The following is a 72,089-nucleotide window of genomic DNA, read 5'->3' as shown; positions in this document are numbered from 1 at the left end:
GCAAAAGAATAGTGATTTATTTAATAAAAGAAACAAAGTAAAACAAAAACCCACAAGGGGGAAAAACATAATATAAAACAAAACAACAACATCAAAATCAAACATACCGGAGGTCACGGGAAAACAGGAGACGTATACAAAACATTAGACAACGATCCGACAAAGACTGCAAACAAGAGGAGACTTAAGAAGGGAACAAATCAAGAGGGGACAGGTGGAAGAACTCAAACAATAATCAGGTAACGAGGGGGAGGGATCAGACAAGGACAAGAGCACATGGCCCACAATAACAAAACACCCATGTGCAACACAAGACAGGACAGGCATGTGACATTACCCCCTCCCTACGGAGCGGCTACCAGACGCTCCATAAGACCAGGGCAGGGGACAGGAGGGACAGACCAGGGCGGGACGGGAGGGACAGACCAGGGCGGGACGGGAGGGACAGACCAGGGCGGGACGGGAGGGACAGACCAGGGCGGGACGGGAGGGACAGACCAGGGCGGGACGGGAGGGACAGAACGCTTAATCCTGGGAGGCCAGGGCGAAGCACACAGTCCATCGGGCGGCCAGGGCGAAGCAGACAGTCCATCGGGCGGCCAGGGCGAAGCAGACAGTCCATCGGGCGGTCAGGGCGAAGCAGACAGTCCATCGGGCGGCCAGGGCGAAGCAGACAGTCCCTCGGGCGGCCAGGGCGAAAGCAGACAGTCCCTCGGGCGGCCAGGGCGAAGCAGACAGTCCATCGGGCGGCCAGGGCGAAGCAGAGAGTCCTTCGGGCTGCCAGGGCGAAGCAGACGACCCATCGGGCGGCCAGGGCGAAGCAGACGACCCATCGGGCGGCCAGGGCGAAGCAGACGACATATCGGGCGGCCAGGGCGAAGCAGACGACCCATCGGGCGGCCAGGGCGAAGCAGACGACCCATCGGGCGGCCAGGGCGGTGAAGACCCCCCATCGGGCGGCCAGGGCGGTGAAGACCCCCCATCGGGCGGCGAGGGCGGTGAAGACCCCCCATCGGGCGGCCAGGGCGGTGAAGACCCCTCGGGTGGCCACGACGGTGGCTCAGGCTCAGGAACAGCAGACACCGGCTCAGGAACAGCAGACACCGACTCAGGAACAGCAGACACCGGCTCAGGTACAGCAGACACCGGCTCAGGTACAGCAGACACCGGCTCAGGTACAGCAGACACCGGCTCAGGTACAGCAGACACCGGCTCAGGTACAGCAGACACCGGCTCAGGTACAGCAGACACCGGCTCAGGTACAGCAGACACCGGCTCAGGTACAGCAGACACCGGCTCAGGTATCGCAGACACCGGCTCAGGTACCGCAGACACCGGCTCAGGTACCGCAGACACCGGCTCAGGTACCGCAGACACCGGCTCAGGTACCGCAGACACCGGCTCAGGTACCGCAGACACCGGCTCAGGAACAAGTACTGGCTCTGCCTCCGGCTCTGGAACAGCAGACACTGGCTCTGCCTCCGGCTCTGGAACAGCAGACACTGGCTCTGCCTCCGGCTCTGGAACAGCAGACACTGGCTCTGCCTCCGGCTCTGGAACAGCAGACACTGGCTCTGCCTCCGGCTCTGGAACAACAGACACTGGCTCTGCCTCCGGCTCTGGAACAGCAGACACTGGCTCTGCCTCCGGCTCTGGAACAGCAGACACTGGCTCTGCCTCCGGCTCCGGAACGGGCACTGGCTCAGCATCCGGCTCCGGAACGGGCATTGACTCTGCCTCCGGCTCCGGAACGGGCACTGGCTCTTCCTCCGGCTCCGGAACGGGCACTGGCTCTGTCTCCGGCTCCGGAACGGGCATTGGCTCTGTCTCTGGCTACGGAACGGGCATTGGCTCTGCCTCTGGCTCCGGAACAGGCATTGGCTCTGCCTCTGGCTCCGGAACAGGCACTGGCTCTGCCTCCGGCTCTGGAACAGGCACTGGCTCTGCCTCCGGCTCTGGAACAGGCACTGGCTCTGCCTCCGGCTCTGGAACAGGCACTGGCTCTGCCTCCGGCTCTGGAACAGGCACTGGCTCTGCCTCCGGGTCTGGAACAGGCTCTGGCTCTGCCTCCGGCTCTGGAACAGGCACTGGCTCTGCCTCCGGCTCTGGAACAGGCACTGGCTCTGCCTCCGGCTCTGGAACAGGCACTGGCTCTGCCTCCGGCTCTGGAACAGGCACTGGCACTGCCTCCGGCTCTGGAACAGGCACTGGCTCTGCCTCCCGCTCTGGAACAGCAGATACTGGCTCCGGCTCTGGAACAGGAGACACTGGCTCCGGCTCTGGAACAGCAGACACGGGCATGTCCAGGATCCGAGCCAGACGCTCCAGATAGTCCGTAAGTGCCTTGGCGGCCACACAAATGGGCATTTCCGGATCGGTCTCTGACTGGGCAGACTGGACGTGCTCAGTCTCTGACTGGGCAGACTGGACGTGCTCAGTCTCTGACTGGGCAGACAGAGCGTGAACAGCCTCTCGCTGGGCAGACGTGACGTGAACAGTCTCTCGCTGGGCAGACGTGACGTGAACAGTCTCTCGCTGGGCAGACGTGACGTGAACAGTCTCTCGCTGGGCAGACGTGACGTGAACGGCCTCTTGCTGGGCAGACGTGACGTGAACGGTCTCTCGCTGGGCAGACGTGACGTGAACGGTCTCTCGCTGGGCAGACGTGACGTGAACGGTCTCTCGCTGGGCAGACGTGACGTGAACGGTCTCTCGCTGGGCAGACGTGACGTGAACGGTCTCTCGCTGGGCAGACGTGACGTGAACGGTCTCTCGCTGGGCAGACGTGACGTGAACGGTCTCTCGCTGGGCAGACGTGACGTGAACGGTCTCTCGCTGGGCAGACGTGACGTGAACGGTCTCTCGCTGGGCAAACGGAGCGTGAACAGTCCCTGGCATGGCCCCTCTTCTCCGCTGAGTCCTCATTTGGTCGGATCGTTATGTCACGTGACAACTAAAGAAAACTAGGTGAGGACTCAATTGCAAAAGAATAGTGATTTATTTAATAAAAGAAACATAAAGTAAAACAAAAACCCACAAGGGGGAAAAACATAATATAAAACAAAACAACAACTTCAAAATCAAACATACCGGAGGTCACAGGAAAACAGGAGACGTATACAAGACATTAGACAACGATCCGACAAAGACTGCAAACAAGAGGAGACTTAAGAAGGGAACAAATAAAGAGGGGACAGGTGGAAGAACTCAAACAATAATCAGGTAACGAGGGGGAGGGATCAGACAAGGACAAGAGCACATGGCCCACAATAACAAAACACCCATGTGCAACACAAGACAGGACAGGCATGTGACAGGCATATGCAAAAGTTAACTCCAGGATGATAGGAGCTTGTAAGTGGTTGCCAGGGTGTTGCTGTGAAGCTGCTAGGCCTTGTGTTTAGGGTTCGTGTTTTGTTTATAACAATAGAGTGCAACAGAGCCCGCCCATTTTTTAAGTGGCATTGGTTCCAAAAGTATTTTTTACATTCATTTCTCCCATAGGGTTTTTAAAAAACAGTCTCTGTTAAGCATTATAAGCCATTTAAAAATGTTGATTATATATTTATATATAAAAACAATATATTTTATGTTTTTTTTTTGAGAGCATATGGAGACCGACTCAATTACGTCATTTGCAGTGTTTCATGGGAGTGGGCGGAGCTAAAGAGCTCTTTTGGCTCTGTCTTGTCATGACTCTGATTGGTGGAATTTTTTGTACAGCACCATGGGTAATGTAGTTATTCACCATAAATTCCTCCGTTAAACACGATTATTTAAAAATAAGTTGAAATAATGCGGGATGTCAGCTTCAACAGAAGAAAATACTATCGATTAACAACCTCGTAGCTCACCGTAAGCCTGTCTTTAAAGGTGTACAAGTTATCATTAAAAATCTATTTCCCTATGGAGAAATATGTGCTGTAGTAAAGCTGCAAGCACCCATTGGTTAAAAAAAAACTGTGAAAATGTTGATCATAAAATTATTCTTGGCTGCCAATTTTTCTTGATTTACTGGGTTAAAAGTTCAAACCTTCTGTTTTATTAAGCAGCATGCATTTGTGTTTCAGCATACAGATTGTCTAAGAAAGCCTTGAATTACAATAGTTAAACAATAAAAGACAGGCACTGCATGAGGAAAATGCAGGATTTCGGATCGAAAGCAATTAGTCTTGCAGCCTTGAATCAGAGGTCACAAATACATAACACTGTGTGTAAGATACTTCATTCAATCAAATCTCTGTGTTCATGTGCAGAATAACACTGGACCTAACCCTCTGGATTTTGAAATCCAGCTATGAAATGAACAAGGACAAATTTTCATTACGGATGCTTCAATTTAATAGGACAAAAACAGATAATGATTTAAAGGCTTTTTTGATCAAATCAGAGACAATCCAACCATGTGGTCAAACACATTTTGGTGATTCGTAATCAATGACACAGACCGGATGCTTCTCTTCTTTTAATCACCCAAGTCCCTCTTTTCATCTAAAATGTTTTTTACATGATTCCTGCTGGGGTTTTTTCAACCATTTCAGTCTTGTGACACTGCTACTGATGTGTCTCTCTTGTGTGGTGTGGATATTGGTCATAAAAAAGGAAAGAAAATTTTCAGTTATGATGAAAATATAATCACTCATCTTTCTGCTTGTCACTCCAAATCCACCAATGCTAACATGCGAGATCTCCATTGTGTTTTTGACCAGGTACAATCCCAGAGAGAAGTCATATGAGTCAACTCATCTTTGATCCAATCGCCATCCTTTGAGTTTCACTGAAGATGTCCATTATCAAGAAACAAAGTCAAAGTGGGATGCACATAGACACAGATAAAAAATATCTTAAATAATTAAAAAACAGGTGTTTTACACACACACATATGTATATATATGACAAAGATTTGAACATAAATGAGGGCCATGAAAAAACAAGACATGTGTTAAGAGGTTCTGAGGTACTTGCCAGTATTATTTTTCCAAGCATTTCCATTAGTCTAATTCTGAGGTCCATTATCACAAGCTCTGCTAAAAGAATAATGACTCGTTGAAGCATAAAGCATGTATGGCGTACAGTTTGAACTACACATGATACCAGTCGGTCATGTGACATGCCAGGATCAAATTATTCACAATAATTAGGCCAATCTATCGTTTGTGAACTGACATCTCATATCAGCAAATCTATAGTGTAAAATATAGTGAGAATGAAAATGAAATAATTACAAAGGTAATTCAACATTAATGTAAGACTTGGCATAAAGAGTGAAAACAGAGAGGAATATTTTTGTTTTACATGCGGCTCACGGTATTCTATTTGCTGGGTGAGCCATAATGATTGTGCTAAATCTTACAGACGCTGTTTTATGGCCACATGGTTGATTGAACATTCACTTACGAATTTTTAATCCATCAAACATTGAGTTTGTTAAATAAAAAATATTATTAAAGCAAGAATCCATTAGTTGCTAATAAGTGTCAGACCTGTGTCAGAATATGAAAGGCTTTTCGGGGAAACTGATGAAACGCGGCTGAAGGTTTTGAAGTGTGGTGTACTACACATTCAAGAAGACATTTAATCAATGTCAAGTTAGTTATTCTTACAATCTTGCCCTCTAATTAAAATATAATTTTTAATGAGCTGAAATTTTATTGGTTTAAGAAAAAATTTATAATTGGTTTATTGTAGTATTTGTTTGAAACGGCACCGAGCTGTGGTTGAGATCTAAATCAGATCTAAACTAAAACTTGAAGGAATAGTTCACCCACCAATAAAACTTCTGTCATTATTTACTCACCACCACATTTTTGCACTATGCAGTTTATACAATAAAATAAAAAAAATGCTAGACTATTATAGTCTAGATTGAATTCAGTGTGGAATTAGCGTTTTTTTGTTTTTTTTATTTTTGTTTATTATTTACTCCCCCTCATGTCATTCCAAATCTGTATGCTGTGGAGAATTTAATAAAATCTTCTGCTCTTTCTTCACGAAAATTATTACTTGATATGACTGTCAAATGTTAAGACATTTTAACACAAAATTCAATTCAAATGCACATAACCACTCATGCAGCATGATGAGGTCATGTAAAAAAAATATTGCATAGGCTTTATTGTGAACTTTTGTGGAATAAACGGTTACTATTTTTTAATAGTTACTGAAAAAAAGGCATACACAGAAATGTTGTTAATTATTAAATATAGAAATTAAAATTAACTATAAAAAATAATAAATGATATAAATATATATATATATATATATATATATATATATATATATATATATATATATATATATATTCTAATATTACTATATTACTAAAAATAAAATATAAAAATAAAATTGTCAAAATATAAAATAAAGCTAAATAGAAATACTTATTTTTATTTTTTTAAACGAATAAAAAATGACAAAACAAAAGCACACAACAAAATTACTACTACGAAAATTTAAATTAAAACTGTATATATAAAGATAAAAGCTAATTCAAAATATTAATAAATACTATAGCATATAAATAATGCTAAAATAACAAATTTATGTATTCAATAAATTAGTATTTCATTCTGAACATTAATTCACATTCAAAAATGGTTGCACAAGGTGAAGCACATGACTGTTGTCCATGTCATATGTGTTAATTTTGGTGAATTTATATATTTTCTGTCTTTATTGAAGCGTTAAAGATGTGGTTACTATGAATAATTGTTAAATTGCAGCATATGGTTTTGAAACAACATAAGAATGAGTAAATGTTGACCAATATTTTTGTGTGTGAACTGTCCCTTCAAATGTACTCAGTGATGAGATCCACACTCCAACTGTGGTCTTTAAATCACACAAAAATCATCTATCCAGCCTCCAGTGAGTTCCTCCTTAACCTCAAGCACACAGTCTATGTGACTCACAAGTGACAGACAGTCATTCCAAAACTGTATGAATGATGCGGTGACATGATTGTTGTGTTTACATTCTAATGAGTTAGTTGGAGGGTGATACAGCAGTGTGTCTGAGCTCATTGGCACCTTTACACACACCAATCCCTCCACCCCTCGATGACGCTTTGCCATGTGCTGTTAAAACTGTGCTTTAAGACTCCGTGTGAAGTCACTGAACGGATCACAAACATATTCCCTTTAACACCTTTTATGGTGAAAATTTTTTCATTTACTTTTTCTGGATTTCAGGATTGAAATCAGTAAGTACTGTTTTATCTTTCTTTTCCATTCCGACGATCCTGTCGTTTTTACACAGAACACATTAACATCCTCCCGTTACCGCAAACATTACATGGTAAATTAAGAATGAATTGCGGCCTGGTTTACTTGCACGCTGTGTTGTTTAGGCACCTGACTAGTCAGCTTTCATTGGCCATGGCCCAACCAAGAGGCCGCCTGACTGACATGTAAAGCAACCAATCACAGCGTCATGTTTAGGGGCATGAGACCAGCATGCATCTAATAAATGATCAATTCAAGAACATCTTGCAATTTTACAGCAACAATGGTGCTGTGAACTTCACATGCTTTTGAAAATCCAGTGTTTAGTTGATCCTGATAAGCCCTCATTGTCACAGTTGTAAACACGACGGCTTTTCTTCTTCCATGAGGGTGTTTGGCTTCACGATGGCTTTGTTTCCAAGCGGACCGTTAAAGGTGCAGTGTGTGATTTTTAGCGGCATCTAGTGGTGAGGTTACGAATTGCAACCAACAAAAGTTACGCTGGCCGACAGGAAAATATGTCATCGTCTGAGACATCAGAGAGTAGCCATTTCAGCAATGAGGTTTCTTTACAAGTATAAATTAAGAAATTATGTTTACTTAATTATTCAGTAAAACTATATGTTATTGCGAACATTATTGTTACTTGTTCATCATTGTGCCAGTGTTTTATTCGCTGAACTAAGCTTGTTTCCTTGCACGAAGAGCAACATAGTAACGAAACGCGTTTGTCCGTTTAGGGCTACTGTAGAAACATGTCGGCGCATTGCAATGTAAGGGGATCCGTGGTGTATGTAGACAGAAGCTGCTCATTCTAAGGTAATACAAATATAACGGTTCATTAAGTAAGGTCTTTATACACCACTGAAAACTTCTTTTTCAAGGCAGTGACGAAACGCGCTCTGTAGCGCTGTGTGTTCGCTGTCGGCTACGGTGGAAACATGACGACACAATATGTCGACCTCCATAGAAGGGGGCGCCCGCGGTTATGGAGATTTAAATGTCTCATTTTAAGGTAATAAAAACATAACAGTTCATTATGCAAGATCTTTATACACCACTGAAAACTTAGTTATGGATCTTATATTGCATTTCTGTCAATAGATCATCAGAAATATTACACAATGCACCTTTAAAGAATGTGAAACCTAGAAATCCTAGAGAATTCAACCAATCAGATGACGACTTCGAAACTCCCAAAATCTTTCCCAGTTGTGTGCCTTATGCATCAGACTTTTAGCCAACGGTCCGTCTGAGACTGAAACTAGAGGTGCGTTTAAGCCATGTCTTAATTACTATAAGGATTCTGAACTGTAAAAAGCCTTCATGTACTTGTACTTGCAGAACTTGTAATTACAACCTGGGCTTGACATTAACATCTGTCAAATACATGTGAATTTCAGCACTCATTTCATTAGCTCCAGATTAATTTTGTTGATGTTGCAGGGCTTGAATTTCAGCATGGAATTGCGCGTATTGTGCATAATAATACATATTCCTGCAGATTTTGTGCTCCGACCCAAAGTGCAGCACATAAAGCAGCCTCTCAGTACTAAATTGAGTTCCCTTTCACTGCTTATTGTGCTTAAACAGTCAAATACACACAAAATAATGTCAAAATGCTGGTCTTGGTGAGTATTCACACAAACCCAGTCAATTGTTTTAAGTGAACGTAAAAAGTTGAGAAAGAAAACGCATGTGTAACAGTATAATGGATCAGGTCTTAAAGTGACAGAAGCCTAATATTAAATATATATATATGGCAGTTTTTCCCATCAATGTGAAAATGCTGATTGGCTAGTAACTTTGGAAAACCACTAGCCACAGTGGCTGGTGAGCAAAAAAGTTAATGTCATTGTCAAGCCCAATTACCGCAAGAGCAATTGTAAGGAAAAAAACACTGCAAGGTCTTGAGGCACATTTTTTTAAAGTTTTATTTTAACTTGAGCGTTGAGTTTTTAGAACGGCATGTCAAAAGACGCAAGTGCAATGGTCAAACATATCTGTCTAGCGCTTATTTACATTGAAAAACGATGGAAAAGTAGCGCAGTGGAATGGAAAAACACGTAGGCTGCATCCATAAATCGCATAATTAGAGTAGGTTCTTATTTTGAACAAGTAATTATACTTCACGACTGCTAAAAAAGTATGTTCTATATAGTATGAATGTAATCCGGACGTAATTCATTCGCCATGTTGTCATTATCATGTGACTTTACCAGCATCAGTCGCTTCACTGCCATTCAAAAATCCTCTCCCATAGCCTCATGGGATAGTAAAGTGCCCATCGTATGTACACTTCAGAATCTCCCCCGAAGTAGTATGTCAATTGGGGTACACTTATGAGTACTGTGAATTCGGACATACTTGTGTTGTTACATACTGCTTTTCACCTATACTATACAGTAGGGAATTATGTGATTTCGGATGCAGCCGTACTGTGTGAACGGTCCCCTCACTCAACGATTGCAATGCTTTAAAATGCAGCAGAAAGTACGGAGCATGTTGAGAAACATGGCCATTATAATGTTCTTCTTATTCTATTTGATCATCATATTATGTATTACTGCTGCCGTGATAGCTAGAAACAACTGGAAACACTTTTAAATAAAGTTTTTTACCACCTGTTTTTCATGGCGATAAATAGCACAGGCTAAAAGCATTGATATTTAGCAAGTCTAATTTACATAAAAATGTCTATTTGCTTGAAAACAATGGTATTTTTAATTTTTTTTTAATGTAATTAAATGTTTTATTTTTATTTTTAAATATGCATGGTGCAGTGCAAGGTTTTTGAAATATTGCTCCCTCAAGTGGCAAGACTGTTTCGTGCCTTTCCTCTCTGACAGGAAATGACCTTATTAACAAATACTAATCAGGATCCCTCATTTCACTAAAAACCACACGCTAAAAACCAATACACATATACGAACGAAACAAACAAACAGTCTGACATGATGTGTTGAATCCTGGATCGCAGCAGAAAGTGATATTGCACTGAAGTAGATGTCTCCAGATTCACAGACACATTTTCCAGTAGTCCGCAGACAACAGCCGAATGAATGTCTGGAATTATGATTCCATTTGGGTGCCTCCAATTAATGCTGAAGGGCTGGTTATACAATGACGATCGGACAGCAAAGGTGGCGGTCTGTTTGTTTGCTTTACAGAGGAAAAACAAGAAAGCCAGAAAAGGTGGAGTACTGCCATCCTCCTACCAGATTCCCCTTCTCCAGTTTCAGATAAACCTTGTCTTCTTTGTTGAGGTGCAGGAGGACTCCATTGGTGGCGGCCTCACGTGTGACGTCTTTGTCACCTGCGAATGCAGAGATGACCGGTTTTCCATTCAGCATTAAATTCACCTGAAACACAGAGAGAAAATCAATACAGAGATCTCAAGTATGCACATTTACAGGACTTATTTCATGAATCTATCTCCTTCTATGATGGTTACATTTATGGGGAAAAAATATTTATTTATTTATTACAATTTCTTATCACGATTTTCATAACACTTGACTTAAAGCCTGCATTTAATATTATTAAGATTTTCATAGTGCCTTCTATAGTAATCCACTATATAAAATTTAATCATCATGGTAAAACTGTTAGCAATTTTAGTGGAAGACTACTACAGTAAAACCTGTAAATTGTAAGTTACCACACAATACAATGAAAAATTTGGTTCAACAAGATAATACATGCAATTTTTTTACAAGAGCTGTAAAAATATAGAGAAAGTATGAATTACCTTATATTTACAATGAACATCTATATAATATTTAACAAGACATATGTTTGTAAAATATTGTTAAAATTATGTTTTATAATTAAGCTTGAAATAACTTATAATTATGGTGAAAATGTACAATATTTTATTTTAAGCAAAAATTTTACAAGCAAAAAGCAAAAATTTACATTTTTTTTTTGTGATAGATAAGATAATTGTTGCTTTTTAGTTACAAAAACAATTTCCATAACATAATACATGTATGTTAACAGATTTCTTTTTAATTATGTTTTTGTAAATAAAAGTGTTATAAGTCTCATTATAATATATGGAAAAGCACTGAAAAAGTACTATTATAATTCCTGCAAGACAAATAAAACCTGGTTATGTTTTAAATGGTTAAAAAGCTGTTAAACTTTAAGTTTATGTTTAACTTTATTTTAAATATACTGACTATCCAAGGTGTATTGTAAGGCATTGTAAAATAAATTGAAAATAAATTTAAAATGCAATATTTATACAGGCTTCAAATGTTACCCAATCTATATATTCTCTAACTCTGTTCATTACGAAATACAAATATGATATAAAAATTAAAGTGATTAAATATATTCTTTCTGTGCTCACTTGTATGGTTTGGCTCTGGTACACTTTAATAACGTGGAAGTTAAAGCTGTAGACTCCTTTCCGGGGACAAAGAAAGACGGATTCCAACGTGAAATAGTTTCCTATGTTGACAAGAACCTGCAAAAGAGTATTTCAGAGGTATCAGACCTGATGCCATTACAATGAAATATCCTATCCACACTATACAATTATTTGTTCTGTGAAATATGTATACTTGCCATGCTAAAACCTCAAAAGAAAGACCTTGAAAAAACGTTAGTGTCAGATTAGAAAAGGCAGCTGGAATGAAATATGAATGCACTCATGCTTAATATTGGACTTTTCAATAATAATTCTCTGAAGCAATGAAACAATACTACAATCCTGCCATCACACCAGATTCTCATTCTTACGGTCGTGCTGACCGTGAATCCATTCTAATGCCGTGATGAGGCACCATGAACTACAGCAAACCGAGGGCAATCAATCATAGGTGGATTTTCACTCGCGCAAGAGACAGAAACTGCATCTGAAGTGACAGACACCATGGAAAGATGTGTTTCCACAGACTTTTTTAATGCACAGTGGCAGCTTGCTACAGTTCCTATTGTGACATAAGTAATGTTACAAAATATTTATATTTCAAATAAATGTTCATTTGAGCTGTCCATTCTGTTATTTATTATTACTTATTGTTTTATGCATCTTTTTTAGAGCTGATAACTCCATTTCATTGATGTGTACTACTGTGTGCATACAATGACAATAAAGATTATTATTCGTATTATTCATCAAAGAATCCTGAAAAAAAATGTCCTAAACAATATTTTTGGGCAGAAACATATACATATATATATATACTCTATCATATACTATATCGTAACATATTATAATGATTTCTGAAGGATCATGTGACACTGAAGACTGGAGTAATGATTCTGAAAATTCAGCTTTGATCACAATAAATTACATTTTAAAATATATTCAAATAGAACAGTTATTTTTAATTGTAATAATATTTTACAATATAACAGTTTTTTTAACTAAAGTGTAAAAGCCCATTCACAACAAGGACGATAACTATAATAAGAAAAATAAAGATATTAATCATTCTAAATATTCCACACCACAACTATAACGGCACAGAGAAACTATATAGTAGGAATCACTTCTTGAATGATTTCTCTAGCTGATTAATAATAAAAACATTGAAAGCCAATCAGAATTCACTCTGCTTTAAAAAGATCAAGCATTTAAAGTGACAGATGACAAAGCTGTAGTGCGTGTTAAGAATAAACAGAATGATCTCGTCTGCTAGTGTGGACACTAATATAGTTGTTGTTGTTGTTGTTGTGAACTGACCTTAAGTCTCCTCAAAAAGCTGCAGAATTTGAGGTATATAATTCATGTACAAATTTTGTGGGAATTAGTGCTGAACTTTAATACTTGGGAAATGGTTTAAATAACTACACCATTATCTACAAAAACATTTTATTTTATTTTACATGATCAAACAATAAAACACCTCTCAGACTCCACCTATAATTCGAGTTGGGGAAGTTACTTTTAAAAGTAATGCGTTACAATATTGGATTACTCCCTATAAAATTAACGAATTGGATTACTAGTTACTCTTTTTGGAAAGTAATGTTGTGTTGCGTTACTTTTTTCACCTGGGCTGGGCTTGTTTGTTTGTTTATGGCAAATGTAAAGACCCTTTCACACCAGAAGTGAAATGAATATCCCTCAGGCTGAAGGAAATGTAAATTCACACCTGTGCTGTTAATAAAGTGAGAATAAATATGCATTATTTATCTTATTTTATTATTGCAGGTCTGCGTAATATATGAGTCTGCATTTCACTGTTTTTATTAATTTTGAGGAATACTGGAAACAATAACCATCATGTTTACACAGCGCACACACTCTTGATTTCTCCCAACATAGTGACAGGAGAGCTGTCAGTCAATAAATGGGAAAACAAAGTATCTTGCGTTACTTATTTACTGAGATAACTCAGAAATTTTGCTGCAAATTTAAAAGTAATGCACTACTTTACTAGTTACTTGAAAAAAAATTTGATTAGATTACGTAACTCTGATTGTGTTACTCCAACACTGCCTGTAATCTTTCTGGACTTGGCAAAAATGTAGGACAACTAAACCTGAATCAAATGCTATCAGGGCCAAACATCCATACAACAGGTTTCCTAGGATTAAAACCCAGTGTTCTCAACACTGATGAAATTTCAGGTCATGTTCGGTTACACTGATTGAAGTGAACATCAAAAAGAAAGTGTATTTATTGTTTTCCCTTCACTTTGTAGACACAAAGATGAGTGGATGGAGTCTGGACATTGACCCCAGCCTGCTCAAAGGTACATTTGTACATTGCACTCTCTCTCTTTTGATCTCGGCTTTATTACAGTCGAAGAAAAACTCAAGCAAAAGGGAGAGTTTCAGCTTTTTTATGATTGACCACAAATATATAAGCTACAATACTGGGGTCCAAAAGTCTGAGAGCACTGGAGTTTTTGTTTCTCCATTTAAACATGGAAATACAAAGAAAGTTTCAGATTTGGAAACCTTTCGAACGAAAGAAAAGTTCTGATCTAAAATGAATAAGTCATAATGTGACACAGATAATGTGTCCCTTTGTACAGAACTTTGTTCTTCCTCTGAAGAACAAGATGCTCTTTGGAAAATCTAAAGTCCTGCTGGAGAACACGGTGCTCAGGTTTGATTCATGTCAGGCAAAGCAAATACTAAGACAATACTCTTAAAAATAAACGTTCCACAGAAGAACCATTTTGTTTCTGCAAAGAACTTTTCAGTAATCAGTTCTTAAAAGAGCAATTTTAATAATCTAAAGAACCTTTTTCCACTTTTGTTCATTGAAAAGGTTCCTGGAATCATCAATGCCAATAAATAATCTTTATTTTTAAAAGTGTAGGTTCATTTTTATTTTTTTAACGTTAGACTAAATTGTTATGCATTAAAAAAAAAAAAGCAAGAAGCATTTTCACTCACGGTCTCAGATCCATGAATTTTTATAGAGCAGCGCAGCAGTGACGCTATAAAATCTTTGCCTATATGAAGGCAAACAAAGGCTTTCCACATAAACTAGCAGTGATATGCACTAGGATTATTCAGCATCCCAAACAGCCAGATCTTTTGTTGGTTTACAAAGCTCTTGGTACATTGACAAGGCCAGAATCTCTCTTGCAGTCTGTGAGCTCCACACAACCTTTCCCCGTGGCGTACCCCGAGCGAGACACGTGCCGGGCCAGAGGATTGGATGGTGTTATGTGTGTCAAGGTCTGGAGCGCAGTGGCTGAGGGCAGCTGGTCAGTCCTGCACTTTTTTACATTATTTTTTAAAGTTTCCTGCAGCCAAAGCAATGAGAGTGGAATAATGGCTCCTCAAGGGCAAAATGTACACAGCTTCCTGTGTATTTCAGCAAAAAGAGACACATTTACCTGGTGAAATCTTTAGGAATTAAAGGAATTGATCATCCTAAAATGCTAATTTATTTGCTCTCCCTCATGTTTTTCCAAACCCATGTGACTTTCCTTCTTGTGTGGAACAGAAAGTGTTTGAATAATGTAGTTGGTCTACATTACAACATGGGTTTTTCTATTACAAATGGGGACTGAGGCTTTCAAGCATCAAAAAGGATGAAGAAGCACCAAGTCATTGTGCACTATATTTAAAGTCTTTTGAAGGCATACAATAGCTTCAGATCTTCAGTAATCTTTTCCATGACAAATGTGAACGGATCATTGAGTCAGTGAGTTGAATTTGGGAATCGGTTCAGTCAGATCAATCACTCTGATCCATGAACTAATCATTCAGATTGGTTTTCTGAACTGGATCAATATTGAAAAAATCTGACAGAATGATTAATTCACAGGTAGGCAGTGTGATTAATAAACTTTTCATACTATAAGTGAATATTGAAGTAAAATTCAATCTGCTCCACACAAAAAGAAATCATATGGCTTCAGATCTTATTCAATGATGTTTTCCATGACCAATCCAACAGATCATCGAATGATCGTTGAATTTGTGAAGCAGTTCAGTCAGATCAATCAGTTTGATCTGTGAACAAATAATTCAGTTTGGTTTTCTGAACTGGATTAATGGATTCATTTAAAAAAAAAAAAAAAATTGAGGTAATCAGTAGTTTGTACTTATTTCATTTCAATTGATCTTAACTTAAAATATCTGATCATTAAAGGTACAATATGCAAGGATTTTTCGCCACCAGGGGTCGCTAACCTCTTACAATAACAAAGGCGGATATTGATGACGTATATTCCACATTAAGCTGAATTATGGATCTTGTCATCAAGCTGATGGATCTTTTATGGATGAGTGAATACATTAATGTTTTAACATGACTGTGGTATGAAGCAGGGCGCGATTGCTAGACGTATACCAGCGCCATATGCAACGCGAGTCCCGCGGATATAAAGGAATAAGGACATTTCATTCTACCGAACTACACGCAAGTGCTGAATTAATACTCACACAGGTCAGTTTATTAGACGAATCAAACTTGAGGTAACGCAGCGCTGTTTCACTTGCTCTAACAGTTACACTATCACACTAAACGGCATTTGAGTGTGTTGAATGTTGTTAGTTAGGTTGTGTGTTGGCTGTATGTGTGTTAGCATACAGATCATATTCCAAAATTTCATCATGTTGAACTAAATAAGATTGATTTACATTGATAACATTTGTTTTATGTACATTTGATCACCTGTCTAAAAGTACATGCAACACTCGCGTCTCTGTCAAGTCGAAGTTAGTCGCGGACGTGGAGCTCTTGGCATCTCGAAAGATCATGTTGATCTTCGTTTTAGTCCTCTTTTTGTCTCGAAGTCTGCTTGCCATGGTCCAAAATGTTTGAACAAAACAACAACAGCGTGAGCGTCCTGCTAGGCATAACGGGCCAGTTGTCACATGTTACTATGTGGTTACTATGGCAGTACGAGGTCAAACCTGGCGGAAACAGAGGGTAACGCGGATATGACGTCATTGACTGGCGACTCCTCACCCCTGCTCACACGCCCCGTTTCCTTGGTTAAAATCGCAATTTTCTCACGATTTACAAATTGTTTGAAACATTTGGGATATTGTAAGTAATCAACTTAACAAAATATATAACATTGGCCTAGTGGTTTTTGGATATTTTACTGCCAAAAATCCTACATATTGTACCTTTAATTCAATCATTAATTTATCTTAAAATTATCATGTAATCTCAACTTAAATATTTTTGACAGTGGAAACTTGGCAAGATTTAACCGTATAAGAGATCAGTTGACTTAACTTTTTTTAAAAAGTGAGGATAACTGTTGCCTTAAAGATATTAAGTAAATAAACTTAATCCATTATTGAAAAAATTACTTTATGTGGAATTGTCAAGTTCACATAACTTATTTTTTTAATTATGCATAAATTTGGCAATGGGTTTCCATGACGGGTTGTGGAATTTAGTTCCCCCCCCATAAACTACTAAATCTCCCACTTAACATTAATCTTGCTCCAAAAACTTTATATAACACTTCATTTTAGCATTTACTCTCCCTTTCAAGTATCATGGCAAAGCATGCTGGGAAATAGAATTCCCAGCCCAGTTTCAGTAAAATTTAAGGTTGCCTAAATTAAGTGAGTTATTAAATAAGTTAATAAAACTCAAAACAATGAAACAATTCAGATTACTTAAAATGTGTCAATTTTGTGAACTCAAAAGGAAAAGAAAGTTCAAACACTTATAAAAGTTAATTTGATTGAACTATTTTGTTAAATTTAAGTTTTCCCCCACTCAAACCAATTAATTATTTTGAGCATTAGGGTTTACAGTAATTGTATGACTTCAGAAGCCTTATAACATAAACGTCATTTTAGACAACTTTTATGGTTCTTATGTATACTTTTGAAGGATTTGTATCTTCAGTCACAATTCATTGTAATTGGAAAAATTATTCTTCTGTTTCACTTTTGTGTCAAGGTTTTGAACAGCAGGGGGGTTAGTAAATGATAAGAAAAAGTTTGTAAGGAAGCCTTCAGAGGGACACGTCTCCAAATGTCCCTCCTTTTTCTTTTGGGAATTGATTTAATCGTGACATACAAACAAGTTGACCTCGTCTCCAGCATAATATTTCATTCATTTCAAGGATATTGGTAATTTTCAGGCACGCACATCATGCAGGCTCTGTGTTTGATCTGACTCTGCATAATGACGTTCGCTCGTTAATTCGACCACGTCTTTGACCAAGAAAGAGAACTGAACAAAATCAGGCAGGGTCGTCCTATGCCAGATCTGTGTGCACCAAAACACACAGTGAATATGAATTTTCATGTTAAAGTTCAATTAAAACAGAATGGGAGTCATTTAAAATACAGATTTGAATTCAACACATGCATGAATGTTTTTTTAGAGTCATAAAGTTAGGCATAACATGACCCCTAGACGGATGCATGTGAAAATGCCATGGCACTACGCACCTCTTTCAACACAAACAACCTAAAAATAAGCAATACAATAAAAATAAATACCTGCCCTTTACAGTCCTGACAGTTTGACTTATTAGTAATGACCTATCATCACAGTGATATTTCATACCTGTGTTTCTGCAATAATGGGAACCCTGGAAACATGCGTTTATGTGCTATCAGTGTCAAGCACACAGTTGCAATGTATTATGAACAATATTAGACACAGTTCTTACAGTAGGGTAGCTGTGAATATCTGATCATATCTGAGGTTACCAAACAAACTCTTACAACTATGTACAGAAAATCTGTCCTGAATTTAGATATCCTCTCAACCAAATGACTTTGAAGTTTGAATGTATTATTTTTCTATAGAGTAAGAACATCTGTTTTCACATTACTTGGTAAAATAAATGTTCATGTTAAATGCAAAATAATAATTCACCTAATGCACAAATTCCAATTATCACAGTCATCTGATTTAGAATAGTAACTAATGATTACAAATTAATTTAATTTCTTTATGCCTCTTGCAATTTGAATATTTCATGACATTATATTCACTTAGATCCTCTAAAGAAAATCACTTTAAATACACTGCCTAGTATTGACTATGGTTTAAATATTACATCAATTTAATTCATTACAAAAGCAGAAACAATGTGTAGTCACAAAAATACTGGGACTGGGGCAAGTTGTCACATGTGTCATTTTAATTCATTACTTACCATATTTGTATGCCAAAACAATGATTTGATATACAGTATCCATTAGGTTGCCTTTCACATTTTTTTCTCTTTCATTATTTTTTTTACTGTTTATTTAGCCAGCGTGACATGTTCCGTTGTGACAACTTACCTAATGTGACATACCTCGAAGGTGGCCCGTGAAAAGGTCAATGTGTGTTAAACTACCTATTTTATTTGTAGTTTAATGTATTAAACTACTGTATACATAAAGTGACTTAAAATAAAGCTACCCTGAGAAATAGGGAGTAAAAAAAATGTATTCCGTGTAACCCAAAACTGTTAGTCAAACCCACGAGCTTTACCTAGTTGGATGGTCTGAAAAGTCAAAGAAAAATACTATTCGTCTCAATATAACATGCATAAAAACATTACTATTAGCCTTACCTGGTCAAAATATATGATTCTCGTTTTATTGCTCATCTCAGAGGGCTCGTGGTTGTTGCTCCTCACCGCAGAGAAAGCCACTTTGGAGTTGGCGGCGCGCACGGAGATGCCGAGCGGCGAGGACGAGCTCTTCCAGTCGGCGGGGTTCGAGTCACAAACCACCAGACATTTGCCCTCCAGGACGATGGGTTCCGTGTCATTTTGAGAAAAAGACAACTCAAACATGACGGCTAGGCAGAACAAAAGAGCCACGCAGTCGACAAACGCCTTATTTAAGGGCTTTATAGACAGCATGATGAACAATCACCAACGTAACCAAAATCCAAACGGCTCTCCCGATCCCGTCACTTCACTTCTGCTCCGTGTTCGTGCTCGTTTACGCCAAACATCCGTCCGGACACCAACTGCTGTTTTACAAATCACCAAATGCGCGTAGGTGGATGCAACAACCTTATGTCTATAGTCATTTTTTGATTGTTATACTTATTTCCCTGTGTGTTATTGATTCTGATAGTTTTCAAACCCAGAAGATCTGTCAGGCGAGTTTTGGAGAGATGCAGGTTCTCCGTGGGTTCCTGGCGACTCCGCGTAAAAATCCACTCAGTGCGCACAGAGATTATTATCCGCAATGCATGGGCAATCGCAACTTCGTGTCCATATTAGTTTTGCGCCATAAACATTGAGACGGATACTACAGCAAACCCTCAGGACCTCCTGAACACATCTGTGGAGGTTCTTCTCTCTCTCTCTCAACCACAAGACACTTCCATGAGCGCGCGCACACTCTTAATGACGCCCGACTATGAACTCACTGTGACGACTGGTGCGTAACGTCAGATGATTTTTCAATATCCAACTGACATCCAGCAAACAGACATGTTTTAAATAGTGTTACATATAGGTAATTAAGTAAAGTTTTTACACGTTTATTATTATATGTTAACTATTATTAACAATATTTATATTCCTATATTGCCAATTTGTATTAAATTAATATGATTAATTTACCCCCCCCCCCCCAAAAGGTTAACTAAAATGTACATTTCTAGAAGAAAATGTGAAGTGGTGCTTGCAGTGACAAAACTCGCCACTCGGTTGCTAGGGTGTGGTACATGATTGCATACGAGCCAACAAACATGTCTGTACGATGTTCTGATGCTGAGATATGGCTTATTCATGTTGTTCAAGTGGTTGCTAGGCGGTTGCTAGGGTGTTTTGGGGGTTGCTAGGGTATTCTGGGTGGTTGCTATGGTATTTTGGGTGGTTACTAGGGCATTGCAAGGGTGTTCTGGGTGGTTGCTTGGCGGTTGCTAGGGTGTTCTGGGTGGTTGCTATGGTGTTGCTAGGTAGTTGCAAGGGTATTCTGGGTGGTTGCTAGGGCATTGCTAGGCGGTTGCTTGGGTATTCTGGATAGTTGCTAGGGTGTTGTTAGGTGCTTGCTAGGGTATTCTGGATGGTTTCTAGGTGGTTGCTAAAATGTTCTGGGGGGTTGCTATGGTGTTGCTAGGGTATTCTGGGTGGTTGCTAGGCAGTTGCTAGGGTGTTCTTGGTGGTTGCTATGGTGTTGCTAGGCAGTTGCTAGGGTGTTTTGGGTGGTTGCTAGGGTGTTCTGGGCAGTTGCTAAGGTATTCTGGGTAGTTGCTATGGTGTTACTAGGTGGTTGGTAGTTGTCACAGATGGTTACTATTGGAGTTCTTAGCATTTTCTTGGCATGGTTTAGCACTTACCTAATCGCTATTAGCATGTTGCTATTCACAGCTAGCATGTGTAGAATGTTGTATTTAGTGCTGTTCTGAATAAGATATTCTACATAAAATATGTAAAAGATGAAAAAAATATAGCTGAATTTATAAAAATGTTCAAATGTTGACATACCCTTGAATCTTCTGCCAAATCTTCAGTTTTCCAGCATTTTGCAAACTTTTGCATTTTTGAACGCTTTCCAGCAGTGACTGTATGATTTTAAGATCCATCTTTTCACACTGAGGACTCAAATACAACAATTAAAAAAATATTCAAACATTCACTGATGCTCCAGAAGGAAAGAAGATGCAGCCGGGGATGAAAACTTTTGAACAGGATGAAGATGTCCACTTTTTTTTTTTCATTGAGTACTGCCCTTTGGAAGCAACAGTAGATACTTGCATGTTTCCCGGAAAACAAATTAAGTCACAGTCACTGCAGGAAAGGGAATACTGCATTTCAGACACAGGCCTCAAAATTGAAGGAAGTTATAAGAAGGACAAGCATGTGCAATCTATAATGGAGCAGAGAAGCATTTCAATATTTGGCTTTATACGTTTGGCGCTACTTTATGCATCTCAAGTTTGAGCCTTGAATATTATTTGCTCTAATGTTGGACTACTAAGCAATGCAATTCTGAAGTTATGTGTGTGTGTGTGTGTGTGTGTGTGTGTGTGTGTGTGTGTGTGTGTGTGTGTGTGTGTGTGTGTGTGTGTGTGTGTGTGTGTGTGTGTGTGTGTGTGTGTGTGTGTGTGTGTGTGTGTGTGTGTGTCTAGAGATAGTGATTATATAAGATTTTAAATGAATTGCTTTCATCAGGACTCAATACTTAAATGCAGGGTCATTAAATAAAGTCATTGCAGACTGCAAAACAATACCTTTTTCCATAAGATCTATAATGAAGTTCAGATTCAGAAGTCAATGAAAAATGAATAAAGCACTTTGTACTCGGCTCAACTCGCTGATTTCAATCTCTCTGGAGGATGCATAGAGTGAACTTGAGCAACGCAAGGCTTTTCATTTATGGAACAAATTAAGGATGGAATATTTGCAAGCACAAATTAACAGTTAACTCACCTGGGGACCTATTGAGATGCTTGGGAATTTATTTAATAAATGAGAGCTGTTGTGGCTGTTTACCTTCATGATGTTCTTCATTTTCCTCTCAGCACCTTTCTCCACTTTTTCCAATGTTCGTCTTCTATAAGTGAAAGAAATATTGACTGTAAACCCATGATTACATTGTGTAAACAACAGGACAGCTTTGCAGTGATGCACATTTAGTATACAGTACCCAAGTCTGGATGGAGTGTCTCTTGCTTAGAAAAACAGCATCCGATGTGGTCATGCATATTTCAAAATTTATAAATGTTTCACATGTTTAGACCCCACTAAACATGTGAATCTTCTGGATCAAAGTCTTTCAAAAAAAAAGATTATTGGGCATTCGGTAATATTCATCTCTAAACTATGTAAAATCTTAATGAGATTGTAACCTACATCTTGCTGGTAATTTCACTAACGAAGAGGACATTGTTTAATTGTATTCAAAAATAGGGCACATATATAAATATCATTAGATGGTATACAAATAATCAGTTCTCATAATCAACGTGTTGGATGCTATGGCAAGGCGACTGGGTCAGAGTATCTCTGAAACGGCAAGGCTTGTGGGTTCAAAGAGGGACAAAACAGAAACCGGCAAAAGGGTGTAAGAACATTTTGCTGGGAAATGTGCACAAAAGTAGTGACTGCAAAATGAAAAAAAAGTCATAATGGCTCTTTATGCTTTTAATAAATTGCCAGAGCAAAAAAAAAAAAGTCGCTGTTTGGATGTAAATAGGCAAATGCTTAAAGTTCCCCTGTAGTCAATCATTTTATCCCTTAAAACTCATCTTTGATCACCGAAATTACATATTTAAAAGTTTTTTCCTTGAAAAAACATTCTTCATGCCTTAAAATACCTTGAATGTAACTCCTCACCCTTGCCTCATTTAGTTTACGCGGTTCTATACGTTCTATGAATATGAGCCCCGCCTCCACTCACTCACACCAGCTCAGAGATCCACTCGTTGATGATCACACGGTTGATGTGATTGGTTACAAAGTAGTTCGTGCCGTCAGAAACACCAGCGATTTCAATCCGTGTTTTTGAGACTGTCTTTGGTTCACTGCAGTTTTTTTAAGGAGAAAATTCTCAACAATGGTGTCGACTTAAAGCATATTAAAAACACAACATAAACATATAAACAACATTAAACGCTTGATTTTCACCAGGGGGACTTTAAGAGTCTATGATTGGATCATTATTGCAGTGATTATTATGTTTCTAGCATGTTATACGTTTGGCAACAGTTCTTCTAACCCCAATTAATGTAATGTGTAACTTTTCAATAAATGTTGTGATGTTATTTCCACCAAGAGGTGCATCCATTTTTGGTCAAGATAATGTATTGCCAATGCAAGAGTCCAGCACTCTGTAAAGTCTCCTCCAGCACATCCTAAAGACTTTCCAGCAGTGACTTTAAGATATTAAGATCCATCTTTTCACAGTGAGGACAATTGAGGGACTCAAACACAACAATTAAAAAAAGATTCAAACATTCATTGATGCTCCAGAAGGAAACAAGATGTGGCCGGGGATGAAAACTTTTGAACAGGATGAAGATGTTCACTTTCTTTTTTTCATTGAGTACTGCCCTTCGGGAGCAACAGAAGATACTTGCATGTTTCCCGGAAAACAAATTAAGTCACAGTCACTGCAGGAAAGGGAATACTGCATTTCAGACACTGGCCTCAAAATTGAAGAAAATACTGAGTGAAGTTATAAGAAGGACAAGCAATTCATGTGCAATCTATAATGGAGCAGAAAAGCATTTCAATATTCGGCTTTATGCGTTTGTCGCTACTTTATGCATCTCACACATTTTTGGACAAGATATTGTATTGCCAATGCAAGAGTCCAGCACTCTCCCTCACACCATAAAGGTGACTTGACTTGACTTGACTCTGTAAAGTCTCTGTCACGGAACACACACTGGAGGCAGAAAATCCAAAAGCAGTAATTTAATATAAAAGGGCAATCCAAACTCTTAGTCATCCAGGCAGGGGTCAAAAGTCCAATAAGGCAATCCAAAACATAAAATACAAACGAGAACCAGTCTGATACAAATAACGGAAGTGTGGGGACATAATACAAGGACTCCGTGACACATACTGAAACAGACAGGGTTATATACACAGGGAATCGACAATGATAATGGGGAATTGGCTGAGTGCAATGATCAGTGATAAGAAACAGCTGAGTGCAATGATGAGACAAAGGATCGTGGGAAATGTAGTTCATAAGTGAAGGACACCGTGGGAAAGGAGGACATCTAGTGGACATCAGGGGAACACAAACCCAACACTGTGACATAACCCCCCCTCTACGGAGCGGCTACCAGACGCTCCATGACAACAACAAGAAACACAGAAAACACAACACAATATAATACAAGAGGTTCAGGAGGGAGGTGGAACGGTGGAGGATCAGGGGGAGGGAAGGTGGGCCAGGTCCATGAAGGGAGACAGGAACAAGGAGTGAGGGTTTAACCGGGGACCGGGGCAAAACAAAAAATCTATCGGGCATCCAGGGGTAAACACAAAGTCTATCGGGATGCCAGGGCGAAACGCACAGTTCATCGGGAGGCCAGGGCGAGACGCAAAGTCCATCGGGCGGCCAGGGCGAGACGTAAAGTCCATCGGGCGGCCAGGGCGAAGAAGACCTCTCGGGCGGCCAGGGCGGCAAAGACCCCTCGGGCGGCCAGGGCGGCGAAGACCCCTCGGGCGGCCAGGGCGGCCCCTCGGGCGGCCAGGGCGGCGAAGACCCCTCGGGCGGCCAGGGCGGCGAAGACCCCTCGGGCGGCCAGGGCGGCGAAGACCCCTCGGGCGGCCAGGGCGGCGAAGACCCCTCGGGCGGCCAGGGCGGCGAAGACCCCTCGGGCGGCCAGGGCGGCGAAGACCCCTCGGGCGGCCAGGGCGGCGAAGACCCCTCGGGCGGCCAGGGCGGCGAAGACCCCTCGGGCGGCCAGGGCGGCGAAGACCCCTCGGGCGGCCAGGGCGGCGAAGACCCCTCGGGCGGCCAGGGCGGCGAAGACCCCTCGGGCGGCCAGGGCGGCGAAGACCCCTCGGGCGGCCAGGGCGGCGAAGACCCCTCGGGCGGCCAGGGCGGCGAAGACCCCTCGGGCGGCCAGGGCGGCGAAGACCCCTCGGGCGGCCAGGGCGGCGAAGACCCCTCGGGCGGCCAGGGCGGCGAAGACCCCTCGGGCGGCCAGGGCGGCGAAGACCCCTCGGGCGGCCAGGGCGGCGAAGACCCCTCGGGCGGCCAGGGCGGCGAAGACCCCTCGGGCGGCCAGGGCGGCGAAGACCCCTCGGGCGGCCAGGGCGGAGCAGACACCGGCTCAGGAACAGCAGACACCGGCTCAGGAACAGCAGACACCGGCTCAGGAACAGCAGACACCGGCTCAGGAACAGCAGACACCGGCTCAGGAACAGCAGACACCGGCTCAGGAACAGCAGACACCGGCTCAGGAACAGCAGACACCGGCTCAGGAACAGCAGACACCGGCTCAGGAACAGCAGACACCGGCTCAGGAACAGCAGACACCGGCTCAGGAACAGCAGACACCGGCTCAGGAACAGCAGACACCGGCTCAGGAACAGCAGACACCGGCTCAGGAACAGCAGACACCGGCTCAGGAACAGCAGACACCGGCTCAGGAACAGCAGACACCGGCTCAGGAACAGCAGACACCGGCTCAGGAACAGCAGACACCGGCTCAGGAACAGCAGACACCGGCTCAGGAACAGCAGACACCGGCTCAGGAACAGCAGACACCGGCTCAGGAACAGCAGACACCGGCTCAGGAACAGCAGACACCGGCTCAGGAACAGCAGACACCGGCTCAGGAACAGCCGACACCGGCTCAGGAACAGCAGACACCGGCTCAGGAACAGCCACAAGAACTGTAATAGTCACAAAAACAGACACACACACAGAAACAAACACTGGCTCTGGAACAGGCACTGGCTCTGGAACAGGCACTGGCTCTGGAACAGGCACTGGCTCTGGAACAGGCACTGGCTCTGGAACAGGCACTGGCTCTGGAACAGGCACTGGCTCTGGAACAGGCACTGGCTCTGGAACAGGCACTGGCTCTGGAACAGGCACTGGCTCTGGAACAGGCACTGGCTCTGGAACAGGCACTGGCTCTGGAACAGGCACTGGCTCTGGAACAGACACTGGCTCTGGAACAGACACTGGCTCTGGAACAGACACGGGCTCTGGAACAGACACGGGCTCTGGAACAGACACAGGCTCTGGAACAGACACAGGCTCTGGAACAGGCATTGGCTCAGCCTCCGGCTCTGGAACAGGCATTGGCTCAGCCTCCGGCTCTGGAACAGGCATTGGCTCAGCCTTCGGCTCTGGAACAGGCATTGGCTCAGTCTCCGGCTCTGGAACAGGCATAGGCTCTGGAACAGGCATTGGCTCTGCCTCCGGCTCTGGAACAGGCATAGGCTCTGGAACAAGCATTGGCTCTGCCTCCGGATCTGGAACGGGCAATGGCTCTGGAACAGACACTGGCTCTGGAACAGACACAGGCTCTGGAACAGACACTGGCTCTGGAACAGACACAGGCTCTGGAACAGGCATTGGCTCAGCCTCCGGCTCTGGAACAGGCATTGGCTCAGCCTCCGGCTCTGGAACGGGCAATGGCTCTGCCTCCAGCTCTGGAACAGCAGACACTAGCTCCGGCTCTGGAACAGCAGACATGGGCATGTCCAGGATCCGAACCAGACGCTCCAGATAGTCCAGATCCAAGAAGGCAGATGGCACTGGCTCTGCCTCCGGCGCTGGAACGGATACTGGCTCTGCCTCCGGCTCTGGAACAGGCATTGGCTCTGCCTCCGGCTCTGGAACCGGCAATGGCTCTGCCTCCGGCTCTGGAACCGGCAATGGCTCTGCCTCCGGCTCTGGAATGGGCACTGGCTCTGCCTCCGGCTCTGGAACGGCCATTGGCTCTGCCTCCGGCTCCGGCTCTGGAACAGCAGACACTGGTTCCGGCTCTGGAACAGCAGACACGGGCATGTCCAGGATCCGAGCCAGACGCTCCAGATAGTCCCGGCCCAGGAAGGCGGACGGAACGTGAACAGTCTCTCGCTGGGCAGACGTGACGTGAACAGTCTCTCGCTGGGCAGACGTGACGTGAACAGTCTCTCGCTGGGCAGACGTGACGTGAACAGACTCTCGCTGGGCAGACGTGACGTGAACAGTCTCTCGCTGGGCAGACGTGACGTGAACAGTCTCTCGCTGGGCAGACGTGACGTGAACAGTCTCTCGCTGGGCAGACGTGACGTGAACAGTCTCTCGCTGGGCAGACGTGACGTGAACAGTCTCTCGCTGGGCAGACGGAACGTGAACAGTCTCTCGCTGGGCAGACGGAACGTGAACAGTCTCTCGCTGGGCAGACGGAACGTGAAGATTCTCTGACTGGGCAGACGGGACGTGAACAGTCTCTGACTGGGTAGACGGGACGTGAACAGTCTCTGACTGGGCAGACGGGACGTGAACAGGCTCTCGACCACCTCCTCCACTGCGACCTCCACGGGTTCCACGAAACTTAACTAATCGGGTCCCCTTAAAAAACTCCATTCTCTCCCGCTCGGTGGCTGGGGAAGAGATATTGAGAAACATACCGCTGGATCTTGTGTGACGGAGTCCTTCTGTCACGGAACACACACTGGAGGCAGAAAATCCAAAAGCAGTAATTTAATATAAAAGGGCAATCCAAACTCTTAGTCATCCAGGCAGGGGTCAAAAGTCCAATAAGGCAATCCAAAACATAAAATACAAACGAGAACCAGTCTGATACAAATAACGGAAGTGTGGGGACATAATACAAGGACTCCGTGACACATACTGAAACAGACAGGGTTATATACACAGGGAATCGACAATGATAATGGGGAATTGGCTGAGTGCAATGATCAGTGATAAGAAACAGCTGAGTGCAATGATGAGACAAAGGATCGTGGGAAATGTAGTTCATAAGTGAAGGACACCGTGGGAAAGGAGGACATCTAGTGGACATCAGGGGAACACAAACCCAACACTGTGACAGTCTCCTCCAGCACATCCCAAAGACTTTCAATGAATTTAAGATCTGAACTCAAAGGTGATAATTCATGTGTGAAAATGATTCTTCATGATTCTCCTGATGAATCTCAACATTGTCATCCTGGAATATGGCCATGATGTGTCTTCCTATATGCTTGTTGAAGAAATGAAAAGCTACACACTCCATCAATTAGGGTTAGAAGAACTGCTGACAAACATATAACATGCTAGAAACATAACAATCTTGACAATAACTTTAGGCAGTTTTGTTTTATATGCTGTTTAATGTCGATGGCCGCGTTATTTTACATATGCATTTGATTATGCTATCGCTTGGTTCTGCATCTTCTTAATGTCCAGGAGACTCTTAATTAGGAGATTCAGTACTCTTTCAGAAGATGTGTAATAGCAACGCTATCTCACGACCAATTTGTAGGAATTCGTACGAGTGAGTAAAAGGTGGTTAAATATGATTTGTATAAACCCAAGTGATGAGTAGGTTTAGGGTTGGGGTCAGGTCGTTCGTATGAATTCATACGAATTGGGCAACTCATAAAATATGAACGATTTAGCAGAATTCGTACGAGTGAGGTCGTATGATTTGAATTAGCCACCTCATAAAATTCATACGAATTGCCGTAAGATTGGGTTGGTAATAGTGAAAAGCTGGACATTTCCGCCAATGGCGGGGAAGCATCGTCTCAGAAAAGACGGAAATTTACGTCAACGGCAAGTTCTGGAAACTCTTAACGTTTCCAAAATTATTACTTTTATACCAGCCTGTAAGACTCTTAACACAAACGATGACATAAGGAGTTAATATTTGATTAAGAGTATTGGATTTTTGCTGGACCAGTCACCTGGTCAGCAGCTGGGGAGAGAAAGCCGTGAATCTATTCCTGGATGAGAGTAAGATAAATGAGCTGGACTTGAAGCACTGCAAACGAATCAACCCCCTGTGACCTGCAGGCTAGCTGTCTTCTCAGCCAGGTAAGCACTGCTGGGAGCGAGAAGAAAAGGCTAGTTCACACGACCCCATTGACACTGTTTGTGGAAAGAGAGAGAAGGACTGCCTCATTGGACCATTTCAGGACAACGTTATGATTCACTGGGTTGTGAAGCGAGCGAAGGACTTTGGAGTGCTGTGAAGTTATCTGTGTTTATGTGTGAGTGTAACTCTATGTGAGTCCTTGCACAAAGTAATGCTGGGCCTGCAGTGTTTGGGTGTAAAGGCTTCTGGGTGAACACCTCCCCAAAGCTGACATTGACTTAGAAAGCAAATGACATTAAAATCCATCAAACAAAGCCCTGCACTTTTCCTGGAGTTCAAACAAACCGGCTTCTCTGGGGTATCCAAACAAATCTGCCAGTCTAGAGAGAAGGTTAAAAAATCCACAGAATTAAAATGAAGGGGGGAAAAAACTCTCCCTTGCTCCACAGATTGGAGTTTAACAGGTATAACACTTTTTAAGTTTATTTTTATGAATTATTCTTTATTTATAACCAACAGAATCAATTCTAGAATGTCTTAAAGAAACAGATCATCAAAAAAAAATTACATTCTGTCATTATTTACTTACCTTTATGTTGTTCCAAACTCTGAGAGACAAAATGACAAATCTTGAGGAAACGTCACGCAGCTCTTCCCATAAGTGAACACGTCTGTCAAGCTTTAAAATTAATTGTGAAAATTATGAATTATGATGATGAATAATTATGAACATTATGAAAATTAATGAAATACAGGAAAATCCAGAAATTAAATTATTTAAAGGAACCATAAAATAGTCCTTATTTTACGTCATATTCAGAGTTTAAACTACATTTATTTCAGTCTGTTCAGAATTTTCATTCATTCAGTCATATCCATAGAATGTATTTTTTTAAGGAATAGATCACCCCCAAAAAAAAACTAAAATTCTGTCATCATTTCACCTTCATTTTGCTCCAAAACTGAACAAGGTTGTTATTTTTTTGTGGGACACAAAAGGAGAATTGGTGACCACACTGTGAAGCGTGAAGAGAACCTCATTAAGAAAAATGTAGAAATGATAATCAAAATGTATCTAATTTATTTATATCAAACATAGCCCATTCTAGAATGCCCCTCTGAAAGGAATAGATCACCAAAAAATACAGAACTTACATTTATTTTTAAAATAACCATAAAAATAGTCCATATATTGGTAACACTAGCTGACAGTTACACATTATTACATGTACTTACTATAGTAATAACATAAAATTATGCATAATTACAAGTAACCAACCCTAAACTAAACCTTAACCCTAGTTGTAACTTTATAGCAAGTAAATATGGTTAATTCATATTACTCAGTACTTATTTGAGTAAGTACAATGTAACTCTGTCACCTTAAAATAAAGGGTTACACTTAATATTACTGCGTAATATTAATTAACTACATTTACTTGCTATAAAGCTACGACTACGATTAGGGTGTGGTTTAAGGTTAGTTACTTGTAATTATGCATAACTTACTGTTATTACTATGGTAAGTACATGTAACATATGTAACAAGGACACTGTAAAATAAAGTGTTACCAAATAAAGTGTAACCCATATTTTAAACAACCTAAATTTCAGTTTTTGAGTGAACTTTTCCTTTAAGACTGTGCACCATTAGTAGGCTGAATAATTTAAACACTTAGGCCTACCTGTAGCTCCCTAAAAATGTCCGTAAAGGGGAAGGTGGGAGATTTACACTACAGGTTTGAGGTAGCGCAAGCTCTTTGACAGCTGCTAATAATCATCATTTTCACACTGTTGCCCAACGTGCAGTGTTGCTTTTCACACGTGCAGCACCTGCTAACCCACCTCTGATGGAGTGACTGAAAAGCATCTGATGGTAAAAGCAACTTTTTGGTACCAATCTTGCCTGACTGTACAGGCTGACAAAAGATTGGCAGCTTGTTGCTTTCACTCTGGCAGGCGCTCCGCAAAGCAGGCCAAGAGAAATTGTTTAATCCGAAGTCTATACAATGGGGTCATGGCTGAGCACTTTGGCTGGAGTGATTTTCTTCAACAGGCTAAATGCTTTTGTGTAGCACTGGTCAAGAGGGCAGCACATGTGTTTTCAGTTTTTATGTTCCATGAAGAAAACAAATCTCAAAAGTTTAGTTGTGCCATAGACATTTTGAAATTAAACAAACAAATTCATTCTAAACTATTATGAAGACGGAATTATACGTATAAAAATAATAACTAATATTTCATATGTAAGTCCTTTAATTAATGCAGGCAACATGAACTAGATTAATATTAATTAAATAATATACCGTTCAAACGGTTTGGGTCTTTAAGATTCTGCCTATGCTCACCAAGCCTTTAAAATTAGTAATATTGTGAACTATTATTACAGTTAAAAACAACACTTTTCTATGTGAATATTTTTTTTTAAAAGTTATTTATTCCTGTGATGGTAAAGCTGAATTTTCAGCATCATTACTCCAGTCTTCAGTGACGCATGATCCTTCAGAAATCATTATAATATGATAATTTTTGGATCAAGAAACATTTCTGATTATTATCAATGTTGAAAACAGTTTTGCTGCTTCCTATTTATGTTGAAATCATGAAACAAATTTACCATAATTCTTTGCTGAATTGAAAGTAATGCTATCAAATCCTGTGTGTGTGTGTGTGTGTGTGTGTGTGTGTGTGTGTGTGTGTGTGTGTGTGTGTGTGTGTGTGTGTGTGTGTGTGTGTGTGTGTGTGTGTGTGTGTGTGTGTGTGTGTGTGTGTGTGTGTGTGTGTCCTAAAAGTGATTCAGATTCAGGGTTGTTGTGTTGAACACCCTCCATCAATGCAGCAGAGATGACCAGCAGACCTTGATTTTACAGACCGCTCCAGCATACGCTTACTGTACCAGCTGTATGAATGAAACCATTCAGCTCAGCAGACAAGGGAGACAGAAAAACATGCACTGTGAGAAAACAGTTTTGGCTTCCAACTCTTTGTATGGCCAACTCTTCCAACTTCCAACTCTTTGTATGGCCATTCACAAGCCAGTTAGGGTAAAATATAAGGTAACAAAGTAACAGCGGAGTACCTAAGAAGACAAACAGATGTAAGATGTAGCGATTTAAACCAATGTCATAGTCAATTATTATGTCAAATTAAATTAAATTAAGCCGGTGTGTGCTGCAGGTGGAGATGTAATCCCTACTCTTATTCTAAACCACACATGGTCACAGTATGAGTACAAAAATACATTTTTTAAAAAGCACACTAAGGGAATACAGATAGTGACAGCAGGACATGATTTTAGTGATACCAGAAGAGTCGTTTTAATTATTTATTTTATAAAAGTGTAAATTAAGATTTAGGCTATTAATGCAAATCAGTGTTTCAGAAGACAAATTAAGCTTTTTTGTATAAATCTTTCAGTGTTCTAATGCATTTCTTTAATGAATAAAATACTCATTCCCTGTGCAGTCAAGTTCATTTTAGTAAAAAAAAACTCAAATTTTGCCACATGGTAGAAGGAAAGCATTTTATGTCTGACTAAGCAGAGCAATTTGAGCTGACAAACTCCTGCAGGTCATGAAATGGCACACAGAATACTTTATGTACTCTACTGCAGAGAGCAACTCACTTTATTTGCTTGTTATGCTGTACAATGAATGTTTCCATAGCCCACAACAAATAGGTCACAAGGTCATATCTACACAGTTATGTTGCTACTCTGCTATGTGGTTTAAAATAATAGGTCACACATTAACTGAAATAAGGCCCTAAAAACTTAAAATAGTGCTTAAAATGAAATAGAAGCATTTTTTAATATAGTACATAAATGCTACAGACTACTTTTAAAATGCGTTGTTTAGCATCATTCGTCATTAAATGGAAAAGAGCGGCTTAAGCATTCTGCCAAGCATCTTCTTTTGTGCTCCAAAGAAGAAAGGAAGTCATATGGGTTTGGAACGGTGTGAAGAAGAGTAAATGATGACAGCCTTTACATTTCTGGCTGAACTATCCCTGCCATGGCAGAAAAACTGCAATGGATGTTCATTACAAAAGGATTATAATGCATGTAAATCCTAGTGTAATGCGCAGGTAATCAGACTTCAAAAAGATTCGTTTCTTCTTTAATTCGTCCTCTTCATTTTATGAATGAAATTCAAAGAAAAGAAAAATGAAGAGGGGTCTGTTCTGAATAGTGTGAAATGCAGATGTCATGTGCTGAACCGCCACAGAGGACTCGATTCTGTATCATCGGGAAAATACAAACACGCTCAAGGCCACAGAGAGTCGGAGATTCAGCAGACACACGTGGAAACAATTCAACTGGCTGTCTGAACCAGAATGCCTCTTTCACACCAGCCATCTGTGAATGTATCAATAACATCCATTATACATACACCCTAAAAGAACAAAAATGATATGTGGCTCAGGTAAATGTTTGCTCCTGCTTGGAAAATCAATCCAAGCTGTTTGTTGTAGCACCGGGTCAAAGAACCGCATGATCCTTTTAATCAAATCAAACCAAACACCAGCACTGGGAAAGATCCAGAAAACATTGGTCGTAGTCTGTAGGTAAGTCTCTTTCTACAGACATTCATATTGCCTTCGAAATGTTTGAGAAAGCAGGTGCCAATTCACACAGACTGTACAAACAACTACTGCATTAGATGTGACTATCTGAATGGAAATTCAGGATTGTTGAGCGTATTCAGAGTATGCTTTCTTGAAGTCATTAATAAATTGGCAAATCCATCCGAAAAGTTCTTGGGAGTCTTGATCCAAAGGTTCTCCGAATTTTACCTGTGGACGAAAAAGAAAACAAATAAACAGTGATATTGTCAAGTTTATTTAACACTTGATACAATCAAAATTGCTTCATATTGTGACTGTTACCGTCTATTTCAAAGTCAAAATACAAAATTTTAAAGTTCTAATATGGTTCATCTGATCAAATCAAAACATCCAAATACCATCTTGGACCTGTTTACACCTGGTATTAAGATGTGTTCTGGTCGATCGGATCACAAGTAGACGAGGGAGACAAATTCCTGTTTACACCTGGTGTTTAAATCCGTCACTTTTGTCCACTTTCAACCAGTTCTGTCCTGATTTCTTCGAGGGTGGGTCTATGGGTGGGTTATCTTCAAACCAAACTTGGGTCTCTAGCCGACAAAGATTAAATCCCGTCTGGCTAGCGCGCTTCCCGTAATGTTTGCGCATTGAGTCAGTAGGGGAAGAGTAGGCGGTGTTTTGTAACTGTTTGAACGCATTCGAACACATGAGCGTTTACACTAAGAAAGAAAGCTGGTCAAATGAGTTTTCGTCTTCCTCTGGAAGTGATTGAAAGTGGAGATGCTCAAAACAGTTTAGACCCTGTTTACACCTGGTATTAAGATGCGTTTTGTTCGATCGGATCACAAGTGGACGGTACTAAATACACGTCACCTTGTGATCTGATTGAACAAAACGCATCTTAATACCAAGTGTAAACAGGGCCCAAGTCAATGTTCCCTTACATTTTTTCACTAATACCCATAAGTCATACTAGTTAAAGGGTTCATATTAAGCTGCTTTTTTTCTCTTTTTTTTACATTTTCAGCTTTCTTTAGTGTGTTAATGTTGCTGTTTGAGCATGAAAAAGGTCTGCAAAGTTACAAAGCACAAAGTCCCTCAAGTGGGAGTTATTCTCTATATCAGTACCTGTTTCTGAACTCCCTGAATCTTGAGTTTAGTCTTTGTAATCTGGACACGTCACATTATTCCTAATTTAAATAAATCCTGCCCAAGCCATACGTAAAATAAAGGGACAATACCTGGTTGAGAAAGTTAGTAGTGTGTTGAAACTCATGGTTATAGTAAGGGGAGGGACATTTCCCAAACACGCTTGAAGCGGTTCACCAATCATAACACACTGATTCAGCCGGCCAATCAGAGCACAGCGCTTTTCAGAAGGAGGGACTTCATGGAGACTAAACAGAGCGTTACTGACAGACTGGGAAGAGAGGAGCTGCCACAATGTCAAATATGTGAAAAATAAGGTGTTTTTTGAACATTCAAGCATGAAAACCTATTCTAGTAGAGCACAAATACAAAGTCAAGACTTTGAAAAAGGGCATATTAGGTCCCCTTTTTAATTTCTTCATCCACCTAAGAAACAACATCATCCTAGTTTAAAACGGGGGAGTAAATGATGGCAGAATTTAAACTTTTAGACAAACTACTACTGTGAACCACATGTCCAATCACCTTCATACCTAGAGAGACAAACCGTAATGCGGATAACCTAAGAGATATAAACTATTTAATAGCCAAAAAAATAAAAATTGCTCATTTTCCAATCCCTCTCAGTTTCTCTCTTCATCCTGGCTCTATTCTTTCCATTATTCCTGGCTCCACAGCCCCAAGTTGCTGTTTGCTGTATTTTTGCCCAAGGCTAAAAGTTTGGGCAGTAATTGTAAAACTAAAGCAATTCTCATCGCTGGCAGGAGACTCGCTCCTCATCCTGTCAACACAATGGGCTGAATGTTCACACTGAAACACTCAGTCTTGAAGAAAATTGGGACAGTTGGGAAATACAATACATGTTACAAGCAGAGGAAAAGGACTCTGCTTAAGAATTTGCTATTTTCCTTTATTATTAAGAAAGGTGTGTATTATTTTGGCCCTATTTTGGTCAGAAATGAGTAGAAACAGAGGTGGACAGTAACAAAGTACATTTACTATACTTGAGTATCTGTACTTTACTTGACTATTATTTTTTCTGGAAACTTTTTAATTTAACTTCACTACATTTGAAAGACAAATATCATAACTTTTACACCACTACATTCCTGTCAAGGTCCTTGAGTAGAACCTCCGTCAGTGGATGATTTTGGTTGCAAGGCTTTCATTTTGGTTGGAAATGAAGTCGGGTTGACGTCAGAACCCGACTGATGTTGGTTTCTGACGTCAACCTGATTTTAATTTTCAACCACAATACAACGTCTGTCCAACGTCGGAGATCAACGTCAATCTGACGTTGGATTCTGACATCAACCTGATTTTCATTTTCAACGTTGGGTTTGGGTTTCTAAATGCGAATTTTGTCATTATTTTGGAGCAAACTAGTTTATAGATATCAGTAAGGCTAACATATTCATACTAAAGGCCATAAAAATTTAAATGGGGCAATATTTGAGGGAACAGTCATTTGGGTGTCTGAAATCATTCTGGACATTATTGAGTGCACTCAATCTCACATTCAATCCCACTACTGGAACTGTGTTCTAGAAATAAATTTGGTATTGATATGAGGGCAGGTCAGCAGGTATAGATTCAGAGTCATAAGGTACTGTAAGTATTACATACATCAATAATAAAACAATGCATTGATATTTACTTTTTACTTTTGATACTAAGTACTGTTTAAAACGAGTACTTCTGTACTTTTACCTAAGTAAAAATAGGTCTTTACCACTTTTACTTGTAACGGAGTAATATTTGACCAGTATCTGTACTTTCACTCAGAAAGGAAGTTGCGTACTTTGTCCACCTCTGAGTAGAAACATAACACATACACTACTGTTTAAAAGTCTGGGGTCGGTAAAGTCTCTTTTGCCCACTAAAGCTGCATTTATTTGATTGAAAATACAGTAAAACAGCAATATTGTGAAATATTATTATCATTTAGAATAACTGTTGTCTATTTGAATATATATATATAGGGACCAAGCACCAATGATGCAAGGACCCTATTGAAATCTCTCAGTTTAATATTTTAAGATGTCATTTATTTCTGTGATGCAAAGCTGAATTTTCAGCATCATTAGGCTACTCCGGTCTTCAGTGTCACATCATCTAATCATTCTAATATGCTGATTTGCTGCTCAAGAAATATTCCTTGCTATTATCAGTATCAACATTGACACTGTTTTCAAAAACAATATTTTTGTGGAAATCATGATACATTTTTTCAAGATTATTTGATGAATAGAAAGTTTAAAGAACAGCATTTATTTAAAATATAAATAATTTGAAAACATTATAAATCATTTCACTGTCCCTTTTGATCAATTGAATGTGTCCTTGCTTAATAACAGAATTAATATTCTTTAAAAACAATTAAAATCATACTGACGCCAAACTAAAGTGGTAACGTACATCATAATGCAACATAATATGATCAATTTCAGTCTGAGGTGTGTCAAATGTCATTATGTAGAATTTTAGGATTAACTTCGAAATGGATGTTGGCCCAAAAGGGCATAAATTAGCTAAATTAAAATGGAAAAAATTAAGCAAAATCTCTTCATATAGAGTTGTATTGATTTTTTTTCTTATATATTTTTTATTTAAAAGTTTTTTTTTTAATATTACTTTTTATACTTTTATTTGATTTAAGTATTAATTCTTTTCCTTCTTTATTTCTTTATCACATTTGTTAAAATGCTGCATTTCTAGTTGCTTTGTAAATTTTTGTAGCAAACACCCCTCTAGTATACCCAAGACAATCTTCTGTGCTCATAACATATTTAGTGCTATAAACAACCCATGAACATCATAAAGAACTGTCATCATAAGTCATTCTCAATCCAGCATAATTTCCCTCACAGTGAGGGGGAAAAAACACTGTAACCTTGCTGAATGGGTGGGCTGAAATACATTCCCCTTTCCCAAAGTCCACCTGGCACAGATAAGCAGAAAAAGCCAATCTCCAGATAGCCGGTGACTCTGGCCCATCCATCTCTCAAGGCAACACAACAGAAGATATTGAAATAATAACTCAGGGATTACCAATATGTCAGTGTAGAGCTTCCTCATCTCCTCACACCTCTTCATCAGCTGTCTGAAATCGGCCTCTTGCTTCTCTATGGCCATCTAGAGCCGGAGATAAAGGAACAGCAGGTGTTTCGGGTGTGCATTTTCCTTCTTTCTGTTTTTTGGAGAGGTAGCACTGGCATTCTTAGCGCTCTTATCCTCAGAGGCTTTTCATCACTGATATTTCTCTCCAACCAGACCACATCAGAAAAAGCTTTTATACAATCAAAAGGTGTAACAAACCACAAGCTCACAAGGGTCTGCGATCATGCGATCTAAATTATCTACCTTTCTCTAAGGAGTTGTGCAAGAATGATACAGTACATTGGATTTTTTTTTTTTAAGAATATTCTGGCCAGTCTTTTCAATATAATGGAAATAAATAAGGACAGGGGCTGTCAAGCTCCAAATGGATTAATAAGGAGCATAAAGCATCATAATGTATTATATATTCTTTTGAAGTAATATGATAGCTTTGTGTGAGGAAGAGACTGAAATTTGAGTCATTATTCAGTGAGAAAAGGAGCTTTGTCCAATTTGAGTCATTCTTTCGAATCTTTTGATCTTTTGATCCAGTTCACAAAATCAATCTAAATGATTAAATTCAACTGGCTGACTTATTGATCCGATCACAGTCATTATCAGCACACTGAAAATGAGTGACGACTTAAATTGCAAAGAGTGCAAAGAATATATCACAAAAACAATATATACTGTATTCTCGCATTCTTTTGCAGAAAGGAAAAAACTTAAATCATGGTTATTGCGTGACAAATAGAGACAAGTACACAAATCAAAATTTTGTGTTCGTGTTCCACAGCAGAAACCACTTGAATAAATCATATTAAACAGAAAACATGACATTAATATCTATGTTTTCTTTCAAATTCATGTTCAGACCAAGTATGTGATATACAATAACACAAAGCAAAAATAATTGGGTAAACATTTACCTTTAAGTCTTTGATGAATTTGGGGTGCTGATTGGCTGTGTTTTTCCATTTTTGTGCTTTCCTGTACTGGATGACCTTCTGAAACTCGTTCTTCACAACTAAATAGTGACAGGGGGGGGGGGGGGGGGGGTCTCTGTTTGAGGACATTTGTAATGGACTATCTAAACTCTATGAATAAAATTGCAATGCTTTCATGCAATAATGCACAAGCAAGCCAAGCAGCAACAGGTTTGAATCTAACGCTCAGCTGATTAAAAAATTATAAATTGTATGAAGTGCCTGAACACACTTGAATTTAACAGTGAAAGGGTTTGTTGATATTCTGAAAGGAAAATTGCTCAATCAAGCATCAAAAGCATCTAGAAAAAACAAGTTTGGTGCAGCAGCACACAGAATACTTCAGATAAGACCACGTACCATCCACCTCTGCTGTTAGACCTTTAACCGAAGCTGCAGGAAAACCACAGATACACACAATCAGATGGCATTCAATCAAATCATCCCGAAAAACATCTATCACATCTTCACTTCCAATGAAATTTTGATTAGAGTACCGCCAGGAACAGTCTCGAATTCTGCAAGCTCCAGGAAAAAGGTGGCCAAACGTGGTTCTCGCAACATGATCTGCTCCACAAGGGCATGCAGCAAGGTGAACTTCCGATTGTTCCCGCGCAGCTGAGAAAGCTGGAAAAAGGAGGGAAAAATAATGATTGTGTTTATCCACGCACCTGCATTTGAAAAGAAGATGGTACATTTGCTGTGTTCCGAAACGTATTGAGGTGCCTATGTAGGGAGCATTTTAATGCATCAGACACTTTTTTGACACTTTGTATTCCATTAAATACAGAATGATTTTTTATATATGTATATATATATATATACATACAACAATAAACAAACAGAAAACATATTATATAATTAAAATATGTATGTAAAATATAATAAAACATTTATTATTTTATGATAGTCCAAAACCTAGTGAGCTCCCTATGTAGGCAGCATTTTAAAGCATCATAGAAAACTTATTTTGATTTAGCCAAATTGCAGTGAAGGCAATCCCAGAATTGCACTGTGATCAAATATATAAATCAAATATATTCAAGATGGCTGAAGAGGTAAGAGAAATAACTATAAATTAACTTGTATTCCATTTAATGCTGACAAACTACATTTTTTACATTTAATATAATATAAAATATATAAATATTTATTGTTTTATATATTAAAAATGTGCGTGATGTTATAATGCTTATTAATGCCATTAGCAACACATTAACAACAAATTCTATTGGAATCAATTGTCTGTCAATTGCAGAGTGCTATTTGTGTGACATAGAGAGTTGCCAATGTGTTCCAAATTGGTCACTTATAAGGTTGCATAACAATCGGGATGCTTTCTTAGAAGGTAGCTGTCTATGTTGGCAGTAGGGCACAGGTTTGGGAATGGTTGTTCAAATATCCCATCTGATCAGAGGGTGTTATATTTAGAGGATCAGGTAAACAAATATTTATCTTGGGTGTGAGTGTGCATTTGTGAGCGTTTATGCACGCACATGCACGCATTTATGAATACCAATACCTTCCCCAAGGCCAGAGAAAGAGTGAGGTTTGACAATTCAACACCCACGTGCATATTACCATCAACTAAAAATGGAAGATAATGTCCTTGTACCGAAGAGCACCTCTATTGTGCACATGTGAAAAAACAGTTAACATTTTTCCAAAAGGATCTCCTTGACATCTGAAGGTTCTGCTCTCTGATTAACCATACAGACACAATGCAAATGCTTTTGGAGTACCGCAGCCTCGCACGAGTGTTTTTAAAGATTGGGAATTTGTACAGCAGGATTAATGGTGATAATGATAAGGAGTGCATGTCTCAGTTGCTAATTCACAAAAGTTTAACACTTATCAAATGTTAATGTGAATAGTTTAAAGGGACAGTTCACCCAAATATTTTTTAAAAACCTGTCATCATTAGCCCACCCTTGTTCCAAACCTGTATGAATTTCTTTCTTTTCTTTTCACAAAAGAAGAAGAATATGGGTAACCAAACAGCTGATGAGCCCCATTGACTTCCATAGTATGGGGGGGGGGGGGGGGGGGGGGCACTATGGAAGTCAATGGGGTCCATCAACTGTTTGGTCACTCATATTCTTCAAAATATCTTTTGTGTTCAGCATAAGAAAGAAACTCATACAGGTTTGGAACAACTTGAGGGTGAGTAAATGATAACAGAATAAAACATTTTGGTTGAACTATGCCTTTAAGCACTGAAAATGGATAACATAGTGCTAAACACAAAACAATCCTATCTAAATTGCATCCTCTTAAAGAAAGGATATGTAAAGCGAGTGTGCATGCCACAAAAACCAGAAAGCATGTTCAAGAGTGATTGTTTCAACTGATCTTCATATGAAGAGGCCTGTAGAGAACAAGAGTGGCGATATATCAAGCTCTCTAGACCCATTCTTTATGGTAATGCATGTAGACATGAAACCACTACAACAATTTCAACAGCCGCTAATTTAAAACTCACAGGGTGCTAAATGCTAATTTTCAGATGGGTGGAAAATTGGGCGATACTCTGTTTTCTAGTTTGTGTTGTTTACCATTTCAATCCCCGGATCATTCTACAAAACTAAAAGATGACATGGAAGCATCAAATGCACTGTTTGTTCAAAGCTTAGGCTTAGTTAAAAAAGGGTCATTACATTATAAAATATATTAAAATAGAAAACATTTCATTTAAATTGTAATATTTTACAATATTGCTGTTTTTGCTGCATTTTTGGTCAACTAAATGCAGCCTTGGTGAGCATAAAAGACTTTCAAAACTATTAAAAATCTATCAAACCCCAAACCTTTGAATGGTAGTGTGTTAAATATTGATTTCAAGTTATTTTATGTGATGGGAAAAGGAGAAATGGGATTTAAAAGAAACATAAAACAACAGTTATTTATACAATTTAGCAGTGATTATAAAAAAAAAAATATCAGACTGTAAAATTCTACAATAGACCAATCAGAATCAAATATACATTTAAGCCTGTCAAAAATACGTTTAAAATACATATTGGTCTTAAATGTTGTGATATCTTCAAATTTCATACACTTATGAAAAATATAAATAACTCACAAAAATATGATATATTAAATGATAAACTAGTTAAATTGTACAATTTAAATTGATTAAATTGTAACTGCCCTGTAAAGTTATACTTCAGCATAGAGTTAGAATGCTGTTCTCGTCTTTCTATGTCGTGTTTCTATGGAGGAAGCACAGAGACGGTGCACTCAGATACCTCATTAGCAAAGGAGGAAGTCATTCAGCTTATTGTGGAAGTGCCACTGAGGAACTGGGTTTTCAGCATCCTGGCCGCAAAAAATCGATACAAATTACCACCATGTGTTGCTAATGACTCAGCGAGCTCGGAAAAAAAGCCATGCCGCATGGCTAATGAATTGGGCTGCTGCGGCAAGAGTTTGTAGAAATGAACAAAGAGAGAAACTCAGGTACTGCATGTCTGATTTGTGTAGTGGATGGAGTCATAAAAACATGACAAACCCATTAGGGTATTGGGAACTATGTCACAATATGATACACGTCGCAATACATATATGCCATGCAATGCATCATAACAGAGTGCGACAAAGGGTTCTGGAAATACTAGTTCTGTCGGGATGACTTGTTCACGTCACTCATGCATAAATTAGGTCTCCATAATTAACAGTAATTACTTCACTCATTCATTATGTATTGTTTTTGAGTCTTTCTGGTAGAACTTAAAATCTTATTCACTTTCTCTATAAGTAAACTGATTTTTAACATCAAAGTTTTAAGAAAGACTGACCAATGATTTGTGCTTTTGAAGCTTTTGGAACTACAACAAAAAAACACAGCAATTGCCGTACTGTGTAGTAAGTGTGTACTGTGAATGATGTAAAATTCGCTCTACACTCTCAAATTAATTATTTATTTAGGCTATATATTCATATTTTTGAATACATTTACAAAATACTGTATTTTATCCTTAGGGAACAATATGAATGCAAGCAAAAATTATTAATAAAAGGATCTAAATTATCAAAGCAATATTATGAAAAATAGAATCGCAATAAATCAATTAATTTATTAATTTATCAGTAAGATGGGTAATATAGATAATATAGAAAAAATAGAAATATTTTGTAATATTATAACAGTCTTTAATGTCACTTTTGATCAATTTAATGCAACTTTAACGAATAAAAGTATTTATTTATTTAAAAAAAACACTACTGGTTTTTGAATGGTAGAATATGTGAGAGTGTGTATTTCAGGAGATTTTTATGGTTCAAAGCTGTGTGCACAACACAGTGTGACCAAAAACAGAGACTGCTACTTGCTGAAAACAGGAAAACCCTAACTTATATTATCAGTTACCCTTAATGCTGTTACCAAGGCTGAACAACTGGAGGAGAAATGAAATCTGGTATAAAAAAAAGAAAGAGAGACATAAAATCTGTATGCCAATAAGATGTTTTATTTGCCTTGGCTCTCCTCGCCATCCCCCAAAGGTAATTTGCTGGCGGTGCGGGTCCTACCTTAGTTAAGGATGAGAGGCGGAATCCCTTGGCCCTGTCCTTGCCTGCGTTCTGGTTGAGGTAATTGCCCACAGCCAGAAGGTACTCCAGCACACTGACAAATGGCTCACAAGCCCACAGCTGCTGGCTCATGCGGATCTTCTGGATAATCAGCTGCAAGACAAACAGAGAGGCCAGAACATGTCATCTCAAACTAATCCAACTGAAAACTTTTCCCTGCCTCTCACTTAACAGCCACAGACACTTAAGCACAGCCGGATTTCTCAGCGGTCTTGTTGACACAGACCGTTCTTGTCAAGTGTATATCAGAGCCTACACAGGAAGTGCTGTAACATAATATATTATTTGAAGCTGGAAAGAAAGTGAAACCTGAGGATTGATAGCCGTTAGGTTAAGGGGTTCTTACTGAAGTAACAAGTATAAGGTGCAATCAACGACTACCATTCGTCAACAAGACACTTAAATCAGGGCTATTACAAAGAGTGCTTGACAAGTATACGTGCTAAAACAAAAACAGAAGGGTGTATGACTAAGGTTAATATTACAGAAAATGGTGCCAGTGGATAATATATTTAAAGTCAACATGAACTCAAAATTGACCCTGTTTACTTCCTTAATGCAAGTTCCTGGTTGAAAGAAGACATTTTTGGTGGAAGATTTTTTTTATTTGTTCGGCCTTCAATATTCAGCTGACATCAGCTTAGGAAAAATAATAGCTATTTCAGCATTGTTTTAGGCTATTATTGTAAGTAATGCTTTCTAAAAGCTAGTTACAGTTTTTTACAATCACTTTGCTACTATTTTCAGAACCTTGATGTCATTTTTCAAAACTCTAGACACAAAACTCACAACGGTTATCACTTGTAACACAGGCTGTCTAATGTTCAAAACATTGCATTGTGCATTCACATCTTTAAAGAAATCTTGCACTTGCACAATCATTGGTTCAAAGAACAAATTTACTGTGAAATACCATTGAAACATAACTATAGATCACCCACACACAAGCAACCGATAGTTTCACTGTGTCATTGTTCGTACAATCATTAAATATTGTAGAACAAAATAGGTGATACAGGTTTCATTATGGTACTACATGTACAGTAAATATACATCTCTGTAAAAGCACTGCAGTCGTAGAGAGAATACACAAATAGTGGAATCAGCGAAGAAAGTTTGTAATATATTGATGCAAAACACTACAGTACAATCACAACATAGGTTTATTGGAATCAAAGCAAAAATATAAAATATTAGGCTGCATCCATGGATATTGTAGTCTAATTGGTTCATGCTCCACGCTAATTGGTGACAATGAATCTCGTTATCTTGAAACTTTCATGATTTACTGTAAACATGGAAGATTGCGTGTGTTTCCATACAACTATGCATTAAGAGTAATGCAACAGTTACTTATCATTTTGAGCAGTTGTATCAATTGATAGTTAGATCATTGTACGGAAATGAATAGACACTCATTTGAAATGTAATGTGTGAATTGCCTTTTGAAATAGTAGTACTGTGATGTTAAGTTGTGTCATATTGAACAGGTGATTTTTGTTGAATGAACAAATGATCTAAGTTTTATGTGTATTGTATCCAAGCAATTGAGAAAAGGGTTAGAGTTTTGAAAAATGTGCATTTTGATCATTGGTTGTGAGTTTTGTGTCTAGAGTTGTGAAAAATGACATCAAGGTTCTGAAAATAGTAACAAAATGATTGTAAAAAACTGTAATGCAGTAAATGAATGCTGGGTAATGCAATAAAGGCTGTGGTGACGAAAAGAAAATGATAAAAAACAATAATGACAAAATAATAATAATATAAAAACAATTTAGAGAAAAAAGAAAGTATGAATGAACAAATGAACGAATGAATAAGTCAATAAATGCTCTAAGTGATTCACAGGTCATTATATAAAATCATTTAAAACACCTAAAATATTCATCCAGAGCAAATGAAATGAGTGAGTGAGGAGAGACGGGTTTGTGTGTAACTCGCTGCCGGAGAGATGAGAGAGATTAAGTGCAGATGGTATCGTGTATCTATGCGCAAAATGAGTATTGGTATTTCAGTATCGATATGTATCGAAAAATCTATTTTTGACAACACTACATTGCACTTAGTGCACATCCAGTGCTGAAATACACCTGCATTTGCTGGTAGGCAGATGTTAATGTCAAGCCCTGGATGTACAGATACCAAAATGCATAAATGTCCATATTCACACCAATGCACTTGTCTAGAAATAAATTGCATTTGTGAAAACTAAACTCACAGTGGATCAGGATACAGACTGAATCTGTAATATTCCCTGAACCACACTGGATTACTTTCAATGAACTTTATTTCCAATTATTAATTTAGGCTGTCTGATTAACATTACTATTGATACCACAAGTAACAAGTTTGTGGTTCTCTTGGGGCAAAGCCCTTGTGATTTAGCCAAGATAAACAGGTTTGACTGAAAGGAGTTTGCGAACACCATTGTGAGCTGCTAGCTTTAATTTCCATCACTAATTGTGGTATTAGGTTGTTATTTTTCAACCCGTCTAACAAGCTGGTGTACTGAACCCCTGAGCAAAGAGAAACAGCGGAGACCGCATCTGAAGGAAAAAAGTCCAGACACACAGCTTGATTTGACGATATATGAGACAAACCATTAGACCATATGCTCATCTATTTCCATCGTAACCTCAGCCTCAATCCATTCGAGCCCTCTCCTTCATTTCTACCTGGTGATTCACACCCTTAAACACTAATTTAACCAAATGCTAATCAAGTCCCAGTGGGTGGAAACATCAGCTAAGCTTCTTTCCAACACTCAAAATGAGTGATCTTGCTTTTTTTTTTACTGTAGTTCTCAAACTCCTGCTTCGCTAACCTCATGAGCCCTTTGAGCATTGCACGCTCTCTGTTTACTAAAAGCTCACAATGCCACAAGGAGTTAGCATTCCTCAGACAGCTTTTAGACAAAGCGCAACACACCTAGAGAGCTCTTCAGTATTCCCCACTCTAAGCCAGACCAATTTTCCACCCTAGCACCCAGCCTGTCAGATGGTGGCTAAATCCGCCTTAATGTTACAGGTTTAAAAAGTCAACCATTTCAGATAATCCCATGGATTTAATAGTAGGGGTGGAAACAGAAGCCTGAGTACTTGTTTTGGGAAATCTTAACAATGGAAGACCTTTTCGTGGGGTCCAAAGTTACACTATAACATTTTCAGAAACAAATATAGCATGGATCTTAAAGGGATAGATCACCCAAACATGATGACTCATGTTGTTTGAAACCTGTATCACTGTCACAACACAAAAGAAGATATTTTGAAGAAAGTTGGGGTCAAAACAAACACTGACAACATTGGACACCATTGACTTTCACTGTATAGACAAAAAATGTGTGTTCCAAAGAAGAAAGTCATATCGGTTTGAAACAATATGAGAGTCAATAAAAGATGAAAGAATTTTCAAATTTGGGTGAATTATCCATTCATTTAATCTTATGTTCCTTTAAAGTAAACATGAATAACTCATACAATAATACAATAATAACTCCCTAACCAAATAGCTATTTAGGAATTTTAGATTTCTGTTGTAAATAATGCAGCATTTCTAAAATCTTTTAGAAATACTTAGCAATGTAATGCTTGTTAACATGAATCTAATAAAGGTTACCAGAACAACAGCAAATAATGGAAGATTAGGAAAGGAGCATTATCAGACCTAAAAGTGTCAGCAAGACATTAGAATGTTAATTTCTACATTTTTTCAATTTCAATTTATAAATTATAAATACATTAACATTAACCTAAGGATAAACACACATTAAAAATTAAAGATTAAAATGAACCTATAGATTAATTAGTGCTGTAAATAGAAGTTTGTTCATTGTTAGTTCATGACACTCAAGGCATTATTAAGTGTTATAGAAATATGGGTAACATTTCACAATAAGGCCCCACTAGTTAATGTTGACTAATGCATTAAATAAAAATGAACTAACAATGAGAAAATTCATTTGTTACAGTATTTATTAATATTTGTCAATGTTAGTTAATACAAATACAACTGTTGCTTTTTCACATTTCAAATTCTCAGTACCGACACATATTTGTCAAATTCATCTTTGACGAAAGTCAGTGACACCACCGAGCAAAGCAAGGTGGACAGAACAGCAACATCGGCTAAAATAGCTGTCAATTCCCTGAGGCGAAAAAAACGTAAGCCCTTACTGACACCCAAATGCTGAGTCAAGCCTATTTCGATGCCATATAACACCCATAACCTCTGGAAAAATCCCGACACGTCCATGATCCTGACCTCCACACTTACTGGCTTAAACTTCCAGTCCCTGTCTAGTGCATAATCATCTTTTCACACGGAAAAAGCTTCTGAAGATGAATGTCAAATCTCGCATACCTTTAAAACACTACATTTGTTCATTAGAGGGATTTCGGAGCACTTAACATGAGAGTGAAATGTATTGGTGCAGAATAGAGGAGCCAGGTGGGTATAAGAGACTCAAATAAAAACTAACTTTTGAGATGCATTGAAAGTACAAGAAGGATTTCAACTTTTTTTTTTTTTTTTTTACTCACAGGTAGAAAAAGCCTTCAGAGTGCTCTTTGGGCTACATCTCCTTCTCCCCGGCACTACCTCTCTCTAACTAATAAATGACTTGAAGGAAATTTGCCATTAGAAACTCCTTCAGCCCACTCTAAGTGCTGATTCGCTGGGAACAGAACCCCTGTGTATTAATGCATGATTCTTTTTTTTTTCACCTAAAGTCCATTTCATTTATTTTTTCCCAAGCACCTGCTGTCTGCCAAGATTATCTTTTGCATTAGTAAATGAGCTTTTTATCTTTGCTTTTTATTATATCCCTCTTCGTTCATCTGTGTGCCTCAGGAGCCACTATTGCAAGGTTTTAATACTGATTTCCTCAAGACGTACTGTGAGACTCGAGTTCACATGAGACTGTTTTTCCACAAACAAACTTTTCATTTTCTTCTTCTGTCAATCATAATCATCAGTGCAGTACAGTGCTAACTGCAAAACAAATGCCAGCACAAACACAAACATGCAAATGAATATATGCACACACCACTAGCTGTTTATCATAACTTAAATGTAATAATGAATGCATCCAAAAGTGCCTCTCTTTTCTTGTGTCATCTGAAAAAAAAAATGCATTCTATATTGGCAGCGTATTGTGAATGAGCCGTATCGGTAAGTAATTCAGTAGAGTTCAGAGAAAAAGAGAGGCAAAAGAAAAAAGAAACTGAGACAGGCTGACACAAACATGACTGACAGGTGCATATGAGGTGTTTGTAATGCGAGTCTGACCGGCGTGAGGTCCTCCATACAGATGGGCAGCTCTCGCAACGTGAGCAGCAGGTCCAGGCGGGCGCTCAGGTCCGGGATGTTGCACATCTGAGGAAGAGCTGATATATCAGAAGACGGCCTGGACAATATCACAAAGATATGCAGCGACACCTTCACACATGCTCTGCTTGGTTCATACGGGTGAATCTCGCAAATTGAAAATGAAAAAAATCCAGGTCATATTTCACACCAAAATCAAAAGCGAACAAAAACCAAATAGTATATTTTAGGACTCCTTTAGACACTTTACTATAGGATTCTACGTGTTAAGATTAGTTAATGCATCCATAGGCATCATGAAGTAACACTGAACAATATTTTTTTTTAGCATTTATTAATCAATAAACTAAATACTAAAATATATTAGTATATGTACAGATAATTCTTTGCACTTTGATGCATTATTTTCATGACAATTAAGTGAAATTTTCTTTTACTGTTCATTTTTTCATTCACATTATTATTTTCTGATTATTGTAATACACTGTTACATGCAAAAATAATGTATCAATTCTATTTTTATTAAAATCAGTAAATTAGTTATAGGTGGTACAACACATACCTATGGATGTTTAAGTACTTTTCTATTTAAAAAAATGTATTCTTTCTCACGTTATGTCAATGTTACATGTCACATGTTACATGTCATGTCATAGTCACATCTGTTTAGCTGTGCATTTACTGAATGAGCACTCTACCACTGTTCGTCCGACTGCTCATACTGTATTTATTTTATTATTTTTTATTCTAAACTGTTTTAATTATTCTGATTTCTTTGGATTATTTCTCTATTTTATCTTTTATTCTAAACTGTTTTAATTATTCTGATTTCTTTTGATTATTTTAATTTCTTCTATGTAAAGCACTTTGAATTACCATTGTGTATCAAATGCGCTATATAAATAAACTTGCCTTGCCTAATGAAAAACATTGTTGTGCATTCTATGCTCTTGAGAATTTGGCAGGAAATTAGATTCATTTTTATGAAAATAATGTCACGATGCAACAAAAAAAAAAACAATGATCCTGGTTTTTATTAAACAGAACATACTTTTTAATTTTTGTCTTTTGATTTTTGGGTGAAATATAAAATATGAAATACATTTTTGACATGTTGCCTGAGATTCAGTCATAAACATTCAACAGTTTCCCAGATATCAACTGAAATACAACACCTCATGTATTGCACTCAGGTTATACACAAATATATATATTTCAAGGTAAATACATTTATATTTTACATGTTTTATGTATTATGTATCTCACATATCTAATGCAAAGTGACTACCACTGCTGGAAGGTGTTCTAGTAAGATATCATTATGCAGGAACGATGTTTGCCGAAAATCGTGAAACACTAAAATCACTTCTATAAATTCCAGCCTCAAACCTTTGGAACGGACTAGCACTGTGATTTATGTATCACAAACGGCATGTCTATGGTTGTTAAAATAACTAAAGATTAATCTGAAACAGAAGACAGCAACTGCTAAATTCGCTTAAAAAATCCCTCTATCAAGACGTGTGGTTCATTTGCAGTGTGAAGATGAAGGTTAAGAATTCAAACCAACAGCTGTCAAATTAAATCCCCTCATGGATTTTTCACATAATGAGGATCAGAAAAATTCGATGCACTTAGACACATGGAAACATAGCCATGTGCAAATGGCCCAGAATCTGTAGGTAATGTATAATGCGGACTAAAATACATGAGAGATTTGGAACCAATACATGAGAATCTACATATAATGGGACGCTTTTCGAAAATGCAGAGTAATACTCATTAATGTCAACAACAATGTCTGGATGAATCTCACGAAGCCTGTTAAAGGTGCTCTAAGCGATGTCGGGTGACGTCACTTCTTGTTGACCTTTAAAGTATTGTCAAACAAAACGGAGGCTATAGACCCTCCCTCCTCCTCATCCGTGCACTAACCCCCCAAACCCCACCCCCAAATCCTTCTTGTCGGTTATTGGCTGGAACAGCTTGTTATGTTTCGTGGTGCGGGTTAGCCCAGTTTGTTTTTGTTTCCGTTTGTGGAGCCTGGGGTGTCTGCAGAGACCGCGTTTTTTTACAGTGTGTTCAGGGGACAGGCAGCTAGCGGATAGTGAGGGGATGTTTGCTGTATGTGACAAAAAATGTTTTGGCCTAAAAAATGCGTGACATCGCTTAATGCACCTTTAAGAACATAGACATATTTCACCCCAAAAGTAAAATAAATAAATTAAGAAATTATATTTTGCAATTGAAACTTGTATTGCACCATTATCAATTTAGAAATGTGATATTAAGCAAATTTTCTCAAATAGTAATGCAAAAAAAAATTTGATGACACAATTCTAAGTATTTATAAAGTACTTACACATCATGGGCCCTATTATATACCCGGCACAATGCTGCGCCAGGCGCCACGTTGTTTAAATAGCAAATGCATATTCGCTCATGTGTGCACCCATAGGCATGCTAGTCTGAAAACAAGGTGTGCTCAGGCGCATTGTTGCCGTGTAAATAGCAAATCCGCCATGGCGCAAGTGCACCTGGTTTTAGAGGGAATGGGAGATGGGACTCTGTCTGTTTTTTTGCATGTTACGCCCAAAACACACCCATTACTCATTAAGAGAATAGGGACAACACTTTTAGACCATGCACTGGGCATGCCGAACATTTTTCCCGTGGTTGAACTAGCAAAAATGGCCCTAAGTGTGCTTGTGCCGTGCGCTTTAGACCATGCGCTTAGATCCTTAAAATAGGGACCCATATATTTACAAAGATGGTAGTATATAACAGTACATATTTCTTCAATTTATGTTGATTTGAAATATACACACACACACATACTGTATATTACATCCATTATTTCAGCGATTAACCAGAACGTAATGTCTTTACCTCCATCATGTACTGGTCCACCACATGCAGTTCAGTGAAGTCTCCTTTATGCGATTTATACATCTCAATGTCATCTGCGGTGGGCACGTATCTGATGAAGAACACAACAAATGAAAACATGGCAAAGCACTGAAATGTCTGCCCTAATTTAGTTTTACATCGGTCCAACCTCTCTGCTTCATAAATACTTCATAGATGACCATTTTAAGCGTGCACGATTCTAAAAAGATGTCACACAACCCTTGTTCCTTTTTTACGGGTTGACTGCCGAGCGAGCCTATTTTCTCCTCCAAGATTGCCTCCTTTTCTCTTTGCATCTCTCCATCCAGAAAAGGCCGCATGCTACTCTGATTTCTAGTGACCCGAGGAACAGAGGTCGATTAAAAGCCAAGTTGCAGTGAGCTTGTATAAAGTGCTCAGGTAGATGATGTTTGGCTGTTCCTGGCTTGCATCCTGTTTGAACCCAGCTCACCTCCAAAATGGACCTGTGTTCAGGTCGTTTTAGTGTGTTTCAAATCCATACCACACTGACTATTTCATGAGCCCAAGGATGTTCCGATGGAGAAACAAGCAAACTAAAGCCACCTAACATTAATATTGCAGTTTATGCTGGGACCATCTCGATTAAGATTGTATTCAGAAGCCCATGTGGCCGCACTTAGATTTCCATCGTATTTGGCTTAATAAATATAAATCTCAGTAGGTACATTAGATTATGCCTCCCGCATGCAGGTCGGCCTCCAGCAGTCATTTAAAGATGTTTCTTGCAGTAAAATGCAGAGGAGAACGCATTTCTCCAGCTTCCCTCAGGGCAACTCAATAGTTTCCTTTTCCTCAAATTCATCAGATAAAAGTTTTATAAGCAGGCTGTTCTGTTAAGAGAGCCTGGCATATGTTCTTTTATATTAGGATTAAAGAAACGCTATGGTGTCTTCTTCAACATGAACTGCCCGTGACTTCTCGTGGTCTCTATGGTCTTCATTACGTCTACCAGTATCTTACAAAACACAGACCTCACTCTGTTCTTTTACATTTAACTGTGGTCTGCTGATCTCAACCGCTATATTTTCATTTATATTTTATAAAAGGGTCATTAACTAATAACATGGACAAGAATCTTTTTTCAAGCATTAACATTTGAGGTTAAATATGCATGCATGTATAGTAGGATGTGTATATTTGTATCACCATTTCTTTTAGGGTTCTTACTCTTAAAGGGATAGTTCACCCAAAAATTAAAATTCTGTCAACATTTACTCACCCTCAAGTTGTTCCAAACCTAATAAGTCAAAGATAACAAAAATATATGTTGAAGAATGTCAGTAACCAAACAGTTGATGGGGCCTGTTGATTCCATAGTATGGAAAAAAAAATACTATGGAAGTCAATGGGCCCCATCAACTGTTACAATTTGACGGTGAGTAAATGATGACAGAATTTTCTTTTTTGGGGTAACTATACCTTTAACGGGCTTAAAAATATTACAGTATATTTCAAAAACTGATTTTTTTTTAAACTAGTCTGATCATAAAAGTGCTTACAAACTACCAAATCAGTATAAAACATGTTTACAATTGATGTAAATGGTATAATTTAGCTACACTAACACTACTGTTCAAAAGTTGGCAGTAAAGAAATTAATAATGTTACAAAAAAAATCCATTTCAAATAAATGGTTATTTATAATTCAACTAAAAAAATGGGGACAAAATGTATCATGCTTTCCAAAATAATATAAAACAGCAAAACTGTTCTCAGCATTGATAATAATAATAAAAAAAACGTTTCTTGAGCACTAGTTCAGCATATTAGAATGATTTCTGAAGGATCGTGTGACACTGAGGACTGGAGTAATGATGCTTAAAATTCAGTGTTTTGCTATCAGACATATTGCCATAAAGTCTTGTGTGCCAAATTATCATTTTCAATTAAAGGGACCAGCATTGGATCAAAATGGAATTTATAAATCTCCTGCACACACTTTTTAAACTTGACTTAACGTGATACAGCATCTTAAAAACATGGCACTCTTAAAAAGATGCTGAAAAAGCAGCAAAAAACACATGGCACCCACAGCCAAAGACATCAGTCTGCATGTGTTCATAGACCAACAATTACTCAATACACATTCAAGAAATGAACTATTGTGTCAGGTGTGGAGTTTGGCAGGCTGCTTTGTCTCCATGTATCTCTTACCTCCTGAGAGAGGCAATGTGCTCGTCTGAGAGACCCCCTTCCTCTTCATTTATAATCAACAATTTGTCCTTGAGCTCTTTTGGATGCACGGGGAAACTTTTGAGGAAAATATCTGTGGGGACAATACACAATATATTTACACAGGTACACACACACATTCAGTCTTGAGCAACTCTTAAAACAAGTTCTCCTGATAGCAGCTCTCCCCCACCTGCGATGAAAAACTCTCGAAGACAAAAGGTTTGTGTGCTTAATTACCTCTCTAAACATGATCCAGGGATGGCCAGATGTATGCTGATTTGCATTGTACAAAACCTGAATTGATAGGATTTTCATTTTAACTAATAAACCTAGCTGTGCTGAAGTTGCAAACAGAAAAAAAGGTATGAATAATGGGAGCTGTGGCAGCTGGGATGACGCTCATTACAGCAACATATTCACAATTTGATTGAGTAGCACCAGGTTCAAGGATACAATTACAATGTTAAGCCTCTTTTTTGCACTACAGAGAAACCATTAGCTGTGTGAAAGGAAGGTTCTTTCATGGTTAACATGATTTCCTATCGGCAATGAGCCAAGCAAGAAAATCTGATTTCATCCATTCTTTTAAACATGGGAGGCCATGTCACATTCATAAAAACCAACACAAACATAAAATACATTAACAGAGTATTTAGCATTCACAACCACTCGTATTGATTTGATACGGCAAAAAGGAAGGGTGAGTCTAGAATTTATCCATTGGGAATTAATTTGACAGAGAAAAAAAGTGTTTTAATATCAGAATTCACAGTAAATTTCTTAGTAAAAAGAAAAAAATGTGACTACCACTTCAAATGAGCTTGATGATTAGTTTATTCTGAACACTGCCACATACCCAGTTATAAAAGTGTGAGCACACTTAAGCAGTTATTCCAAGTTTTTTCTCTCTGAAATGTGTCACTTTGGTTTTCTGTTGCATTGCAAAGGTTGCAACAATTCTGATTTGATTTATCTTTGAGTTTATCTCAGCTATGCTGTCATCTTAATATTTTACTTAATGAATATAAATATAATATTTTTATATTTTTATTTAGAACATTTCAAAGGCAATTATTTATTTTTTGGAAACAACTGTTTAAAAAAAACACCAATACTACACAAAAAAGCAGGAGGAGAGGATGAGATGCGAAAGCAGGAGGAGAGGATGAGATGTATAAAGGCCATTTCCCAGGCCAAGCAGGGAGAGTGGATGAGATGGGAGAGTGTGGAACAACGCAAAATGGGCTGGCAAGTGCTTTGGTCAATGGAATCAGTTTCCTTATTAGGTCAACATATGATGTTCTCCCATCACCGCAGAACCTAAACCTCTAGGTAGGAGAGGTCCCTCTTGTCCTTTGTGTTCATCACCTGCCACATTAAGGCACATTTTGACAGGATGTAAGGTGGCTCTTAGCCAAGGTCGGTTTACTTGGCGCCATGACCAAGTATTGCGATGTTTGGCTTTAGCATTGGACGGCAAGCGTAGTATGACCAATAAGTTGCCGCCTGTTCTAGCAAAACATTACACACAGAAGACAATATTCCTCTGCCCAGGCAAGCAACCACCAAGAAAAGGTGCTTACACCAATTCTCGCCCAGGACAACTGGAAGCTGCTAGGGACTGGAAGATGCTGGCTGATCTTGATCAACGGCTTATTTTTCCACCTGAGATTGCCACCACTAACCTACGACCAGATATTGTTTTGTGGTCTGGATCAGCACGCATTGTTCAACTGATAGAGTGAACAGTGCCATGGGAGGATGCGGTAGATGAGGCATATGAGAGGAAGAAACTGCGGTATGCTCATCTGGCCACTGAAGCAGAACAGCGAGGATGGAGAGTCCAGCTTTATCCAGTGGAAGTAGGTTGTCGAGGATTTGTGGCACACTCTACAACCCGGTTCCTCAGAGACGTCGGATTCAGAGGCCAAGAGTTGTGTACAGGCCGCCATGCTACGGTTTCATAGAATTCTTGAAAACTTGAAGAGTCTGTTGGTTTATTTGTATAGGTTGTATAGTATTTACAGTCATTACGTTCCTGTGTATATTGCATGAATGACGGGTGGTTGGGCAAATATTGTGTTTTGCGGTAGGTGGTATGCCATACGGAACCGTTGCCACTGAAACTGCATATTAACGCACCAGTGGGGCTCGACAGCCTTAGTCAAACGGGTTGGCGCGTATGGTTGAGTTGCGGAGAGATTGTGGTTAGGTCTCAGCAGCAGGAGGGATGTAGAGGTCAGTAAGCTGGGCTGAGTTGAGTGGGGGACGGAGGGGGGTGACTCTGGGACGCCCAGAGTCACTGTCGAGCCCTCTTGAGGTGTCGTCGGCTAGTCGACGAAACACTGAGGACAGAAGGTGCCCCCTTAAAGACCCTAGAGATGTCCCCTACTTGGCTCAATCCAGGCGGTTGTCGTGCTGGTCCACTAGGGAGAGACCACACTGTAGTTGCAGCCGTCGTGTGTGCTGACACGCCAAGTACACTGCAGTTGTTAACGCTGGACAGAAGGGGAGTCACACCACCATATGGAAAGAAGCGTAAATGGGTGAAGCATAGTTTACTGTAAAGCTACGTCTTAGTGTTGCTTATCTTGGCAAAAGCCGAGTACAAATCAGCATGAAGTTTTAACATCTACTCTCGTGTAATGGAAATCACTGAAAAAAAAAATGAGTGAGAATAACATCTTCACTTGCATTAACATATAATTTTGTACTTTTCTGTTCCAATTATATGGTTAATCTTATTTCCTTATTTCGGTGATTGCACTGAAAACAGCCGGAGCTGTGGAGGCTAACAGTTTATTTTCTTTACGGGTGGAATATGCAGTTGGAGCAAAAAAGTCCAGATACATTAAAATGGAGTTCTATGATAAAGCCCTTCAATTCAGAAATAAGCAGGACTTTTTGTTTTATTTATGAAGACTGTGTGGTTCCATCATTGTTCAAGGACTGGACTCAAGGAGTGATGCTCACTTTAAAGCCATTAGATATACTGTAGCTCTAAGAAAGATTGAAAGAGAACATATGAGTAGATATATAGAGTCATGTGTATAAGAAAGTACACCCTTTTGAGCATATGGTTTTATGTATCAGGAGTCCTGACATGTAAAACCATAGAATTCAAAAAGGTGTACTTTCTTTTTCACATGACTGTATAGTGGGTCCAAGAGTCTGAGACCATTAGTGAAAATGCTTCTCTTTAGCAGCTTTCTAGTTTAAAACACAAAACAACCATTACAAATAAACACTATATGGACAAAAGCATTGGAACACATGACCAATGACCATTACACCAACGGGGACTGTTATGACATCACATTGGTCCCCCCTTTGCAGCTATAACAACTTCCACTCTTATGGAAAGGACTTCCACAAGATTTTGGAGTTTCCCATTCATCTGGTAGAGCATTTGTGAGGTCAAACATGGATGGGAAGGTCTGGCTCGCAATATCCGTTCTAAATCATCCCAAAGGTGTTCGATGGGGATGAGGTCAGGGCTCTGTGAGGGCCAATCAAGTTCTTCCACACCAAACACATCCAACCATGTCTTAATGAACCCTGCTTTGTGCATAGTCATCGTGGAATAGAAAAGGGCCTTCCCTAGAATGTGCCCACAAAGCTGGAAGCATTGTCCAAAATGTCTTGGTATGCTGAAGCATGAAGATTTCCCTCAACTAAAAGTAAAGGGCCGAGTACAACCCCTGAAAAACAGCCCCATACCATTAATATGGTACCCCATACCATACCACACCAAACATTACAGTTGGCACAATGCAGTCAGGCAAGTAATATTTTCTATGCGTCCGCCAAACCAAGACTCGCCCATCAGACTGCCAAACAGAGAAGCGTGATTCGTCGACCCACAGAACACAAATCCACTGCTCCGGCGTGCTTTAGACCACTCAATCTGACGCTTGGCATTGTACTTGTTGATGTGAGGCTTGGATGCAGCTGCTCGTCCATGGAAAACCCATTCCATGAAGCTCCCGCCGCACAGTTTTTGTGCTGATATTAATGCCAGTGGAAGTTTGGATGCGTTGGTGACTTTTATACACCATGTGCCTCAGCACTCTGTGACCCCGCTATGTGACCTTACGCTGCTATTCCTATACCTTGCTGCTATTCCTAAACGCTTCCACTTTCCAGTACTAACACTTACAGTTGATCGTAGAATATCTAGTAGGGATGAAATTTCACAAATTGACTTATTGCGCAGGTGGCATCCTAACACAGTACCACGCTTGAATTCACTGACCTCAGAATGACCAATTTTTTCACAAAATCTTTGTAGATGCCGACAGCATTGCTAGATGCTTGATTTTATACACCTGTGGCAATGGGTCTGCTTGAAATACCTGAATACAATAATTAAGAGCTGTGTCCTAATGCTTTTGTCCATATAGTGGGCATATAGTATTAATACAGCATATTTTAGTACAACAATGTGTGAAAAGGTTAAATGAAAACTGTACATGGTTGCAGAACGTCTTAATATTTGGTACTTCAGCTTTAATGGCAGCAACACTCATCATTATCCAGAAAATCTGAGTTGTTTCAAAGAGCATCATGTGCTTCAATGGAAGAATGAAAATCTGACCTTTTGTACAAAGTCTACATGCTCAAAGTCACAAAATTGCTGATTTAAGTAGTGATTTAGAAATCTGTAGAAATCTGAAATATTTCTTATTTATTGTATGCCATACATTTCCTTTACTCAGAATCTTCCAAAATCCTAAAACTTTCTGACTATTTTCTTGTTTAAATGAAAATCTATGTATTCTCAGACTTTTGGACCCCACTGTATATACAAAACTATATATCTGTGGGGAGAAAAAGTTTACTGTCAGATATAATTTAAGACATCAATGATAGTAACCTTTTTCTCCTAGTAATCTAGTATTTCATGTGTGTCACCTCTTGAGTTTAAGAGATCTCAAACTGTGCTACCAAAGATACCAAAGTCTGCAATTATAAGTCAGAGATCTCATCTTAAATCTCCAGAGACATGAAAGAGCAACCTCGAAGCAATAAAACTGTCCTCCGGATAAAAGCGCTGCTACTAATGATGATTCTAAGGTTGTGTTAAAAGTCTCAATAGAGTCCTCAAAAGTGTCTGGCATCAGATTAGTCTTTGAGTTTGTATTATTAGGACCTAAGCGTGCTATAAATTATATCAAGAGCCGAATAAGCAGTCATATTACAGGAGATAATGAGTCTGTTCCAAAACCTAATGAGCTGCCTTGCTACCACCTACCTAAATATAATGCTTCCTTATAAGGCAGCATTGTAACAAAGTAGCAACCATACAAATAAGACTCGGTGCACTATTTATTCCAATACAGTTTAACATCAGCATGTTGCTAATGATCAAACTGTCTGGTGCAAAGTGGGGCACTAGCCCAAATAAACATAAAATTCCACGACATGTTATAACAGATTTATTATTGAATGCATTATGCCTACACATGCATTGATACATATATGCCTACACTACCGTACCAAAGTGGTCTGTAATATTTTGTATTATTTAATACTTCTCATTCAGGATGCATTAACTGCATTCTGTTTTGACAACCCTCTCAGAGATTGGCAATGTTAATACAGGTGGAGCTGGGGAAGATGAAGGGTTTCTGAAAGCGCGATGCAGATTGGAAACAGCAAACAATGCCAAGTATTTGAATGATGAGCAGCAAGCTCATTGGCTGCTGATACCACCAGCAACCAATCAGCTGCGCTATGAAGATACAAATAGACAAATAGAGTTAAGGACCAAAATTTTATATATTTTAAGAATCAGCCTGCGCCATCTAGAGTTTCATGACAGAACTCTGTATTTCAAATAAATGCTGATCTTTTCAAAGAATCCTGAAAAACATTGATCACTGTTTCTGTAAAAAATATTAAGCAGCACAACTGTTTGATAATAAGAAACTATTGAGCACCAAATCAGCATATTAGATTTTATATTGTAGTAATTTTTACTCTTTTACTGTAAATTTGATCAAATAAATGCAGCCTTAATGAGCATAAGAGACTTTAAAAACAATAAAATATCTTACCGACCCCATACTTTTGAACGGTAGTGTACAATGTTCTTAAAATACTTATTATGTAGGCAACTCACACTTTTTTTTAAGTCACCCTGTGGCAAAAATCAAGCTTTTAATGTTGTTTATATGTCTATGTGGCGTTTTTAATGTGCTATAAGACAAACCATGTGTAAATGAATAAGTCAACACTGAGTATTTTCTCTTTAAAACTGCAGTGAAACAAAGCCTGTCTTAAAAACAGGGTTCTCAAATTTTATCAAGAGCTTGGAGTGAGATCACATGCGGTTAGGGGAGGAGCCCTAATGGAGCCCCGCCCCCGCCCATCCCCGCCCCCCAAATTTACCCATTGTGCATAATTAACCAGCACAAATTGAAATTATAACAATTGGTAAATCTGATAAATGACAGAGCAACTCATCACATCAAATATACTCTTTAATGTTATATTTCAAAATTACAAATATACAAAAATATAACAAATTCCAAAAATGGCAATGATTAATGTATGTTTTGACAGGATATAAAATATTACCCAGAGCACTCTGCTTTAATACATGTAGCCTTAGTGTAACTAGAAAGACTATTAATACAGTATAATTATATAATTTAAAATAAAATGAAGAAATACATCTTCATTCCTTCCCATACCCACTAACATTTCCCTTAGTTTCAGATAACGTAAGCTAGCGAAACTGAGCCAAAGCTTCTGGCCTGGTTGCAAAGTAGTTTAGTACAATTAAATGTATTATAACTATATATTAAATGTTCTAGCCTAAAAATTTTAGACAAGCTTTCTTCCAACTTACTTTCTCCATCACGACGTGTGTTCGCGCAATGTTGTTGGTTACCTAGTAACGAAAGTACAGTGGCCGAGAATATTCCGTCAACTTCCGTGTGCTCGCGCATCTGTTGCCTAGTAACGACGCAATCTGGCCGAGATACGTGCTCGCGGCAGAAAACTTCACTTAGTGGTCCTTGCACCTCGTATACAACGTTATATATAAAGCTTGGAGGACAACTTGGTTGGCATTGCCTTTTCAGCGTGAGAAATACACGGTGTGGCGTCTGAGCGTGTGAACTGGTTGAATTGCGTGTGTCTCACGGCACATGCGTGAGACTTGAGAACCCTACTCAAAAACATCGCTGGTGTTTCTGACATTACAAACTACCTTGTAACCAATCACATCAACCGTGTGATTGTCAACGAGTGGATCTCTGAGCTAGTGTGAGTGAGTGGAGGCGGGGCTCATCTGCATAGAGGAAATGCATTAACGTCACTTTCCCGCCGGAACACGCCCCCTCAGCCGGACTGAGTGGCAGAAGAGCTGCTGCGTGACTGGATTTAATAGGGGAAACTGCGAAAACGCAGGTAAAACAAACGATTATCAGTTTAAACTAAAGATTGGACTCAATATAGTGTTCCTTACAACTTACTAAAGATCCAGTGATCCATGGATATTAACATGCAGCCAGGAATCGTGTTTCCTGACATTTATATGTGCCTGATTTCGACACCAGGAAAATACATACAGCAAATTTGCCTGTGAATGCTTTATATAAATACAAAATTGTCAGTGTTTATTTAAAAATGTCAAATTATACAGAATATACAGTGGTAAATATTTGATTGATGAGTTGTCACTGCAAAATATAACAATACAATATATAGAGAATGATTTTACCATTAAATTCAGCATATTGACACAAAAAGGATAACTGCAAATCCACCTTTCGCATCCTGGAGTCCAGTTGTTTCTATGAATTGCAGCGATCTATTTGCTTCTCTGTTCTGTAGCTTTAGGTAGTCTGTAAAAATATTCCTCATATTTCTTGTCAAATCTAGTTGCACAGTCAGTCTCAAAGCTCGTTCCCGTTTTAGACGCGTTTTGTGTGTTTTTCCGCAGCATTCACACTGAAAACCAATGCTGCCGCTCAGTCTTTTTGCCACTTGTGGGCGTAATTCCAGTAACTCCGGCCAACGGTGACGTCACGTGCATTCCCTCTATTCATTGAACTGCATATACTAAATGAAGCAAGTGTGTTGAGTTACATTCAAGCTATTTTAAAGCATGAAGAAAATTTTTTTAATGGAAATTTTTTTTCAATATGTCATTTTGGTGATCAAAGATGAGTTTTAAGGGATAAAGTTACTGACGGGGGACTTTAAATAATATGTAGACCTATAACATAACCATTCTGGACACTTTATTCTTAATAAATCTCACTGAGCGATTTGTAGTAGTTTGTTTATTTATTCACACAACGGGGTGGTAAAGTTTAGCCGAAACTACTTAGGCCCTACGGATAGAAAGCAGATTCATGATAAGACCCAGACACGAGTGAAATGCACAATACCATAATTTCTCCATCTGTATTTTCACCGCATAGCCATCCGTGTGCAGAGCAACTTTAAGCTACATCTGCTTACAATGTGTCTCTGCGGAATAAATCTACGCGGTAATTAGCTGAGGCATCGCATTTATAACCGTCTGTATTTTGTGTAATGCTTCAGCGAAACTCTGAGATACTTAAATATACATAAACAATGAATGTCATAATACTGATTTGGTCACAGACGTGAAAAACTATGGGACGAATGTGATGGAGCATTTCCTTCCACGCTAACACAGATGCCATCATCCAAGAACTCCAACAAGCTCAATCACCTCGCGAGTCGCTTTCCTTTTTCACGCAGACGGGGGAGTTTTCTGGCTGAGTTATTACTGATCAACATGCAATATTCATCTGAGAAGGCATTATCATTTTGCCGAGCTCCGTAGCCCTTTGCCCCTTCGTGTTAGACTGGCTGAGAGATAAATTGCCTGGGGGTTGCTCTGGGCCCTGATTGCCTACCACCGCAACTTGTCAGAGACAGGGGAAGAGGAAGAGGACACTTGGAAGGGAAGAGATAGCTGACACATAGGCTAGAAAGGGTGCCATGCATTTTTCATAGCGCTCCCCTAATTGAGGCACCTGTGAGAGAAACTCACAGCCGTTTGGTTGCTGCTGGTGTTATTGTTTTCGCTCTGATTTACAAGGATTTGCTCGCTTTTGAAATCCAATTTCTTTTCTTCCTTAGTAGACAAGGCCATGGTTTACCTCATTGTGAAGAGCTAAGTCGAAAATAAAATGTAAAATTTGTGGAAATGTCTTGTTTTTGGTGCAGAACTTTGCAAAAAAAAAAAGCACTTTTAAACCCTCATTTTAGTTTTAAGTGCACTTTAGGTCATTCAAAGAGACATACAATGGTGCTTGTCTATTAGAATCCAACAGTCAAGCACAAAACGTGGCCTCAACATTTTATAAAACATTTTCTAGGGATGTTTTAAATATTAATAGCAGAGATCACAAGTACCTACTTTCATTTGCAAATCATTGTTTATCTTTAATGCTTTTTTGAGTCAGTGAACACTAAGTAAAAAAGCATTACATTAAAAAGCGTCAGAAGCTATTCAAGTCTCATACAAATTTTGATACAAATAAACAGGGTGGTCAAAAATAACATGTTTTGTGCTACCTCTGACGTGCTTAAGAGAACATCAGCATCATTATTGTGCAAGATAGAGCTTGGCTTCTGGGAAACGTGCATCACAAAGAGGTATTTTCAACAGAACACTTGAAACCCAGTGTGATGAATCAACATATTCCATGCTTTAGTATCAGTTGGAGGACACTGGAACATTGCAGTAACTTTTTTATGCTGCAATTTCCAAGTAGTCTATCTATCAGTTTGATGCAACACTGCCACCTAGTTGTATCTTTTACAGTTGTTTAGACGGTCAACAGACCAGATTTATCAGGTTTAGATCTTTCTTTGTGTCAATATGTAAATTGTTCCTGAGCATTTGTTCTGTCTATGCTTCGTTTTATTTTCGTTGAAAGCTTAATGCTTCATACAGTAGGCTCCAAAAGTCTGAGAAAATGCACTACAGAAAATTTTCCATTTTTCTAATTAAAAAATATTTATTCCATTACAAATTATAGTATTAGCATAACAGTTAAAGTGAAGCTCTGAATTTCAATCAACCACACCATTGATATTTTAGTAGTATTTTTGCTTTATTATAGTACTTATTAATATTTTGAATTGGCTTTTTTATATATTTTCAGTTTCTAATTTAGTTAAAGTTTTAGTAATTTTGTTTTCTGCTTTTGTCATTTTTATTAATTTTTGTTTTTTATAAGTGCTTTCAAATCGATTAATCATGATTAATCGCATCTAACATCAAAGTTTTGACAACACTATTTTATATTTATATTTAAATGTATTATTAATTTAGTATTAGTTATTGTAGTGCTTTTTTATTTGTAAATGTTGTTTTGACATGTTTTTAAATATAATATTTATTTTATGTTACTTTTTTTCAGCTTAATTTCAATTAACGGAAACCATTCTTAATAGTTCAGTAAAATCTTAAAGATTTCTTCTTCATTTAACATCATAACATTTCTTTGTTTAACTTTTTTCAAAGTGCTAGTGCTAAAGTTTGATTCCAGGTTTAAATTAGAACAGATTTTATAGTTATTAGCAGACAAGCTTTTTAGCAGACTGCTATTATTTTAGAAAAGAGAATTGTTTCTTGATATTTCTTATAAGCAATGGCAAACCTCACTGTTAGTATTGTTCATACTTTTTCACAACTCAATTTATGATTCGGACATGAATAATCATGTGGCTCAAGAAATGTTTCTTGAGCCACATGTATCAGCATATTAGAATAATTAAATCAGCATATTAGAATAATTTCTGAAGGATCATGTGACACTAAAAGACTGGGGTAATGATGCTGAAAATTCAGCATCATTAAATTCACTTAAAAAAAACATTAATAAAAATTACCAATCCTAAACTTTTGAATGATAGCGTTATACAATATATATATATACAAAGCAGAAATTAGCATTTGACAGTCACAATTTCAATGTGATATCTTGTTGGGCTCATTGTTTTTCCATATAATGAGCCGTACACTACGACAACCTGAAAATACATTAATAAATGTAAGTAGAAATATAATCTTCAACTGCTTAGTAAGGTAGCACAATCCCACTCCTCAATAAATCACATGATTATTCATGTCCAAATCATTAATTGGGTTGTGAAAACGTATACAAAATACTAACAGTGAGGTTTGCCTTTGCAAACTCCTCTAATAAATAATTGAGCATTAGAAAGATCAAGAAACAATTCTTTTTTCTAAAGTAATCGGCGTAGCAGTCTGCTAAAAGCTTGTTTTTCAAATCACAGTGTTTTGTCAAACTATAAAATCTATTGAGGACTTAAGAACGTGAGAACTAAACTATGAGCAAATTGTTTTGTCAGATCTATTGTTATTCAAAGCCAATCCAGGAGAGGTTTTTAATGGTTGCTGCTCTAATCCGCACAGAGATCAATAACTCACACAGCAGGACTGATCCCAAAAGTTCTACAACAAATACACCATTCATAACAAGACACGGCCTGACATTTCTCCTCAAGCAACAACATTAGGTCATGATCCTCTTACTTTAAAGGAAGTTTACCTACAAATGAAAACCTGTCATCATTTACTCGCCCTCGTGCCGTTCCAAACCTACAAGAATATCCTGGCTGCTAATTTCTATTATGAAAATGAACTTTTCATTTAAAGATATTGGCTGATAGCCTGAGAGATCCTGCAATACTTACTGAAATTGTGAGCGATCCTTGAATTCAACATGATTTCCATAGTACTGGTGGACTCTGATCGGCCTGGGCCGCTTAACTCTCTCACTCCAAACAGCTCAAGCAAGCGTGAGGTGTCAATTTCAGTCTTGCTGGGGTTCCTGGAAGACCATATTGACTTCTCAATCTGCAAAGGCAGGAAACAGTCAATACCATTATTTCATATGATATTATTTCATATCAAGGCACTGTTTTGAATGCAAGTGATCTTTAGCAAATTATTACATATTAAGAAACAGATTTAGCACAACAACTATTGCAACGCTGAAACAGCAATGCTGCGTTTGCTATAAGGAATGTTGAATGACTCCTTTAGTCTGAATTTACAAGCAAACAACATCATCACACGCACATTTAACAAAAATGAGCACCTGTAGGGGTTTTCTTACACCAAAAATAAAAACTACGGTCTCACAAAAAACAAGTGTCTCTTATATATAAACCTATGGTTGTTCGGAACGGAACACTAGCATACTTTTTAAAGTATTGGTGAGCAGAAGAGACTTCTTTCAAAAACATTTCAAACAGCACCAACAACCCAAACTTTAATTAATTGTACCAATTAACTACAGCGGTTTTAATACTGTACAAATGGATTTTTTTTTAATGGCTTAAAACTAAAGGTAACACCATAAAAAGAAAGTATTTACGTTAAAAAAAGCATTGACTGAAATAAAATATTAAAACACTTTAAACTTATGCATTTTATTTCAGCTAGTTGCCAAGGTAACTTTTCTCATTATTTTAGTTTAACTTGATATAGGCTACTAAAATAACTACAACTAAAATAAAAATGAATACATTATATACATATTATATATATATATATATATATATATATATATATATATATATATATATATATACACACACATATTTTTTTTTAAAAGAAGCAAAAACTAATAAAAAAATGACTTTATAAAAAAGAAATTATTAAAACTTCGACTAATATGAAAATGGAAAATTAAATTTAAAACTAATTTAAAGTATTAATAAAAACAATAAGATATCTAAATTACACTAAAATAACACTGGTCCGACCAAAAACTTGCCACATCTGGAGCCCCTTCCATAGGCCCTGTTTACTATTAAGATGTGTTTTGATCAATCGGATCATCGAAATGGACGGCGCTATACAGGTGTAAATGGGGACTAAACTAATTTGAGCTTGTCCACTTTCAACCATTTCCAGAGGTAGTGGAAAACGACCGGACTGCTTTCGTAGTGTAAACGCTCATGTGGTCGAATGAGTCCGAACAGCCACAAAAGACTATCTACTCTCCATCTACTGACCTAACGCTAAACATTATGAAAAGTATGTTAGCCAGACCGGATTTAAACTTTGAAGACCCAAGTTTGGTTTGAAGACTATAAAAAGAACCAAGCACAATGTTCTCTCACCATTCCATCCATCGTCAACTTGTGATCCGATCGACCAAAACGCATTTTAATGCCAGGTGTAAACCGGGCCCTAAATAAAACCGAACACAAGACCAGATACCTTATCCTGAGTCACCAGGTCCCAGTGAAAAGCTTTTGTCCTCTCTGAAAGCTGCTTGGATTTCGTGGGCAGCGGAGGGGGCAAAGGAGCGGGCGGTACAGGACCTGGAACTGCTGACGGCACAGGCAAAGGTGGAGGCAATAAAAACGACAGATTCAGAGACGGTGATGAGCATGTGGCCACTGGAGAGGTTGGCTTGAGCACAGATCTGAACTCTGCTGTCCGGGCTGGCTTCTGTTCGGATGCTTTCATGGAGACGATTTCTGGCTCTAGTGTTGTTGGATCATCTACAAGCTCAGCTGGGAATGTTCTGGGTAAACGTGGTCTCGGTGTAGGTGGCACTGGTGGAGGTGTGAACTGCATGTGTTCGTTCTGTGTCTCACTTTCTGACTTTGTAATGTCAATGAGAGCTCTTTCAGGGGCTTCATAGAGGTGTTCATGTTGTGACTTTCGTTTCCAGTCCACACATAATTGTTTGATCGCTTTCACCCAGGCGTCTCGCTCATATTTGATTGCCTCTGAGGTCATATATTCGCTTTTCGGTATTCGGAACCTGAGAAAGATAAAAAGAGTGTCGTTGAGTTAACTTTCGGTCACACATTGATTTTTTCATGACTATTATTTATTGAGGTAAAGATCAGGGATTAAGAATGAGCACTTGACTCACAGGAAGTCATTCTTGTCGTTGATCAGCGTGAAGGTGTCGGTGGTGCAGGAGGTCTCCACCCTGACATTACCGTCTGAGAGATGGATGATAACGGCTGTCCCATCACCACCTGCACACCTGATATCATCCACACTGTCGTAAATGTCTGAGAGAGTCCAGACGGTCTCGCTGGAGGAAACGAACTCGTCTGGATTACTCCTGGGAGATTTCTGAGCAACAGTCCACAAGGTCAGCTGACCAGTCTGAAGATGAGCTTCATATCTAAGAGTGCAGAACATAGCATAAGTGTTAGTACTTTTTAAATATATATTTACTGTATATATTTTGTTATTTTTGGCCTTTTTCAACTTTTTATTAATAGAACAATAGAAAATTGGGGAACAGGATCAGGAAGTGATGAGAATGGGAATTGAATGTGCCAGAGTATGAGTCTAAACGGTGCCTGCGAGCCCGCCATTCAAAGTCCCTTTCAATGAAAGTCTGTTCAGTCGGCGGCCATATTTGCAACGCCTCTGTGCAGTTATTTCGGGCATCCAAGACCAACTCCTATTTATTTGAACGGGGAATCCTGAAATCTTAAAAACTGCTTCCCGTACTCACAATTAAATAACATATTTCAAATTAGCAACAAAATCTGATATGAACTGTCCCATAAATGTTGTTTCTTACGCTTAAATAGAGTTAAAAAAGCTTTTTTTTTTTGGAAAAAAAATCTGTATAATTTTTTTAAATTTTTGAAATAAGCCTCCTCTGCTTACCAAGTCTGCATTTATGTATTCAAAATTAGTAATAATGCGAAATATTATTAGAATTTAAAATAAATGTTTTCTATTTTAATACACTTAAAAATCTATTTCTGTGATCAAAGCTGAATTTTCAGCATCATTTCAGTGTCACATGATCCTTCAGAAATCATTCTAATATGATGATTTGCTTAAGAAATATTTCTTATTATTTATTTTTCCATGTTATTCAAGTTGCTATTTATGATCCAGTGGAAGCCTATGGGATTTTATTTTGCCGGTTTAAAAAATATATATATATATATTACTTTAAAAAGTGATGTACATACTATAATTTAGTATCTATGGTTAGGGGTTTGTTCAAAAAGTATGAGCCTGCAGGATAGCTGCCTAAATGAGCACCACTAAAATGTTAACAAACATCTGATCATTCTAGTGGCGTTTGTTCCAGTCTAACTGGTATAACAACTGCTAAGGGCTGATTTGCAAGAAGTAGACAAAACATAAAATGTCAGAAAATATATACTTTTTCCATTTGAATGATGCCAGTCCTCCTCTCTGGAGTAAAAGCTGTCCCTCTTTGAGGTTGTCTGGAGGTAAGTGTGAGCTTTTCCTTTCAACAGACCCATTCACAGGAGGGCTGTATATGTTACTATAGATGATCTGATTTACCAGCAGCATGATCTGCAGCAAGGTGAGATTACATGGTCTTTAATACATCAATAAAGATGCTTCATCATGGCCATGCAGACTCTAAAGGTTTTTAAAAAGACTGATCTGCCAAAGACTATGAATTCAATCCACGTTGCACGTGATGTTCTCACCCTCTGCTTGTCCTCTAAAGATGCCGCTTCCAGCTCATAGTCAGTCCGACCTCTGAACGAAATGGAGAACCTGGTACCTGTAGCTTCATGGCAGTTTTTCACATCAGAAAAGAGGAGCTGGCGTTTCACGATGCCTTTCTCGATGCTGCACATTAGGCTGGTGCTGAAATCAATCTGAAGAGAAGCGTGCATTTGTTATGTCGTGCATTAAAACGTTATATGTATGTACTTGATACACACCTGCAGCACTCGCTTCTGCCATATGTAGCGGTTGAACTTGCGAACACTGAAGTTATACTGTGATGGCTGTTCTTCCTTCAACAGAAACATATTATGTAAAACAAAGAATTCAATAATACTTCCTAAAAGGTCACTTTACAATAGAGATGATTAAAATCACCATTGAGATCTGCTCTTAATATTAGGGACAGGCCCACGACGACTGGTTAAACAACAAATCATTTCCTTAACAAGGACTGTGCCTAAACTAACCAGACACTTTCTTATGACGAATGTTCAACGAAATCAGTCGGACTGAATTACACACCCATTTTGCCAAGTTATTTTAAAATAAAAGATAGTCATGCTCAAAAGGTTACTCATCATTTAAGGAATCTGCTAAATGTTAATTATTTTAACAAAATAAGAGTTATCATACAAAATGCATGTTATTTTTTATTTGTCTGAATAAGATATTTTACATAAAAGATGTTTAAATATAGTACACAAGACAAACAAAGTAGCTGAATTTATAAAAATAACTCTGTTCAAAAGTTTATATACCCTTGTGTGTTGTTACCTGGATGATCCACGACTGTTTTTTTGTTTTGTAATAGTTGTGTTCCAGCAGTGACTGTATGAACCTTGTTTAGTAGTTGTGTTTGAGTCCCTCAATTGTCCTCAGAGTGAAAAGATGGCTCTCAAAATCACACAGTCACTGCTGGAAAGGGTTCAAATATGCAAAAGATGCTGGGAAAGGTAAACTGAAAAATTCGCAAAATGTAGTGGATCATCCAGGTAATGACGCACAGTATTCAGAATCAAGGGTATGTCAACTTTTGAATGGGGTCATTTTTTATAAATTCTGAATTCAGCTTTTTATCAGGACTATATGTAAACATCTTTTATGTCATATATCTTATTCAGAACAGTACTAATTAAAAAATAGCATGGATTTTGCAGATTCTGCAAGGTGTACATAACCTTTTGAGCACGGCTGTATATTTCAAATGTTGATAAGTTCTATTTTGGCAATAAGACTGTTTGCATTGCCATTCAATTGCATTGTAATTTTTCTGGCCCACTGTAGATCACCTCCAGGTCTAAGTTGTGTTGCTTCTGTACTGAGCCACTTCTAGCCTGATTCACAGCTTCGTCGATACTCATTTTCCCCGATTTCACCATGTCCATGAGATTCAGCTGCATTTCGTTGCTGAGCTGCAGAAACAATGAGAGTTTAAGTCAAGAACTGTGATTATTCTTAAGACAAGCACATGCTGTCTCCATGGAACATTGTTTGGCAACAATGAACTAGCTGACAAAAGACTATAGAAATGAGGAAGTTGTGATGATTTTTATTTTTGGCACACAATTTACCGTCATTGTAATCTTGTATTTCATGCTAGTGCACTTGATTTGCGGACACCTGATTCCCAAGACACGTTTGGTCTTTTTTGTAAAATTGTAACTTTTTATTACTATATATTATAGAGACACTATGATTCTTATTTTGGTTAACGCAATCAATGTGGGACATCAAATGCATTACATTAATCTGTAAATGAAATGGAGAACACAGCTTTTTTTTTATGAATTCACAACACTACATTCATTTACAGCCATGTGTTTTTGAGCTTTGATATCATTTTTGTTTATTAAATATAAACAAATGAAACAGTTTAATGATTATCCATTGTTTTTCAACACAGTACAGTTGCAGTTAAAACGATTTTTACACTGAATATTTGAATAATAGCTTTAAGAAATGTCTCTTACCTGAGGAAAATGCACTGTCTTTCTATGATTCATATTTCTTCATTGGGCTTCAAGAGACCAAAACATGTCAGATCAACCATCAGTCAAACTTAGACTGAGGATATTGTAAAGGTGTTTGTGTGTGGTGTGTGTGAGGGAACTTGGTATGCTTGTATGGAATGTGTATTTATTACAAGGCAACTTCCTGAAAAGCGGCTTACCTGAGTATAAAAAAGAAAAAGGAGAAGTCATACACCTCCACCCTTTATTTAACTTCTCATCTTTCTGTGGGACTCACCAAAATGCGTGTGTCTCTCAGTTGAGAGTCATTTAAAAATCTAAATCTATGGCTTATGTATTATGTCTTTGTCTCTGCTGTTGTGAATGTGGTTGGCTGTACTTGTACTGTGAAATTTGATGAGTAAAATAAAGCATGCCCCCGTTTGTTTGCAAGTTGTAACGCTAGATTCAACCGCTAGATGGCGTACATCCAACACAAAATCACTACGACGATGTATAAGAAGACTAAACTCTAAATAAAGTACAAACTACTTCTATATTAGTGTTGTGATCATGAAAGTGGTTTGTTACTTACCCTCAACAAACTTTAAAGCAGTTATTGCAGCTGTAAAATGGTATTTTAGTTTAAATGCGGTAGGCTACTGTGACTACAATTCACCAAGTTAAACATATAGCCTACTGTAGATTCAG

General features: G+C 38.7%; 2 protein-coding genes across 2 annotated transcripts; both read right to left on the bottom strand.

Moving 5' to 3' along the window:
* Positions 1 to 9,133: 9,133 nt before the first annotated feature.
* Positions 9,134 to 19,592, bottom strand: cbln4 (cerebellin 4 precursor). The gene is made up of 3 exons (XM_077218911.1): positions 19,196 to 19,592; positions 11,581 to 11,697; positions 9,134 to 10,585 (listed from the first exon to the last, which is right to left on the bottom strand). Exons 1-3 carry the CDS (start codon positions 19,487 to 19,489, stop codon positions 10,388 to 10,390), a joined length of 609 nt encoding a protein of 202 aa, XP_077075026.1. The 5' UTR covers positions 19,490 to 19,592; the 3' UTR covers positions 9,134 to 10,387.
* Positions 19,593 to 32,685: 13,093 nt separating this feature from the next.
* On the bottom strand, positions 32,686 to 71,523 carry LOC143725957 (uncharacterized). The gene is made up of 17 exons (XM_077218867.1): positions 71,400 to 71,523; positions 70,719 to 70,841; positions 69,645 to 69,719; positions 69,405 to 69,578; positions 69,107 to 69,264; positions 67,838 to 68,098; positions 67,171 to 67,723; positions 65,634 to 65,796; positions 53,895 to 54,006; positions 51,699 to 51,789; positions 48,771 to 48,857; positions 43,422 to 43,574; positions 39,389 to 39,518; positions 39,252 to 39,284; positions 38,835 to 38,932; positions 37,858 to 37,941; positions 32,686 to 33,885 (listed from the first exon to the last, which is right to left on the bottom strand). Exons 1-17 carry the CDS (start codon positions 71,430 to 71,432, stop codon positions 33,775 to 33,777), a joined length of 2,439 nt encoding a protein of 812 aa, XP_077074982.1. The 5' UTR covers positions 71,433 to 71,523; the 3' UTR covers positions 32,686 to 33,774.
* Positions 71,524 to 72,089: the final 566 nt, after the last annotated feature.

Source organism: Siphateles boraxobius, unplaced genomic scaffold (assembly GCF_051911475.1).
Source record: "Siphateles boraxobius isolate OS27281-9 unplaced genomic scaffold, OSU_SipBor_1 77, whole genome shotgun sequence".
NCBI classification, from domain to species: Eukaryota; Metazoa; Chordata; class Actinopteri; order Cypriniformes; family Leuciscidae; genus Siphateles; species Siphateles boraxobius.
Note: the sequence above shows the minus strand (reverse complement) of the source record. Positions and strands in the feature narration are given on the sequence as shown.

Coding starts and splice junctions, on each gene's coding strand:
- cbln4 (XM_077218911.1), bottom strand. CDS start 19,489: ATGCTGTCTATAAAGCCCTTAAATAAGGCGTTTGTCGACTGCGTGGCT. Junction 11,698..19,195: donor GAATCATATATTTTGACCAG/GTAAGGCTAATA, acceptor ACTCTTTTGCAG/GTTCTTGTCAACATAGGAAA. Junction 10,586..11,580: donor ACCAGAGCCAAACCATACAA/GTGAGCACAGAA, acceptor TCTGTGTTTCAG/GTGAATTTAATGCTGAATGG.
- LOC143725957 (XM_077218867.1), bottom strand. CDS start 71,432: ATGAATCATAGAAAGACAGTGCATTTTCCTCAG. Junction 68,099..69,106: donor GCATCATTCAAATGGAAAAA/GTATATATTTTC, acceptor CTGCACTCTTAG/ATATGAAGCTCATCTTCAGA. Junction 37,942..38,834: donor AATTCATCAAAGACTTAAAG/GTAAATGTTTAC, acceptor CTCCGGCTCTAG/ATGGCCATAGAGAAGCAAGA.